This window comes from Podarcis pityusensis, assembly GCF_964106645.2.
Source record: "Podarcis pityusensis genome assembly, chromosome: 6".
Lineage (NCBI taxonomy): Eukaryota > Metazoa > Chordata > Lepidosauria > Squamata > Lacertidae > Podarcis > Podarcis pityusensis.
In genome coordinates, this window is record NC_138030.1 from 40762292 (window position 1) to 40834380 (window position 72089).

The following is a 72089-nucleotide window of genomic DNA, read 5'->3' on the forward strand; positions in this document are numbered from 1 at the left end:
AGCTTCACGACCTGTCCTTCCAGTGAGCACTCAGGGCTGATTTCCTTTAGAATGGAGAGGTTTGATCTTATTGCAGTCCATGGGACTCTCAAGAGTCTCCTCCAGCACCATAATTCAAAAGCATCAATTCTTCGGCGATCAGCCTTCTTTATGGTCCAGCTCTCACTTCCATACATCACTACTGGGAAAACCATGGCTTTAACTATACGGACCTTTGTTGGTAATTGTTGCACTTAAAATATACTTAAAACATTTTATTTTCAGCTGTATAGCTGAGTCCCTAATCATCTCAGTTTGCTTCCAAGTAAGTACACTCAGTATTATGCTAAGTGACAACTGGAATGTGTGAAACAGCCGCCACTGATCTCTACAGGCAGAGTCATCACCTCGGACAACAACATTTACATTTCCCAGATTCGTTAAAAGAAAGAAACACAGATCTTCAGTCAAATATTGTTCAGTGGGATAGAGGCCTCATCTCTTCTGAGACCCAACTCTGCTAAACTGGTTGCTTGGGTGAGATGTCAGACAGAGGCATAATTGACTTTAATTAGTTTTCATACCAGATAGTAACACTCCTTGCCTACAGTTTAAAAAAAAAAAAATCAAACAAGGTGTGAAATTCACCCTTCCTTTGAAGAACAGGACAATAGCAAATAATCTAATCCTGCCAGTTTCAGTGATAAATAAAAAAAGGGGAGGCAAACACATTAGCACCATTAGGGAAAGCATCAGGAGAGTAATTTATGGTCTAGGAGATGTCATGATTGCTAACCCTTGTTACAGAAGAATTTCACCATAGTCATCTGTCGGTGAAGCCATTTCTAATCAGTCTTGCTGAATTCTTTTTATCCGTTTCTTATGGACAAAAGATTCTGTGACTAATGGACAGGTTGAATGTAATGTGATTATTCCATTCCCCAGGTTCAGGTATTTATAAAAGCTCTGTTATTATTGTTGTTATGCCTGAATACTTTGTCGGGGTGGGGGCAGTGAGAGCAAAACCATTCTTGGAGGCCATATTGGTGATGGCAAGCACAGTTCCGCCCTCTGCTCTGTGTTGCCTTCCACTCTGTTACAAAAAATAAAATAATATGTAGACTTGCTCGCTGAGATTTCTTTCCTGATGCATGGCTCCTGTCCACTCTAAGTCCCCTCTCACACAAACAGTCTTCAGGCAAGATCTAACAAAGTTATAAATGTAAAGGCAAGCTACTGCCTGCCACTCTCTCTGTCTGGTTTTTTCCTCTCTCTTTGAGCATGGCTGCTCTGCTCTCTGAATGGGCAAAAGGTAAAGACTGAGGAACCTCTCAGCTAACAACAACCAAGGTAGGCTGGTGTGGTGCAGCAATACTGCAGGGCTGACTTTCTGACACCCATGACACTGCTGCTGTGGGCCAGGACAGTGAGAACTAGCAATGCATAGAGATAGATAGATTGAATGCATTTTTATGCCTCTTCTCATTCAAATGAATCCTGAAGTGGCTTACAAACAATAGCTATTGCTATCACCACTGCTGCACATAGGCAGGCACAGATAAATTTGCAGGGTAGTCCTACACATGCCTTCTCAGAAGTCAATCCCATTGGGTTCAGTTATGCTTCCTATCCCAGTTCAGTGGGATAGAGGCCTGCAATCTCTCAGCCTAACCAGAGCTGTTAAGTGGAAATGTATGTAAATACAATATTTTCTCATTGCTGAGCTACGAAAAAGCTGATCCAGAAGCAGAAAGATTAGTGAGCCAGCAAGGAAAGTGCCCAGATGCTAATCTCCCCACAAAATGAAAAAGATGAGAGAGTCTTGGGGCACTTTAAAGGCTAACGAATGTATTATGGCATCAACTTTTATGGACTGGAGTACAATTTATCAGATGGAACAAGGCCCATGATGCTCTGCAGATGTACAGCCAAACCCTTTGCATCTTTATGCAGAAGCAAGTCCAGCTGTGTTCAGTGGGGCTTATTCCTAGATAGGTGTGGAATGGATCACAGCTTTTAAATGTTGTGGAAGAGAGTGTGTTAGGCACCATTGGCATTATACATTTATTTATTTATGCATAAAAGATAGGTACTGTAAAGGTAAAAGGTAAGGTAAAGGGCCCCAGACAGTTACGTCCAGTCAAAAGCGATGTTGGGGTGTGGCGCTCATCTCACTTCAGGCCGAGAGAGCCAGCGTTTATCTGGAGACAGCTTTCCGGGTCATGTGACCAGCATGACTAAACCGCTTCTGGTGCAACAGAACACCGTGATGGAAGCCAGAGTGCATGTAAATGCTGTTTACCTTCCTGCAAGGTAAAAATTAAAATCAGAGACCACCAGCTAACTATTATGGAAAGATTACCTGCATAAAGCTGGTGCATAAAAGAGTTTTTAGCAAGGGTATAGATGCTGAAATAGAAGGCGTACATCTGTAACATTTTGGTTGGCCTTATAAAAAGATTCCCCTGATAGGGATTTTGGAATTATCACTATTGACTCCTAATGATGCAATTCAATGCTTCTTCAATCTGCCATTCTGCTAGCACAGCATTGCGGGGTGAGGCCCCGCGCCCCACAGATGCCACGGTTTAAACAGCCAGTGGCAATGCCCCCCAGCCAGGGGCACGACATGGCTGGGTGCCCTAGTGATGTGGGCAGCATCCTTCTGCCCACTGCTGGGTCACCACGAGGTCCTAAAGCCCCCCCCCCCACAACACAGTTCCCCAGAAAAGGGGAACTGTCACCCCAAAACAGAGTTTCTGGGGAGGTGCTGAACCCCTCCTCCACCCCCCAGCTAGTGTGAGCAACAAGGCTAAAGATGTGGCTGCAGCTCCATTAAGCCTTGTCACTGCTCAGCTGGAGTTTGGATTGGTCTGCCAATTCATGCAATCAAATATGCTGATAAATTCTAGTTCAGCAATTTTACACAGAGATCTTCCTTGATTGGTGGCATTCAGGTCAGCAGCTATGAGACTGGGGTGTTCTTCCATTGTTTTTTGACCATTGCCATTTTTTAATGTCAGATGAATGTTCACTTACTGTTGACCTCTTTGTCCGATGGTCACTGTATTAATCTAGTGTGCATTTGAGCTTTACACAGAAGTGTCGCAGACTGTTCCTCCTGCTTTGAGTTTACCATTTCCCCTTGCTATATCCCAGTTGCAACACTTCATGTTGCAAAAGAATCCTTGGTTTGTTTGTTTTTCTAAAAGGAAAGAGATAAAATTAACAATGACCTCATCCATTTCCACATTTCTGTATATATTTAGACATCTTATCTTGGGCCAAACTACAGTGGTAGGTGTTTACATCTGAAATGCATTAAAAGCAGGGTGGCAACCCCTGTAGGCCTGGAGGAGGAATGCAACTCTTTTCTCCCCTAAGGTGGTGCTGAGGAAAACCCCTCTTCTGATGCTAGGACTTGCTTCAGCAGAAAACCCATTAGCACCAATGGGGAATCCCCCCTCCCCCTCCAAGCAAATAATAGCTTCAGAAACACAGCAGGGGAGAAAAGGGGGTTAAATTCCTCCCCCATGGCTGCTCTGATTTTATTATCAGTCCTCTCAGCTGATACTAATCACACCACAAAACAAACAAACAAACAACAACCTTTTAGGCTGGATGCAGAGGCTGCATTTAATGTAATGTCAAGCATACTAGTTTCCTCCTTGAAATTCATGGTAAGAGTGGTCATTTCCTCCTTCAGTATTTTTCTCCTACCTCAGGGTGTGCTGGCATCTGTCCTCAGATACCACTATTGCCCTGCAGGGCTGAGATCACCTGGAGGCACAACTATGCATTTGAATATATAGGAATGACACCTACAGAAATGTACTGGAGCTGGCCAACAGTAATTCCCATGGTGAGTCAAGGCCATTTAGCTATGTCTCCCAACAATGGGCAACAATAAATACTTCTAAGGACAGAGAAGACACAATGCAGCTCTGTTTACTTTTAGCTTCCTGCGTTCAGAAACGTTGAGGGACCTTGGAATGTCTTACACAACCGGAAACTGAGACACCACCCCCTGCCTAGCCCTCTATCCTTGCAAAGTATTCCATTCTTCCTCTATTTATCACCCAGATAAAGCCTGGCAAATAGATGCTCTGCTTCGGCTACAACATTCTTGGGATGCTTCCCCCCCCCCCCCAAGGCTAAGCTAGACGATTGCATCATGTTGACAGGGAGCTGCAAATGTTTTGGGGAAGTTTGATGAGTGTGAAATGTTTATAAAATGATCGTAGAATCTGCCCCTGCGTTTGCCTGGCTGCATCTTCTGAGACAGGAAACCCTGTTTGAATAAAGGAAGAAGAATGATGCATACATGACCCCTCCAATGCTTTCTATTCAGTTGGCTTTCAACCAATCTCTTATGGCTACTGGCTAGCAGCTCCTTCTTCTGCACTTGTGGCTGCTTTGCTATGAGGCCAGGTTCAAGGTACTTGTGTCAATTCACAAAGCCCTAATTTTTATTTTTTTAATGGGCACAAAGTCCCTTAAGGGCCATCCGATTCCTTATATTCCACCTCCAACACTGAGGTCCTCTGATGTGGCACTTCTGGTGGTGTCCTACTAGGGACGTACAGTGGCAAGCCTACATTTTGGGGGGCCCTGAAGTTTGAGCTGTTATGGGGGCACCTTTGCAACTAGCAATGTGGCCTGAGTAACCACTGTTATCTTCTTCCATGGAGTTGTTCCCTAACAGATCATACCATTAAAAAATAAAAATTAACCACTACATTCCAGATTTTGCTTAAAAGTGCTGTACTGTGACACTCCATTTTTACATCTTCTGTGCTACTGAGTCTCAAGCTTGTTGTGTGACTCAAATTGGGTCGACTAATTTTTAAGCTTTTATTTTTTTAATTTTAATTGCTTTTAATTTGTAAGCAAAGTAAAGTTGCCTCTGGGGTCTCTCCGGGATTAAGGGTCCTGAATCTTAAGCTTCATTCGTTTCATAGTAGATCTGTCACTGGGAACCTAGTCTCTATTGATGAGTACATGGCCTTGAGGAAATAACAATCCCCCTTCTCACAGTTTACTGCTAATATCTACTTAGCATCTATTGCCTTCTGAATAGTTGAGAAGATTATTTATTCACATATAAAAGCAAGCTAACAAATAAGGAAAGGGAAAGAGGTGGCTTTCAAACACAGGGCATTTTACATACTAAGGCTGCAATACTAACCCCACTTACCTGGGAGTAAGCTCCCACTGAATTTGAAAATGCTTGCTTCTGAGTAGACCTGGTTAGGATTGCCCTGTAATCTGATACTCATTTTTGGTATCAGGAGAGGGTTTTTCCACACACCTTTCACAAGGAAATGTGTTAAGAGCTGATACTCATTAACAAGTTGAGATAAACAAGGTGCCTTTCATGCAGAACTAGTAGCTAGTATGTGTAAAACTCACTGCAGATTATTTGAAGGCAAGAGTAAGTAAAGCAGGTTGGGGGTGGGGAGACCATTAGACAGGGAAGGATAAAGGGGGAATGACACAAAATTAGATGATCAGAGCATATTAAGAGTTAAAACAGAGAGCACTCTTCTTCATTCCTTGCATTCCCTCAGCCAGTGACCCCCCTCACTATTATAAAGCCCCCAAATTGCTCTTGATAAGCATCAAGGGCCATAGCGCAAGATGAAGTGTTAGTTACTGTCTGACATTTCCCATCATTTTGTGAATTTGAAGTAGATCCTGAGGATTCTGTTTCCTTGGTGGTGAAAGCAAATAGTTCTTGATAATGGAGGGGTCTATAGGCACATTAGTCGTCCCCCTCAAAGGCAGGGTGGGTGGGTGGAGGGGAAAGCAGCTGCCCAGAGGGAGGAAAACCTAAACCTTCGGTTTCTTATTCCATCTCATGCCCTTCTGTTTTATATTTCCGTGCTTGATCTTTCTTATCAAACGGCTTCCTGCAAAAGATCAAATGCAAACGGCAACCATAGAATGTGACATGGAATGTCTTGTGACCACATCAAAGGGAATAATTAAAAAGTTGTGTCGGAGGCTTAGGAGCCCATCATGCTACATTGGCCATGAAGCATAAAAACACTCAGCAAAAGGTGAGATGTTAAAATTTCATAACTTGAGCATTACACAGCAATAACTTAACAGTGTGTGCCTGTGTGTATGTGTGTGTGCAGACTGAGCCCAGTGTTTCTGAGGAGCAATATGATGATGATAAGAGGATGCCGGCTGCATCAGACCAAAGATCTGTGGACCCCAAGGTTATGCTTCCATCCACAGCCAACAAGATGCCTCTAGAAGGGAGATGCTCACACACAAGGCATATAATGGCAACAGCTATCCCATGTGGTGTGTCCTCAGCATCTGGTGCTTAGTGCTGGAGACCTGGAATCCACTGTTCAGTAGACAATCCCCATCATCAGCCCTTAGGAGTCATGCTGTTGGGATCTCGGAGGGAGAGGACTCAACTGGCAACACAGGAAATTGCCATTAACTGGAAACATCAAAGTGCATAGATGCATACCTGCAGTAATCCCTACTGATAGTATGTTGTTCCATGAGTTGATTAGTCTTCCTCATTTGACCTCATTTGACAAGGCTAATGCGGGACTGTGGGTTAAACCACAGAGCCTAGGACTTGCCGATCAGAAGGTCGGCGGTTCAAATCCCCACGACGGGGTGAGCTCCCATTGCTTGGTCCCTGCTCCTGCCAACCTAGCAGTTCGAAAGCACGTCAAAGTGCAAGTAAATAAATAGATACCGCTCGGGCAGGAAGGTAAACGGCGTTTCCGTGCGCTGCTCTGGTTCGCCAGAAGCGGCTTAGTCATGCTGGCCACATGACCCAGAAGCTGTACACCGGCTCCCTGGGCCAATAAAGGGAGATGAGCGCTGCAACCCCAGAGTCGGTCACGACTGGACCTAATGATCATGGGTCCCTCTACCTTTACCTTTACAAGGCTAATGAGTTCATCCTGCGATGGGTTCAGCTCTTTGGTAGACAGTACCTGTCGGCCCCTAGGAGCCCTTCCATCTTCTAAGTTGAATTTATTGAAGGCATTTATTTGTTTAGTGTATGAGTTGCCTAAAGCAAAGCAAGTGACGTCCAGAGTAAAACAGACAAAACTGAAACATAACGTACAGTTTGATTGGAAAGCCACAAATCGATAAAACCAACCCAGCAGCAGTACAACAACAAAAGCCAACCATAAAAATTGATAGGCACAAATTAAACCCCAGCAATCAATCCATTTAGCACAAAAAACAAAACTCAGCCCCACTGCAAAAGATAAAACTAGCCAGATTGTCATAATTCGGCAGATATTAAAATAGTACCGGCCATGTTAAATAATATTGAAAGGTGTTAAGAGGTCTGGGGAAGAAAAAAGTGTTTGCCTGGGACCAAGAAGACACAAAAGTAGGTGCCAGGAAAGTCTTTATAGAGGAGCATTCCGCAGATGGGGGGGCACTGCTAAAAAAGCTGAATGTCAAGTTTCAGGGGGTTTGAAGATGGACCTTCATTGGACTTCCGGGGGCGGCGCGAACGGCAATGGCGGTCCTCTTCTGAACGGGAGAGGAGGCTCCGCAGGCACGGGTCGTCCGCTACGGCGAAGCGGAGACCCACATCGGAAAACCCCAGGCGGCAAGAGCCTGGGGTCTTGAGGCTCGGTGGGCGCCTAGAGCGACCCTCCAAGTGCAGAAGGGACCCCGTAAGGGGCTCCGGAGCACGGAGGGGGGTTGCGGCGCTGTGAGCTGTTTCGCAGCCTGAGGAGCGAAGCCGCGCTGCTGCTGTCGGTGAGCGCTGATCCCTTTTCCTGCCAAATTACGGATCCGGACGAAAAAGCAACTAATTTGTGAGTAAAAGACTGAATCACTTGAAATTTGAGACTTTAAAAGGGAACTTAAATTGACTTGAACTTGGCTGTGAGCGGAGAGACGTGGAAGCAGGAAGTCCGTCTTCCGCAGCCATTGAACTTGAAAAAAAGCAATCAGCTGGAGGAGTGGAGGCTGAAAGAAAGAGACTCTAAGTCTTACAGATCTAAGCATCTATTTGAACTTGCATTTTAAAGTAAAGACTTCAAGTTAAAGATTTGGGATTTCTATTTGTACTTGACTTTCCTCCTCCTATTGGATTACAAATTAAAAGGTGAAACCCAGAGTCAGGAGCTGCCTGAGTACTAAGGGAGCTGTCAGTACTGCAGATTTGGATACTGTATATTGGAACTGGAAACAATCTGAGGGTATTGATACCTTTTAAATTTGAAACATTCTTTTTGGAGATAAATAAGCACTGTCTGCAACAAGGTAATCATTTATAAACTCTGCTAAGCATTTGTATCTGAAGGTTCTTGGACATTAATTTAGACTCTGAAAGACAGATTAAGCTCCCTCTAGAGGATTGGATTATAACAGTGATTTTACATACACTTTTTACTTTCGATTCCCTTGCTGTTTGCTTGCTCTGGACCTTTCCATTCCCATGGGAACAACTCAGTGTGACCTTGACTGACAGATAACGTTGGAATGAGTGGCACAAGAAAAAGAGGGAGAGCTAAACAAACAACTCTAACAACTCTAACCTCAGCCTTACAGACACGCAGATCATCTGTGCCTGCTTTGCCCTCAGAAGTGGAGGGTGAGGGCGAAGCAGAGCAGTTACAACTGGAAGATATGGCCTCAGGAGCATCTGCTTCTATACTAGATAAAATCTTTGAAAAATTGGAAGCTTTGGACAAGAAAGCAGATGCCCAATCAGCAAAGATTGATAAAAATACAGAATGTTTAAATAAATTAACCACACAAGTGACACAGAATGCACAAGCAATTGGACAGCTAACGGAGGCCTCAGCAGAAAATCGGAAATTGACTGAGGATACCAGACAAAGATTTGAAAATTTAGAGCAAGAGGTAAGACCACTCACTAAACAAGTTGGGGAACACCAGATTTATCTCTCGATGATAGAACTGCGAAACCGTGAGAACAACTTAAGGATTAGATCACTACAAGAGGCAGAAGAAGGAAATCTAACTGAGTTTTTGACTAAAGAATTCTCCAAGTTCTGGAACTTGGAAGAAAAGGACTTTAAAATTGTGTCAGCTTTCAGACTTGGAAGATTCATAAAGAAGGAGAGGCCCAGAGACTGTTTGATAACATTGAGATCAAAAGAGGAAAGGGACAAGATTTTGGGACTACACTTTGTAAAATCACTGGAGGTGTTGGATAGAAGAATTGAAATTTATAAAGATATCCCAAGACTACTGCTTGACCTTAGAACCGCCTATTCGGAACTTGTTAAACTACTAAGGAGCAACGCAATTCCATTCAGGTGGGAATTTCCTCAAGGACTATCTTTTACCTTTAGAGGGAGAAAGGTTAAAGTGAGAACACTGGAAGAGAGAGACAAATTCCTGTCTACACACGGAGAGGACCTTCAAAAAAGAATTGAACTACCTTCTGGGCCTGAGGCAACGCCAATACCAACATCAGCATCTGTGGAACCTGAAGTCCCTGAGAAGATACCACCCCTTGAAAAATAACCAGATAATTCAGGATGTCTCTGCAACTGTTGAGCTGGAATATTAATGGTTGTAACATTCCGGAAAAAAGGAAGAAAATATTTCATATATTAAAAAAAGAACAATTGGACATTATTTGTTTACAAGAAACACATGTGACGAGGCTCCACAGAAAAGTGTTAATAAATAAAAGATTGGGCCAGGAATTTGTATCTTCGGACAAAGTTAAGAAGAGAGGCGTAGTGATATATGCAAAAGAGAGCCTGTCACCTAAATTCCTATTTAAAGATGAACATGGAAGAATTTTGGCTATTGAGATACAATATCAAGGAGAGAAACTGCTGATATTAGGAATTTATGCACCTAATGAAGGGAAATCGGAATTTTACAAGAAGTTGCAGGAGACAATGCTGGATTATCTAGACTACAACAACATCATAATGATGGGAGATATGAACGGGGTCGTATCAACTAACATGGACAAGTCACAAAGTCAAAATGTTACAAAAGACGGCAGACTACCTAAAACCTTTTTTGAAATGACTGACAATATGGACTTGATTGACATTTGGAGGACAAAGAACCCACTAGGAAGAGAGGGAACATTCTTTTCTGAAGCCCAACTGACCTGGACAAGAATCGACCAAATATGGATTTCTAGAGGCCTGGCACCTAAGGTTAGAAAAGTGGAAATCTGCCCAAAGACCTGCTCTGACCACAATGCAGTAAAGATGGATATGACACTATTACCAACTGGATCCTTTAGATGGAAGATGAATGACAATTTGTTTAGAGATCAGGAAATTACCAAGAAGGCCCAAAAAGTTTTGAAGGACTATTTTGAGATAAACATGAATAATATGGTGGAAAAAAGAATAATCTGGGACGCAAGTAAAGCTGTAATGAGGGGATTCTTGATACAACAGAATGCAGTGAAGAAAAGAACACATAATGAGAAAAAAGATAAGATCTTGGATAAAATAAAAGAATTAGAGAAGAAATTAAGAGTGAATCCGAAGTCACAGCCAACTCTGAGAGAAATTAAACTTTATCAAACACAATATTCTAAGTTGATAAATCAGGAAATTGAATGGAAGGTTAAATTAATGAAACAAAAAACGTTTGAGTCGGCGAATAAATGTGGAAAACTGCTAGCTTGGCAGTTGAAGAGAAGACAAAGATTAAACACTGTTACAAACTTAGAGGTTGATGGAAAAAACATCCAGAATCCGGTGGACATTAGAAAGTGTTTCCAGAGATACTTCAAAAAATTATACACCCAAGGGCCGCAAGATGATGTTGAGATTAAACAATTTTTGGCAAAAAACGGATTATCTAAATTGTCACAAGAAAATAGGACAATCCTGAATTCTAAAATAACACGACAGGAGATCGAACAAGCTATCCAGAACATGCAACTTGGCAAATCTCCAGGACCAGATGGGCTGACCTCCAAGTACTATAAGACATTGAAAGACTATTTGATACAACCTTTGATGGAGGTCAGCAATGAAATTATGGAGGGGAGGAGGGCACCGGAGTCGTGGAAGGAAGCATTTATCACATTAATACCAAAGTCGGAAGCTGAAAAGACACAACTTAAGAACTACCGTCCCATCTCTCTCTTAAATGTGGATTACAAAATATTTGCAGACATTTTGGCAAATAGATTTAAAAAAGTTTTAAATGAAGTAATTCATAAGGACCAGGCTGGCTTTCTCCCAGGAAGACATCTGTTTGCTAATACAAGGAACATTATTGACATTTTGGAACTTCTGCAAACAGATATAAATACAAAAGCAGTTTTAATTTTTATAGATGCGGAGAAGGCCTTTGACAATATCTCCTGGAAATTTATGATGGGAAATTTAAAAGAGATGGGAGTGGGACGGGGTTTTGAAAATGGGATTGAGGCGATATATTCAGAACAGAAAGCTAAACTGATAGTTAATAATGTGGTTACGGAAGAGTTTAAAATTGAAAAAGGGACACGACAAGGTTGCCCTATCTCCCCTTTGTTATTTATTTCGGTTCTGGAAGTGCTATTGAACATGATTAGAAGGGATCAGTTGGTGGAAGGAATTCAGGTCGGTCAGAAACAATATAAATTAAAAGCTTTTGCAGATGACCTGGTTTTGACCTTGCAGAAGCCAGAGCCCAGTACGAAAAGAGTATTACAACTGATTAATGACTTTGGTCGGGTGGCTGGATTTAAATTAAATAAACAGAAAACTAAGGTTTTGGGGAAAAACTTGACTAATACAGAGTCAGAACGGTTTCAGAATGAGATGGAACTTAATGTGGTGAAAAAAGTGAAATACCTAGGGGTAAACATAACAGCAAAAAATCTAGGTCTATTTAAGGACAATTATGAAAAATGTTGGACAGAAATTAAGAGAGACCTAGATAGTTGGACAAAATTGAAACTTTCTTTGTTAGGCCGAATTGCTGCTATTAAGATGAATGTATTGCCAAGGATGTTGTTTTTATTTCAAACACTTCAGGTTTTGGACAAAACGGAGTGCTTTCAGAAGTGGCAGAGAGACATTTCCAAGTTTGTCTGGCAGGGCAAAAAGCCCAGAATTAAGTTTAAGATATTAACCGATGCAAAACAAAGAGGGGGCTTTGCCCTGCCAGACTTAAAGTTGTATTACGAAGCCGCAGCGTTCTGCTGGCTAAAAGACTGGCTACTTCTTGAAGACACTGATGTGCTGGATTTGGAAGGGTTTAACAATACCTTTGGATGGCATGCATATTTATGGTATGACAAGGTTAAAGCAAATAAGGCCTTTAAGAACCATATTGTCAGAAAATCATTGTTTAATGTCTGGTCAAAATATAAAGACTTGCTGGAAAATAAAACACCAAGGTGGCTTTCACCTTTGGAAGCCAAGGCCCGAAAAAGACCCAATATGGAGGCTAAATGGCCAAAATATTGGGAAATACTAGAAAAGGATGGAGACAAATGGAAATTGCAGAGTCTAGAGAAAATGAAAGACAAAGTGCGAGACTGGTTACATTACGCTCAGATCAAAGAAGTTTTTAAAAATGATAAGAAATTAGGGTTCCAGGTGGAGAAATCGAAACTAGAAACAGAATTGTTAGAACCAAAGATTAAGGTACTTTCAAGGATGTATAACTTGCTGTTGAAATGGAATACACAAGACGAAACGGTTAAATCGGCTATGATAAGGTGGGCACAGGACATTGGGCATAATATCATGTTTGAGGACTGGGAGAGGTTGTGGAATAATGGACTGAAATTTACTGCATGTAACGCCCTGAAAGAAAATGTAATGAAAATGATTTATAGATGGTATATGACCCCAGTCAAACTTGCTAAAATTTACCACCTGTCTGATAATAAGTGTTGGAAATGCAAAGAGTGCGAGGGAACGTTCTTCCACCTCTGGTGGACTTGCCCTAAAGTGAAGGCGTACTGGGAAATGATCTATAATGAACTGAAAAAGGTATTTAAATATACCTTCACTAAGAAACCAGAGGCTTTCCTTTTGGGTATTGTCGGCCAAGGGGTGGCAAAGAAGGACCAGACACTCTTTATGTATGCAACAACAGCAGCAAGGATACTTCTCGCAAAACATTGGAAAACCCAAGATCTACCCACACTGGAAGAATGGCAGATACAACTGATAGACTACATGGAACTGGCTGAAATGACCGGCAGAATCCGTGACCTGGGAGAAGAGAGGATTGAGGAGGACTGGAAGAAATTTAAGAACTATTTACAAAAGTATTGTAATTTGAGTGAATGCTAAATAAGATGCTAGACTAAAACAACTGAGCACCACTAAATTTAGAAGCTTTTTTAAGAAAATAAGTGAGACTGTGAAAAATTAGCTCCTTTTGAGAATTATATGATTATGAAATATAGAAGGGATATAAGAATTTAAACAAGATGATAAATTGCTGACAAAATGTTTTAACGATGAAAATGGGAGCGGGAGGTGTGAGGAAGTCCAAAGAAAATGTGAAAATATGTTAAGATTGATGTTACATTGTTTATTATGTCTATTTTTATTGTAAAATTTAATAAATTGCTTTAAAAAAAAAAAAAAAAGAAGATGGACCTTCATTAAAGATGCCAGGGCATGGGGTAAGTGTAAGTGCATACAGGAGCAAGAGGTGTTCCTTTAGATCAGGGACCACCAATGTGACCCTCATAGGTGTACATATTCCTAGAGTGACCTTTATTGGTGCCCAAAGAGCTCCTCTGTCTGGTGAAATTAGGCTAATGGAACTGGTTGCAGTTTGTGCTTGGCCACAGTGTGCTCTGTGGTGCCACAACAACTTATTCAGCTTGCAAATTTGCCCATGGGCCTTAAAAGGTCAGCAAGTGCTTTAGGTGTGTGAGAAACCTACCTGGAAAAGTAAGAAACATTTATCAATCAATCAATCAATCAATCAATTTATTACCTATCCTTCACCATAAGGTTCCATCGACTGCCATCAACTGGACACATCTAAGTGTAATACTGGATTCTCACAGTAATCCCTGATAAGATGGTCTCCTCTGAGTGTATTAGTCTTCAGTCTTCCATGAACTCATTAGTCCTTGAGTGACCCCAGCTACATGGTTGATGGTCACTGGTTCATCCTGTGATGTCTGTATACACAAGCAGCAGCAGCAGCAAAAAATTCTGCCTCCACAAATTTGGCACATTAAGCAGCCATCATTTTGGATATTCCTGCCATGTACTCAGAGGGCAAGCCCGAACACCAGCTTCTTCCAATAAATGTCCCCTGTCCTCAATATTAGTTGTATCTGATTTACAAATAAATTATTTTTGCTTGGCAAACTGAAGTAGAAGCAGCAATGGCCTGGCTTCCTGGCTCTGCATCAGTTTAGTAACTCTAAAGCCTCCTTTGGAAACGTGGCCTCTCCGTGAATGAGGCTCTAGTATTTGTGGGTTCAGATAAGGATAGGGACACGGCATTCAGCTTTCTGAGTCGCTAGGCACAATTAGGTAGCTGGATAACTGCATGCCCTCATTTGGGTAAACAAGTAAGGCATGCACTGAGCTGTGAATGGCAGCATTGCAAGCACAAAAAGGCTAGTTGGGTTCTGCCATGGAATCTCGGATAAGACACGCTATTGACCTCTTCCTGTCTATATACTGTATGCCTATCTCAAAACTGTTCTGTTTGGTAATAACAGCAGAAAGAAAGAAAGAAAGAAAGAAAGAAAGAAAGAAAGAAAGAAAGAAAGAAAGAAAGAAAGAAAAAGAATGCAGTCGGTAGAGCATGAGACTCTTAATATCAGGGTCATGGGTTCAAGCCCTATCTTGGGCAAAAGATTTCTGCATTGCAGGGGGTTGGACTAGATGACCTCCATGGTCCTTTCCAGCTCTACAGTTCTATGATAATATAGCTACTGGATGGTGTGTGTATGTGAATATTTGCAACTTGGATGATTAACAATGTAATCACTCTTCCCAGCCAATCTGCACTGTGGAATCAGCATCTAATCTGCAGCCTTATTCCCTATGCCAGGGGTCTGCAACCTTTAAGACAAAAAGAGCCACTTGGACCCGTTTCCGAAGGAAAAAAAACTGGGAGCCGCAAAACTCGTCATTGTAAAAATAACTTTTTTGTCACTTTTTTATTATTTCTTTGTTTGACCCCTCAGAATTACTCCTCCTCATAGAAATAAATGTTAAATTAACAAGTTACATTTTTGTGTGTGTGTGTTCTTCACTCCCCTTCAAAACAGTGACCAGCGTACATGCCCCCTTTCAATGCAGTGACCAGCGTGCATGCCCCTTACAATGTAGCGGGCAGGCGGGAAGGTGACGTCAGGACGGTGCGTGACTAACGCACGCACCGCCCCCATGCGACGTCACAGCCAGTACAGCGCCCGCCACAGTGGGGAGTGTCGGGGCGCACAATGCGCCTCCTCCCCTCGCTAGTATCTGCCCCGGAGCCGCGGCAAAAGTGTAAAAGAGCCACATGCGGCTCCGGAGCCGCGGGTTGCTGACCCCTGCCCTATGCCTTTTCAAGCAAGTGGCTCCTTGAGTTAGTTCTCTCTCTGTGTGTTTTTAAGCATTCAGTCCAGAGATGCTTCCATCCAGACTGTCACTATTTTCAAGTGGCATATCAATCACATACCAACACCACATTTAGGGCGCAGAGCCAAGGGGGCACATGATGATGGTGATGGTGATATCTCTATTTATATGGGTACCTACAGAGATGATCCACAAAAAAGCAACTGTATCAAAAAGAATTATTGTGAGAATAAGAAATATCGGGGGGGGGGGGACACACACACCAAATTTCATCTTCACTCAGGACGCCATATTATCAAAGTCCACCTCTGCCCATACCAGTGAAATCAGGTTGCCCCATTAAAGTTTATTTGTCAGTCTTGTGCAACAAACTCGCTTCCCGAAAATATCAGACTTTTTGCAATGTGGAAAATGACGAGAAAATTCACTGGAAAGTGTTGAATAACACTTGCTTGACACACTGTTGTCTGACCTACCCACAAATGTATCAACATGAATGCTAAAAAATAGCTGTCGTGGCTTAACCTTTCTGTAAACAAATGAATAAGCATGTCATCTGGAAGCAGCCTTAATAGGAGAGTCATTGACAAGGAATGCACAAAGACTCCAACAATTGTGGTCACTGATCTTTATCTCCAGATTCACTGGATTTGGGCTTTTATGTTGCTTCAAGTATTCTTAAGGTATTCAAGTGGGATTTTTTTTAATGAGCATTGCAAAGCATGCACATCATTAAACTTAAGATATGCTTGATCATCTTGTTACTTCTTAGATGTTCAGGATAGCAAGCTGCTACCTTTCTGCTTCCCTCCCATGAGCAAAGACTAGCTATAGTGGAGAAGATTAGGCATCCAATGTGTGCTGAGACTGGATTTCAGAGGCACAAGTTTTGGTTGCCAGCATGGAACCTCATGGGCTCAAGTACAGTATGCACACAAATTACCGTAGTTTGCTCAAACATAGGTTCTTATAAGCAAAGCTCAATAGCTGGCCTCAGGAGAGAAATAAATTGCCCTGTGATCTTCAGATGAAGGGCTGCATGGAAATTTAATTAATTAATATTTCTCGGTCTAACCTAGTTGACAGGGTTATCATGAGGATAAAATGAGATATGGTTATGGTAAGGTTCTCTTTCCACTTTGGAGGCCCTGAGAGAGGGCAGAAAATAAAACAATATAGAAGATGTAGTTTTTTCTGTTGCAGAAAAGATACATGCACCATGTGTCTTCAAATATCTGTTGATTTCTTGGTGCTGGGTGGATTGCTTCAACTTCATGGAGTTATGTAGGAGTAACCTGCCAACGAGATATTGGAGAGCCTCAACATTTTTAAAAAATAAAAATAAGTGTGGTGTAGCGGTTAAGAGTGGTAGACTGATAATCTGGTGAACTGGGTTTGCTTCCCCGCTCCTCCACATGCAGCTGCTGGGTGACCTTGGGCTAGTCACACTTCTTTGAAGTCTCTCAGCCCCACTCACCTCACAGAGTGTTTGTTGTGGGGGAGGAAGGGAAAGGAGATTGTTAGCCGCTTTGAGACACCTTCAGGTAGTGATAAAGCGGGATATCAAATCCAAACTCTTCTTCCTCTTCTTCCTTTTCTCTCTTTCTCATAAGAATTTCTAGATAACTAAACATTTGCAAGTCTTAGTGGGCTCCAAATATTATATGCAAGTAGTTGTTGTTGATGATGATATTGTTGCCTGCATTTACAAAACATTTGTCATGTAAGAATTGCAATGATGCCAACTCAATACTGAATTTATTATTATTATTATTATTATTATTATTATTATTATTATTATTATCATCATTCCTGTAATGCTACAAGTGACCTTATTCAAACCACACTAGACACCCAATTGATTGAATTAATCTTATATTCAGCTGTGATCTGCCTTGATTGTATTAGTGTGTTTCCCTGGTATGTGTCATTGCTGCCCAAGCGCTTTGAAGTTCTGGGAAAATCCAGGTCTGTATGAGTAACTCTGTAGTTATCTTTTTCTTCAATCAATGTGATGACCTCACATGCCAAAGTCAGGCTGAAGCTTTTGTTTTGACTGCTGTTGGAACTTTCCTCTCTAAGATCTGAAACCACAATGTGGCAGTCATTCCAACTATTATTAAGTTCCATAAAAAGGGGAGGGGGGTATTTCAACCTATATGAGGGTTGTTTTTTCAGATGCAAAAACAACTCTGTAAGAGTTTTTATTATTCAGATTTTCTAAAAATGTACCCAATGCCCAGTAGCTTCTGAGTGTATATTCAGAGGGGGTTTTGTTTTTTAAGGCATAGATGATTGCTAATACAAATAAGAAAATACAGCAAGGGGAGCGCTACAAAGAATTACAACAAGACCTGCAGCAACCTTTCTACATCCCAGCAAATACTATTTTTTTTTAATCAAAACCCCCCACAGTTGAGTCAAAATAGAGGTTGCATATTAATTTTGCATAATGTGTATAGCCCAGCAGGTTTTTTATTGAACCACAGGAAAACAATCCACTGCTAAAGGACATTCAAATATTAAGGCTACATCCTATGCACACTTATCTTCAAGTAAGCCCGGACTTACTTCTGAGTAGGTATGTATAGGACTGGCTGTATATATAGATTGCAGAATAAAACAGGATGTTTCCCATTAATTTTGCTTTAGGGTTTTTGTAGCAACAAATATTTTCACCATTTGCTTTTGCATCATTTCCTTAGCATATGTCTTCTGGTTGTTGTTCTAAATACAATGGAAATCTCAGAGCAGTGGTGGGGAACCTCTGGCCCTCCAAATGTTGTTGGACTCCGGTTCCCATCAGCCCCTGCCATCATGGCTAATGGTGAGGAATGATAGGACATATAGCCCCAAATCATTCTGAGGGCTACAAGTTTTAAACATTGTTTCCTTGGAAATAACTAATTGGGAATAGTGTCCTAGTGAGGAAGGGGGCTTTCAAACAACCTGTTTATTGAGCATTCATTCTGATTTGTTTGCAGGGCGATTCGATTATGTTGCATCAAAGGAAGTGTTATCGCACTTCCCAGTGTATTCTCCCTCACTTTCCTTATCACAGAGAGTTGCTATTGATCTCCTTTGTTTCTCAAGAACTCCCAATCAGCTATAATTACACAACCTGAATTTGCAAGTAGGTGATTGAATCCCACTTGAAAACAGGGACAGTCTGAGAGTGACCTTAACACTTTTTTTGTGTAAGCAAATCGGGATGAAAAGAAGTCTGCAAGGGACCGATGTATGACATTCACTGTTGATGGGGAAATAAGTATATATGTCCTACCTCACAGGGCTGGTGTGAGGATGATGGGAGAGGCAACATCTATGCTTTTTGATAAAAAGGCAATAAATAAAACGCATCTTTTTTTCTGATGTGGTCCCGAGGTGCTAAAACGAGGATGTTTGTGGAGTGCTGAAAGTCTAGTAATGATTTTGTAGGATGCAGTTATTTTCAAGATTCCCGCCTCTTGCTTGCTGCTGGAAACTCGCTTTCAAACAGCCATGCTAAGGCTGGCTTTTCAGAGACCCAACCCCCGCCGTGTGGCTCAGTTTCTGTAATTTTAACTTGTCTCCATAGAACCGATCACGTCTTCTTGGCTTTCTTTGTCTTGGGAGACAAAGCCCGACCACAGGATGCACGTCTTTCCTCGGAAGTCAGCCCCAACTGAGGTCCATAGAGCTCTGCTCCCACGCAGATGCGCCTGGCGAAGCATCCTTGAGATTTCTCTGACAACACAAGGCTTCTTGTCCCGTCCCCCCGCCCTGCTCCCCCTCCCCGCTTTCTCTCCCCCACCGCCAGGGACACCTTGCGAAATAGGTTGGCCACGTGAGCCGCCGCAGCCAACGGCTGCAAAGGGGGCGGTCCGGCAGCGGGCAGGTTTGTAGCATTTATTGGCTCGGCGCTGGCCGGCCGGCTCCAGCGGCGCTTGCAGTCTGCCGATCGCTCTCTCTCCGTCTCCCTCGCTCTCTCCGCCCGCTTTCGCTTGTCACCTGCGCCGGAGGGGGCGATGGATCGCGCCTGGCCCTCCGATCCCCCGGCGGCCTCCGCCGCGCTAAGGGACGGGCTCCTGCCGTCGCCCAAGCCCCCGGCAAAGAAGCAGGCGGTGAAGCGCCACTACCACAAGCACAACCTCCGGCATCGCTACGAGTTCCTGGAGACCCTGGGCAAAGGCACCTACGGCAAGGTGAAGAAGGCGCGGGAGAGATCTGGCAAGCTGGTAAGGAGAGAGAGGGAAGCGTGTGCGTGTGCATGTGTGAGTGTGAGTGTGCGGATCCGCTTTACGCCAGTATGCCGGGACCCTTCAGGCTAAGGTGCCTATTGCGCTGCGTGCACATTTCCGCCAAAGCTTATCGGCCAGTTCTTGGATCTTGGGGTTCCAGGCAGGATTCTGACCCTGTGCCAACTCCTAGGTGGGGAGGTCCCAGCAGCCCCCCCCATAAAATATTAGAAGGGGCCAGGCACCCCCAAAGTTGATTGGCACTGACATTCAAATGGGGTGCGCGCGCCACATCTTGTGATCGATTATGTGGGGTGGGGCTTATCTGCCCCCAGCCAAATATTCTATTCCGGTTGGCACCCCTGGTTGGGGCTGCTGCAAACCCGGACGCGCTTACACGGAAGTCAGGCCCCTTGAACGCCTTGCTTGCTCCTAATCTTGCATAGGATCGCGCTGTTGATCGGTCTCCTCCTTTGCAAGGTGTCAGAACAGGGTTGCCCCGAACAAGTTCCTTTGCTTGCCTGGATAGAATCCTCCCTCACCCTCCGCGGTGCCGCAGTTTGATTTTTCTTCCCAGAAGGATTCCCCGGGAAGATCTCCCTTGAATCTTCCCGCTGTTTGTGCCACCATCAGCACTGCTGTTCCTTTTCAGTTTAGCAGCGAGGTGGCTGGCAGCGGCAGGACGCCCTCGGCCAAATCCCCCTGCCTCAAAGCCCTTTCTCCCTCTGTCTGCCTCTGCGGCAAGCGCGGCGTTCTCGTCCTCCAGGTTTTAAGCCGTGTAAGCCGGCAACTGGGACCTCCTTTGCATTTCTGGATGGCGAGATGCCTGGCAGCGGCTCTATGGTTTTTGCGCATCTGATGCCATAAAGGTTGGCAGATTCTCCCTGGGAGATCACAGAAGTCTTCATCCTCTACAGCGCGGGGTTCCCTGCCGCAGACAGCAAAGGCTGCGGGGCGATTGGTGCTGCAGGAGAGCGCTTTCCAAGAGCGGGGGGGGGGGGGGGGGACGGGGGACGAAGGGGCGCGTGAATCGCGATTGCACAGCCTGCAGGGTTTGCTGGTGCCCGGGGCAGCTTCGAGATCCTTGGGAAAAATGTCTTTCTCTCACCCACCAACCCCCAGCATAGAAATAGATTGCATAATGAATGTCAGTTATCTTCTGCCAGAGTGCGTTTTAAAAAATAAAAATAAAAAAATCTGCAATTCAGATGAGCCTTGTAACTAGTTCTGCAATCTGAGTCTATGCAGATTTACTCAAAAATAAATTTCACTGGTTTTTAATGAGACTTACTTGGAGATAGTGGCTCATGGGTTGGCAGCCTTCACAAATTGTGAAGTTGCAGGGAAGGGAGGTGTGCAAAGAGAAAGAGGTTGGTTGGGTGGCCCTGTGAGACAGGGATCACCCCCCCACACACACTTTTTGGCAAAGGCCTCCTGGTTCCAAATTAGTGATGCAAACAGTGAAGGCAAAGCGAATTAATCCTAATCTGAGTTAATAAACTAAACTGGCAAGCTGTGGGACAGGCCTGTGCAAGTTAATGGTGGCCTTGCAAAACTTCACTTTCCTGGTGTGAATCATTCTGGCTGGTGAGGAACAGAGTGGTAGGATTAAGGGCAATTACATCCTACTGAGCCAGGGTGGTGAAAATTTCACCTCTTCTGCAAGACTGCCTTAAGTAGCTTTCTTTTTTGGTGACAATGGCAAGGCATTTATAGCAGCAGCTTCCTTGCAAGGCTGAGCTTTGGTGGTAGCCAAAATGCCCTTGTAAAATAGGAGGGCAAGTGGTCTGGGGGCCCCTTTTGGCAATGACACTCTTTTCTTTCCCCTTAAAAGTAGAGGACAAAGCTAGCCAATCCTCTGCTGCTATATTTAGTTCTCCTCTCTCCTCTGCTGTTATTGATCTGACATGAATTGCCTGTCACTGCCACTGTTTGCCTTTGTGGCTGGCCTCATTTGAAATGGGGAAAGTCGACTTTCATTGGCTGGAGTTTTCAGGCAGGGAGGGAATCTCTGCAGAATCTAGGAAGGGACCCAAAGCTCTTAGGGTCGGTCTCTCTCTCTCTTCTGATTTGACCTTGCTGTGCTGGTGTAAATTAGTATTTCTGGGGAAGGTACATCAGTGTCTGTGTGAACACAATTAAAATTAGCCCAAAGGTTGTTAGGGACTGTGTTCTAATAGCAGCACTTCCAGGTTCTGAACACGGGCACCTAAGCCTGTTAGAAACCTACTGCACAATGACAGTGGTCTCTCTACAAAACCCCTGTAGGAGAAGGTGTGTCTATACAGGCCTTGGCAAAGCCCTGGATTCTGGGAATAAATTAATCTGGTGGCATGATCATCTTGGCCCATTAGTGAGCAGTGTTGATGTGGGTGGTGGATAAACAGCTCCCAGTCATGCTGACTGAAGTGGCAGTTTTGTTTCCTTGTGAAAGGGGAATTTGCATGTTGACTTTTGGGTATTGTAGAAGGAAAGAACTATTACTGCAGTAGTGGGCTTGGCCTTTTTCTGCAGTGCTGAGTTGCTCAAACATGCAAACAAAAATTGCAGGTAGTCTGGCACAACCCGATGCCTCTTTTGTTTCGCATCATATCCAGCCTAATCTAATGAATTGTGCCTATCCCACCCCCACTCCTTTTGAAGGTTCTTTGCAAACTCAAACTGCAAACTACAGATCAGTCATGGAACTGTAGTGTTGAACCACAAGGGTCATCTAGTCCTAGTTTAGTGCAGGAATCTTTTGCCCAATGTGGTGGGGAGATTGAGTCTCCTGCTGTACCAACTGACCTATCTCTGCTACCCCCTTCTGGGGTTCTTTGCTTAACATCTAGCCTGATAAAAACACTTTTGGGGGGCCCTACCAGGTGTTACCTGGCTCCTATTAATACATTCAAACCTTGTTAAGCTTCACTGGGCTTATGGTTGCTGGGTCTAAAGATCACCCTTCTTCATATTGCCACCTTGGTTTCTTTAACTGACAAGTCTGTTAAGTATTTTTCAAGTCCTTGATCAGTGGCTTTAACAAATTGCCTGATTGTAGCCCTTAGGCAACCAGGAATTCCATGCTGGCCAGTGAGCAGGCTGGTGGCGTATGGATGGATGGAACTCTTGATAAAGCCCTCCTCTTGCCAGACCATTTGGGTGAGGGGTGCTCATTCCTTTGCACATTTGTCTGGAAATGCACACTGATAGCCTCTTAGCAGACTGGTGACTTTTGTGACTTTATTTCCAAGGCTGAGTTAACCATGCAGCAACTGTGCAGGGACATAGCAAAGGAAGATCTGCTATTAAAACCAAGAACTGTTTAGTTGCGACTCTTGCATTGCATTGGACTAGATGATCCTTGCAACTCTACAGTTCTATGATTGTATTTTTCTGTAAGTATGTCTGGCACTGTCTTCTTGGGCAATACCAGCATTGCTCTCCAGATGCTACTAATATCAAACGGTGCAGCTCCTCTCCTAATTTCAATGTAAAACCCCAATTTCATTCTGTTTATTCCATTTCCACATGAATGAAAATTGAGATGTATGTGATAACCGGTGCCTCTGTGTAGAAGACACAAGAGTCACCATATCTCAGTGAATCATCTTGATACCTGCTTTTGCTGACATCTAGGCCTGCTTAGGCTTCAAATGCATCCAAGCAAATCTTGCTCTGTGATGTTGTGGATCAAAGGAAGTAAATCCTGAGTCAGCTGTAGAGGAGTTCACATTTTAAATGAACTGATATTGTGTCAGACGTACTGTGACTGAAGAAACCAATGAACTTTTAATGCAGGCACCTTTCTATGTAAGTACCCCACTGGGTACTTAATATATTTATTTGCAAACAAAGCTCATATCGGGCCTTATGAAATTACTGGTTTATTTGCTTACACAGAGATTATGAGCAGCCTCCTTTTCTATCTGGAGCTTCATGTGAAACTGCAGACCAGATGAAAGTGATGAGCTGAATTGGTTTCTACACCTGTTTGCCATTCTACGTCTGCCTAAATGCTGGAGAGTAGCTTTTAGCTTTTGGCTTTCCGCCAAATCAAACAGGAAGCCTGCTGTTTCTATAGACTTTGCTAGCAAAATGTGATACATGGACTCCTAGTCCTGTGCTGTGCAGACAAAGGGGGAGGGTAGTGTGCCTAAAAATGGAAAGTCTCTCTCTCTCCCCACCCCACACCCCCAGTATCTTGGGAATATTGTGGGGAATAGCTGTTGGTCTACTGGTCTGTGGCGGCAAAAACAGAGAGCTTGTGGCACTGTTGACACTCACTCTCTGCCAGCAGGATATAATTCATTGCTTTCTGGGACTAAAGCAGTGAGCAGAATCTGGAACTGGTTTTGGAACCACCTGACAAACTTTCATTACCTGTCGGGAGATCTCTTCCTCTCCAAAACCATAATTAAAACCGGATTTGAAATGGGCTTTAAAGCCAAATTATAACAATCAAGCAGAACTGACTGGGGATATACGTGGTCTGCCTACAATCATAGTGCACTATATACAGTGGTTAAGCCTCACAAAAGATGTGCCTAGTCTAACTGGTCTCTGAAAGGGTGTGAGGCTAGTAGTCTAATGGAAACTTTCTCAAAGTCTCTTGTGGGCCATAGACACTTACTTTCCGAGTGCATTATGAACAGGGGCAGGGGAATTTCTTATGGGTCTACAATCATGCTCTGATCTTCATTGCTGCCATCTAATAAGAGTCCTGCTCAGCTCCTGCCACCCCCCCCCCCATCAAATGTCATCCTCAGTGAAGAAGAAAAATCAGTGAGATGGATAAAAAGTTGCTAATTTTTGCATCCCTTCAATTTGTACACTTTATTGTCAGTTATGTGTGTGAGTTTCTACAGAAATGATACATTTCTAACACAGGACCAGGCTAAAGGCCATGGGTAGCCACAGAAAGCACAGATCCGGTTACTCTTTTTTAAGCAAAATTAGGAGCTTCCACACAATTTCAGCTTCTAATGCGTCCCTTCAGGGATCTCTAGGATGAAAAGTTTCAGAAAATCAATAATGCAAGCCTGGATTATTGTTGATACTAATTTGGGATCGGATTATCAACATTCATACATCGCACATTGAGTGTGTTAGTTGCAGGTTTAATCACTTCAGAAACTAGCTAAAATTAATTTGCTAATCCAGTCACTGCGGGGTCACTGAGGAAAATGTAGCACCTCCTCACACTTGTGTCTGTGTGCTGGAAGGGCAGCCAGGCAGGTGCACAAAGGCCTGCATGTGCCAATACATGTGAGCACACTTTGATTTGTGTGGCCGTCGCCCTTTATTAATTTATAGTACTTTTATATCACTTTTTACTATACAATGGTCCCAAAGTGGAGCTATTAAAAGGCTGACTCTTCTCTTCCCAAGTGAGCTCAGTCTGGCCTCCAAGCTGTGGTCCTTTAATTGTCAGGCAGCACTCTTAATTTCTGGGAAGGCAAGGCAGGTGGCTCTTGGGTAGCTGTGCCCAAATCCTTAGGGCAGTTCAGACCAGACTAGATGCCAGGCATTCTGGGCACATGCCCCTGGGTCAGTGAATAATGGAGCAATGGGGATTCTCAATAGTGGGGGTTCCTGAGGGGAGGGGTGGAATGGATGAGGACCTTTGTAAAATTAGTAGGCTGCATCTTTGTCTGTTTACCAAAAAAGGGCTTTGCATTGTCCAACAGTTGTGCACATTCCAGAAGGGAGACCAGGTGATAAGGCACTGAGGCAGAAAGGGTTAAAGATTAACCCCCTGAACCAAGGCCACTTAGGGAAAGTGACTTGAGCTCAAACACACCATCTGTATTGCTTCCAACATTATTTACACCTTCTATTTATTTGGTTCCCCCATTCAACCTTGCTAGTTGGTAGGCAATGCATTTAGCAGATAAAGTCTTTACTGGATGTGGGCGTGATGCTCCCTACTTGTAACTGTAATGCCAAGTGTAGGTTGGATGTTGACTTATGTGACAACTCTGGATTAAGTAATTCCTATTGCAAGAAAACTGTAGGCTGCCCCCTGCCCCCAGGCACCTCTCCCTATATTATTCATTTTCTTTTATGTCATTGATTGATCTATACATCTCTCTTGCACAGAAGAACCTGCTTTGAACTTCCCTGATCATTTTTGCAACAAATGATTCATGATGTGCCTGGTTGAGCTCACATAATTGGTTTATCTTTTGGGGATACAATTCCTTGACTTCAAAAAGCTCAACAAACTCATAAGTGGGAAGGTGGTGATGAAATAGGTATTGCTAAACAACACACTGCTGTGGCAATATTGCCCAGTGACCCTAGATATGGAGAGCAGCCAGCATTGGTGGGTAAATATTGGGTTAACAAATTCTGGGACTTGCATGCACCACTTACATTTCTCTGAAAATATTCTTGTTAGGATAGTTTTTGTGATTATTACACTGTGATTGAGGGCAACTTTTATTTTCCTAAAAGTGCAGTGGGAAAGGCCACCATCTTGGATTCTCGTTTGGCTCGCTTGGAAGCTTGAAAGCAAACCATTTAGAATTGTATATGACTGCTAAAATCATGGGATTTTTTTGAATAAGAAGTGCACATGAATCTGATTTCTTGGATCCCAAGCTAACTTTCTAACTAGCAACTGGACCATCTCTTGATTCTGTTGCCCTTAGTCAGGCCTCCAAGGCCAGACCTCTTTGCTGCCGAGGCAAACAGGGTACCCCATCCTTTGGTACCCCTTGGTACCCCATCCTTTGAAATACTTACGGTAAATCAGGGGTAGGCAACCTAAGGCCTGTGGGCCGGATCCTGCCCAAACACCTTCTCAGTCTGGCCCATGGACGGTCCGGGAATCAGAGTGTTTTTACATGAGTAGAATGTGTCTTTTTATTTAAAATGCATCTCTGGGTTATTTGTGGGGCATAGAAATTTGTTCATTTTTTTCTTCAAAATATAGTCCGGCCCCCCACATGGTCTGAGGGATGGCCCATGGCTGAAAAAGGTTGCTGACCCCTGACTTAAATGCACAGTGCCGCCCTCTATCTGTTAGTGGTAATAGTGAATTGTGTGTTGATGGTGGTTGCATGGGGAGAGAGCTCTAACCCTTCACTGCTTTTGGGATGCAAGGCCAGGCCTCCCTTTCCTTGTTGTTGCTGGGAGGCTTAGTATTATGTGTCCTCCAGGATCCTTTTACAGGATTAATGCTGTTCCGCATTCTTGTCTGATAGAAGAAACGAGGTTGTGCTGGATTCCCTTGTAAATTCAACCCAAGGAGTCCATTGTCTTCACAATCCCTTTGAAAGAGGATTAGCTGCATCTATTCTCTGGTCCTCTCACTTTCCCTCTCTCCTCCCCTTCATTTCCTTGTGGAGGAATTTTCATAATAAAGAAATCTGAGCAAACTTTGGAAGGTTTCCTCCTGCCGGTTCAAATTTCCACCATTTTGGATTGCTGGTTGTGTTGCTGGGGTGGGAGGGGGGAGGAGTTCTGTGTTTACTAGTACTTCTTTTCCACAAAAGAGAACATTACCTGGAACTCATGGCTTCTCTTCCATTTCTTTCTTTCTTTATAAATTTGAGCGACTTATTCTCAGTCTAATATAACAGAGAACTGTTCCTAAGGGCATCAAGTAAAGCTATTGATATTACGTCATGTTCACTGGTCACATTCCATACAGTGATGTATCCTAACTGCAGAAGGATCATTTTTAATAGATATCACCCCTGTGACACAGAGCTTGTAGCTGGTCTATTTCCAATCATGAACACACTGGTATGTTGTATTTCCATCAGCAAGGAAGGAGATGACTTATTGGGTAACCATTTTTCAAACTCCCTGTTTTCCAGGTTGCCATCAAATCTATCCGGAAAGACAAAATAAAGGATGAGCAGGATCTTGTCCATATCCGGAGAGAGATTGAAATAATGTCGTCTCTCAATCACCCCCACATCATTGCTGTCCATGAAGGTAAGAACATTTAACACACAGCCCCTCTTCAGGTACAGGTGCCACTGTATATCCATATAATATTGGTGCCAGCCTCCTTGTCATTATTTTTCAGATGTCTGACTTTTCAGAAAGGGGTCAGACTGAACTCAAGAAGTTGTAGCTCCAACCAGATATACATGGAGAGACCCGTATATAATCAATTCTGATATTGTTAAATATGATATGCATAGGGCATGATTTCCATTTACTATAGGTATCAAAAGTGTGGTAAAATGTTTCTGTAATTTTTAGGAGGCTATCTGCAAAACTAATGGGGGGGGCACAAAGCTCTTTTCACTAAGCAGTGCTGGTTGCTGTTTCTTCTGTTTCCCGTTCTAATGTACAAATAAATGCCATTTTTCGTCAACTCCACAATGTTGCAAGGGTTGAAACTCTCTGTGGCTTCTACCGGAGGCACAAATGGATGACTCAGTAGTAGCAGCAGCAGCACACAGATCTAGAGGGTAAAAGTTCCCCTCCTACACCCTTTCGTACTGTCTTCCTTGTTTTTGTGTACAAAACAACTTGTAGTGGCGGCATGGTCTCTCTCTATTTTTTTTTTTTTTAAGCAATAGCAGCCAGCTCCTATTATTTCCAGCTTTGAGAGTAAGGATTCCTACAAAATTGTTCTTAGAACTCTGTGAAATGCCACGTAAGGTGTGTGTTCTAACCTGGTTCCTGGCTCCAGGTATTGCATATTTATTGTTGGCATATGGCAGATACGTGCAGTATTGTAAATACTGGTGACGGTGAGAGTTCTTAAGGCACCGTGCTGCTAAATATAGCAGAAGGGTTGGCATTTCACAAGGCTCTGTGTGTTTGTACAACCTGTGCCATTTGGTCCATAGCTCTTACTTTAACCCCAAAATGACTTGAACGGTGTGTTAAATTGTGATAGGAAAAACCTGACCCTAAGCTACTAACTGGTAAAATGCATTAGACTTGAATGAAATGTGCCTGTTTGTTAAACAGGCAGGTGTTGTGCCATCTTAGAATTTATATGAATGTACTCTTTAAAATAACGCTGCATTTGCAGCTGAACTGAACTGAAATGGTACTCTAGAGCACCAACTTCATGAGCCTGATTTGGAAGGGACACAAGTCAGGATAGGACAGGGACGGGGTTGTTGGACTAGAATGCCCATCATCCCTAACCATTGATCACCTTGGTTGGAGTTGATGAGAACTGGGAATCCAACAATGTCAAGAGGAGCAGAAGTTCCGCACTCTTGGGATAGGAACTAAAGCCACAGACTTGTCATCAAGATTGTTCAGCTTAGACATCTTGGATTCTTTGTGATTCATCTTAATGCCGTCCCTGTTCTTGTTCATGTAGTATTTGAAAACAGCAGCAAGATTGTCATTGTGATGGAGTATGCCAGCAAGGGAGACCTCTACGATTACATCAGTGAGCGCCAGAGATTAACTGAGCAGGAAGCCCGACATTTCTTCAGGCAGGTGGTGTCTGCTATCTACTACTGTCACAAGGTGAGTCAATTGGATGATTTAAAGTCTTGGTGCACCTTCTTATGTCTGTGCTGTTTCTCCAGCAGTTACTTAAGACACTTGGAAAGTCAAGAAGCGTAGGAGTCTTGAGACTCTGTTCAAATATCACCAGGAGTTGCCTCCTTGTCTTCATTGATCTCCCCAATGGTGCTGCTTTCGCTTGGGAAAATCCACAGTTTACCGCTGAAGCTGAGCAAACCGGATTGCTATTTGTTCCAATTTAGCACTAAAGCACAGGCTGTCTGTGGAAAAGCAGCAGGGCAAAGGCAGAACTGCTCTGACCTGTGCCTAGAAACCACGGCTGACCCATTCATAAGCCTGTGTGAAACAAGTATGTGGATCTGCATTGGTCTACAGGGAACATACAGTGCACAATATATTTGCATCACCATGCAGCAACATGCTTCAAGCACGGAGCATACAATATGTTATGAATGAACTGTTATAGAACAGTTACAGATATAAAGGCTAGTAATTATTGGCAGTCATAGGAATTTTGATGTTAACAAGGACATAAACATTGGCGGGCTACCTTCCTCCTTAAAGGAAAGAAGTGATAGGGGAGGGCTATTAGACCCTTGTCCTGCTGTACATAAGTGGGCCAGTTTGAGCAATACTGCCCATTCCAAGGCATGGTGCCCCTGGGACAAGTCACCTGAATTATAGTGTACACATAGGCCCAAACTGCATGCTCAGTTTCCACAAAGGTTTTTATGCGCACAGGCTGTGTTGTTTGGATGTGTTCTATGTGTAGTATTGGATTGGACAGGTACTGCGTTCTGTGCAGAGGTGTTACGGTGCTGGGAGACAAGCAAAGCTGCATATTTCCTCAGGGTGTTTTGTGTACTGCTAAGGCACTGTTTTCCTAACGAGGTTAGTCACAGTAGTATTGTCAATGTCAACCTTGCACTTGGGGGAACACCCATAGCTGTCACACTGGATTTAATACTAAAAATGTAAAGCATTCTGGCTTGCATTTTCACTTTTACTTGAAGCGAAAGGGTCCCTGTGAAGCGACAAATTCAGTTGTGCTGATCTGTACGGGGAATGCGAACAAACCTCTTTCTACCTGCTGTGTCATCAGTTTTTTTTTATAGTTTTAAATCTTGACTGTTAAGGAAACAGATGCTGGTAGTATTGCATCACTGAATGTTTAGAGACAGAGCCCATGAAATTTCGTTGACTCTTGAAAGTCTGGATTTGGTTAATTTTATTTTTGCCACTTGCAAAGTGTATACTAAAAATGGTAAGCTCATTTGCTAAACTGGAAAGCAGCTAATCTCATTTATTCTACCTTCAAAATGTATTCCTGTGATTTGAGGCAGACAAAAAAACTTAAGGTGATAGATTGAGCTTGGATAAAGCACTCATAATATATACCCTGGCAATAAATGTCTAGAATTCCTGGCCTCCTCCTACTTTGCACGTTTTGTTTTTGTTGCAGAATGTGGGGAGGAATGTAGAGATGCAGGTTTTGGAACTCTTTCTTTTGGGAAGGAATTTTGGGATTCTAGGAATGTTAAAGGCCAGAGGACAAAATGGGCTAGCGTGGTACATAGGAAGGTGTGAGCAGGGAACATAATTGCAATTTGTCATGGCATTACCTAAACTCCACATTGCAATAATATGGACTAGGAGCCTGACTTCTTTCTACTTTGCTCATGAAATTGTTAAATATCAGGCAATGATAGCAACTGAATGTGCTGGCTCCATCACATGATTTCAGGTCCATGGCAGATAGTGGTACCAAACATTGGTCAGATAATAGGCAATATGTGGATGGCCATGACATGATGCATCTTGAATGCAAAGGAGAGAGTTTTGTCCTTGTATCTGAGAAATGACACTAGCAAACCTGACATCTTTCACCCACCATCTTGTTTTGGAGATGGGGAAACAAGAATAGCAACATGCAACACTTGGTTAAAGAGGTCCTTTGTAGACATTCAGAGCTTTTGTCATTGTTTAGTGCAATTGGAGCTTTCATTTGTGGTGATCCTACTTATTTTCATGGACTTGCGATTATGAAAACATGGCTCTCAGGTTTGTATGCAAGCACGTGCTCTTATGGAAAGTTCTCTAGTTGTGTAGAAGAGCACTACGACAGCAGAATAAAGTGGAAGGTTCTCAATTTGAACCTAATTGTTGGGCTGAACATTTGCTGGAATCCCTTGTTAGAACTTTCTCTCCTGTATTCCTAGTGGGTGTGTATATTGTGTCTCTCACTTTAGTTTCCTGTCTGGCTGCTTTGGGCTTTTTGCCCTTAAGAAAAAAACCAACAGTCTGTTAAACACACTGCTAGCATCTCTATAGATGGACAGAATTAGTAGAGGCAGACTTCTAGCATGCTTTGGCTTCCACCAGAAAAAACAAACCTAAACTCTCCTTTTCCCTCTCTCAACAGAATGGAATTGTTCATAGAGATCTGAAGCTAGAAAACATCCTTCTGGACGCTAACGGCAACATCAAGGTAAGTGGAGCTATTCAAGTTGTCAGTAGCTTGCAACATGTGATGCTCAAATGTCTGTGAGGACATTATTTGCACCTTTAAAGTCAAGGTTGCTTTCAGATATTAGCAAAATATACAGAAAAAGAGGACTTTAAAAGCGCAATAGAAAGCTAATGACAAAATTAAAATCAATGCAAGAGAGAAAGGGGATGGGAATCTAATAAACATTGTAGCCAGTGAATATGCTTTACATTTGCATTGTGGAGTTGGAACCTGGAGTCTTAATGTTTGGGCAGCCACAACACCCTTCATCCTTGACCATTGACCAGGCTGGCAGGATGTGATGTGATTTGGAGTCCAACAACATCTGGAGGGCAGATGTTTGGGCAAGGATGGTTCAGACCATGTTCTCTGTGGGTTGTTCTCATTTCTAAACTGGCACCCGCTACAGTTGGATGCCAGGGTTGCAAAGGGGAAAGGTGAGCCTTGCTATTTCTTGTAAGTGTGGAAAACAAGAAATGCTGTCCTCCAGATCCTTGATATTTGTCGGGGACCAGGATCCTTTAACCAGAGAGACGAAGGAGCTATAAATAGCCAGAGGTTACCAGAATACCAGGGCATATCTCCCATGATAAACATGCAGCTATTCCGTGTAATCCAAATAATGACTCATGGCAAGTTAGGGATAAGGGGAAAGTTTTTTGTGGCTTACAAGCAAGGAGGAAATGCCTGTGTCCAAGATGATTAGACCACATATTTCAGTTGTCAGGCTTAAGAATAATCCAACAGAGTTTATCCTGGTCCTGTGCAAAAGGATAATACCTAGAGTTGTCCTACTATGGAATAATAAGAAAGTGAAATTCCCAGGCACCTTTTGAGCAACAGATGACCAAGTAGGAAACTTCTCTGATAATTGAAAGAAGCAATGTTGACTATTCACACTCAGTGGAAGGATAAATCTTACGCCAAGGGTAGCCAGTATGTGGCCCTCCAGATATCATAAAATCATAGATTTGTAGAGTTGGAAGGGTCTACGAGGCTCATCTTGTCCCAACCTTCTGCAATGCAGGACTCTTTTGCCCAGTGTGGGGCTTGAACCCATAAGAGTCTGAGCCTCCGCCAGCACAGCCATTGGTTAGGGATGACTGAGTTTGCAGTCCACCAGCAGACAGTACATAAGGGCAGCACCTTGGGCTACCCTTTTCTTTATGCAGAGAAAAGAAATCCATTGTAATAGCTTTAAAACTGTGATGGTCTTACTGGACCGCCAGGCATCTGGTACATCAACTAATTCCCATAGGCGCTTATGTAGCCAAACCCTTCTGTAGGGGACCTATGAGGTCTGGGTTCACAGAGGTGATGAGGGATGCATGAAGATGGCACTGCCTCAAGGCCCAGATTTGTGGTGTCAGCCCACTGAGTTTCCTACCTTTCATAATGCAGCAAGAGGGACTGGTAGGAAAATGTGGTATCCCAGAACTGTTAAAATCCAGGGGGCTTTAACTCCTCATATATTGCAAGGATAAGGAAACAACGCTTCCAAAGTTCTGCTTAATGGCATAAACCACGTACTCTTTCACCCAGAGAGTTTTTCCTCCTTAAAAAAAAAGAGAGCCAGTCAACTGTTAACATAATGGAGATTTTTGTGCAGTTAATAATAAACAAAGACCTCCCATGGCCTATGTTGCCTGAACAATAGGCCGTTCCGCAACTGTGAACCTGGAAACATGTTCTGTACCTTCTGGCTGATATGATTGGCTGTGAGGCTGGATAAACAAAGGTATTAAAAATGTGGTATCAGCAGATGCTTGCAGCTGTGGCACAAGCGCAAGGCTGGTAGAGCTCAGCTGCTCAGTTCTTCAAGCCCTGGTACATTCCTGATGAAGCAGTTCTGCTTTTAGTCTAGGAACTGAATGTGCTTTTAGGGCTTCCGCCTTTTTCCTGGAAGGCTCCTGAACAAGTGCATGGCAGGCAGAAATTCAACTGGTGCAGCTGTGATCCAGTGCCCAGCCCTAGAAGCTGTGGGTTCAGATTTCAAATCTTAATTCAGGCCAGCAATATTTTTAATAGACACAATGCAGGTTATGGTAGTGGTCTTCCACCAACAACAGTGCTAACCTGTGACCTTATTTCCCTCCCACCCCTAGATTGCAGACTTTGGCCTCTCCAATGTCTTCCAACAAGACAGGTTCCTCCAGACCTTCTGTGGGAGCCCCCTCTATGCATCCCCTGAGATCGTCAATGGAAGGCCTTACAAAGGACCTGAGGTAAGAGGGCTACTTATAAAACAAAACTCCAGACCCAACCATTCTCTCAGGCCAGTCCCTCATGGGCTGGCAGTTTTGTACCCTCTAGTCTGGGCTTCTCTCTCATCTTCTGCCTTCCTTCAGGGCACAGAGGCCTTAGGCAACCCCAGGGAAGGTGAGGGTTCCCCTTCTTAGACCACTGATGGTTCTGTCCATGTGCTCCCAGGCCTGAGGTTCCTTGTCTCATTTCCTTGGCAAATAAGATGATATTGTCTACATGGCACATAGTTCAAATTATGTGTCTTGATATGTCTTTGCCTAGCAATTAAAGCAGCTTGCTCCATCCAACATCTGCTCCATCCAACATATGAGCCCTCCGTGTGTTTGGAGCTATAACCTCTGTCAGCCCCAGCCAGCATGGTTGGGGATGAAGGGAGCTGTAGTCCAGTGACATCCAGAAGGCTGAATTAAAGCAATAGCAATGAGCAACACAGTCCTTGTTCTTTTCACCTGCTGATGCTTCTGTCTCTTCTGTTTCTTCAGGTTGACAGCTGGTCCCTTGGAGTGCTCCTCTATATTTTGATTCATGGCGCAATGCCTTTTGATGGTCAAGACTACAAGACTCTGGTCAAGCAAATCTCAAGTGGTGACTATAGAGAGCCCACCAAGCTATCGGGTGAGTGGAAATGGCAGTAGAAGTTCTGCATTCTGCTGTTTTGATATTGTTTTATGAAAGTGTGGATTACACATCCTGTGCCTCTCTGTGTGCAGTTAACACAAACAACATGTAGCACATAGCAGCCAGTGCATGCAACTGTCCCTGTTTATTAAATAAAATACGTAGTCATGAACATAAGGAGAGCCTGCTGGATCAGGTTGATGACCCATCTTAGTCCAGCATCCTGCTCTCACGGTGCAGCCAGACGTCATGGCTTTTGAATATCTGTTAAACAGGCCAAGCCATTGGCTGACATGCAGGTGGAGAGGTCAGAGTCTTCACTTACTTGAAGCACACACAGAGATTCTGGGGAAAGGAGATTTAAAATGGAACATGGCCCTTACTGGTGTATCTGATGTGGTTTCTTTGTCCTTCAGAGGCCTGCGGCTTGATCCGGTGGATGCTGATGGTGAACCCAGAGCGCCGAGCCACTATCGAAGACATTGCCAGCCACTGGTGGGTGAACTGGGGCTACAAGGTGCCCATTGGGGAGCAGGAGTCCTTGCGTGAGAACGAATCTCCATTGGCCACAGTGGCAGAGTGGCTGCGCCGCTCCTCCAGGCCCCTCTTTGAGAATGGCTCCAAGGTCCGCTGCTTCTTCAAGCAGCACATCCCTGGCGTCACGCTGGAGAGGCAGCGCTCGCTGAAGAAGTCTAAGAAGGAGAATGACGTCTCCCACGCTCTGCAGGAGACAGGACCTGTTCCCGAGAACCCATCCAAATCTATCCTCAAGAGACCCAAAGGCATCTTGAAGAAGAGGAATTCCTGCGAGAAGACCCAGGCCCCCCCTCCTGCTCCTCCTCTAGTGATGGCACCTCCCATGGACACGAGGAAGGAGAGCAATACTGGAACTGCCCTTGATTTGACTTGCGTCTTGTCATCCAAGGCTTTGAACTGCAAGAACGAAGATGTTGCAGCCACCCCTACCGCACCCAAGAAGGGAATCCTGAAGAAGCCCCCAAAGAGAGAGTCTGGCTACTACTCCTCCCCAGAGCGCAGTGAATCAGTGGATGTCTTGGACTCTAGCATGGACCTTGATGCCAACGTCTTTTCTGGTGATGCCTCCTCTGCATCCTCACCTCAAAGCTCCAGTTATGACCATCACACCAGGAGGAAAGGCATCTTGAAGCACAATGGCAAGTACTCTTCCAGCAGCACCGAGTCAGACAGCGTGCCTGCCAAAGTCTTCTCCCCTTTTACAGAAGTCGCCTTGCCCAAGCTGCCCCTGACCTGCCGTAGTCGCCCATCCAGTGCGGTGAGCGAGGACAGTATCCTTTCCACAGAGTCCTTTGACCAGCTTGACTTGCCTGATCGGGTGCTTGGGAGCAGAGGCATCCCGATGCGAGCATCCGTCTCTGCGGATGACCTCCTGCAGCTGGAGGAGGAGGGAGAGGCGGGAGGTCGGCGGCTCCGCCGCTGGACAGTGACTCGTTGCCAAAACCCTCTGGCAGATAGCTGCTTCTCCCTGGTGGACTGCGATAACGTCACCGAGGTCTACAAGCGGGCTGTGGCCATCAGCATGAAACTCAGCTGAGGGGGCCACGGGAAGACTTTGCGCTAATCAATGCACACATCCGCAGCGATGTCTCGCAGTGGCTCTGGCTCGGAAGGAACGGAGTTGTCCAAACAATTTGCACTTCCTTTTGAGGTGGGACGAGAGAACTTTCCTCAGACTTTGTCTTCTCCTCCCCCAACAGGGTTAGAAGTGCAACCGGCTAGAAGTATTTATTTGTTGCATATGCTTTGGAATGTAAAGAGAACACTCAAGGTTTTAACAATGGCTTGTACTGGGTCAACAGGGTATGGGAGTGTGTTTGGAGGGAGAAGAAGGTATGTTGGTAGGAAGTTTGTGGATATGGGATGGATCTGTAAGGGCAGTGTAGTGGGGCTGGAGTATTAGGGGAGAAACACGGAGGCATCTGTTAAGTGCAGGGCAGTGGGTTAAAAAAATAAATCAATCTCTGCCTTCTCACAGTGAGTTGAAATCCTAAATGGTGGAGACCTGTAACACTCCCGTGAATACTTTCATCTTCTCCAAACAGATCCTGATGATCATCCTTTTGATCTTAGTGACTGGGATGGTTATTTTATTTGCACTGTGCTTCTTTAATTGCACAAAGATCATAACTGAGGTAGAAACTCCTGAAGGGGAACAATGATGTGGCAAGGCAATAGGAAAGGAATAGCTCTTAAGCTGCAAAAAACTAGGTTTCTGGCCCCTTGGAGAGTATCTGCACTACAAACACAGAAAAGGGTGTCTTGCTATATCCTGGTATTCTCAGCCCTAAAAAAGTGGGGAGGGGGCAAGGGCTTGCTAATGTGATTCTGAGCATCCTCCATAAAATCAAGACTGTCTTTAGAAAAGCCTTGGTGGTTGAACTAAAAGCATGCAACCGTGGTGTAAGTAGGATGTCAGCTGTTGAGAACTCTCCACAGTAACAGCACACAGGACCTCAGAAAGATCCCTCACCATCCTTCCTGCTTTGGTTTATTTATTCATTTGAGCAGACTAGAATATTTTGATTCTTAATTATAGATTCTAAAAATAAAATAATGCAAGATGGCTAAAGGTGTATCTCTATCCTTGGTGTACCTTTCCTCTCTGCACCTCCTGAGAGAGAGATTGCAATTTTGAGAAAGTCAGTTTGACAACACCTGTGACCATTACAGCAGTCATTGTGTATCTCAGGAGATTGGCCTGCCCTTATTTTTGGGAAAAGATATTGACAGAAATGCGAATCAAATCAGAACTGGGGCACATGACATCTGAATGCTAAATGGAAGCCTTTACTGGAATGGGAGCAAATAAGGAATAGGCACATCAGGCATTAGAGAAAGTGGGCATCTTGTCCATGATAAACACATGTGCCTTTAAATACAAAAGTATGAACTGTGGCTCTGAGCATTAGATAAGTAAACTTACGCAGTTTAATGGAAGAAAGCCTTCTGGTGTCCTTCATTTCTCAATAGCCTCTTATACCCCCTAAAATTCCTCTCTAGAGGTCTGGGGGGGGGGCGCCTGAATAATGTGGGGTGAGGCTGTGGGCAGAGGACTGGAAACTTTCTTTTTATGAACTCCTTGGAAGTTAACTTATCTTAGCCTATGTGTGTTTGCCCGGATAGCTGTTACCTAATGGGGATTTTGCTGTTGCCAAGTATTTCAAAACACTGCTTTTCTGAGCAATGCAAGCTACTTGATGAAATGTTTTTGTTTCTTTTAATGGTTAAAGATGGTATTTTGTGTGTGTCTGTGTTTTTTTGTTGTTTTTTTAAAAAAGTAACTGGTGACTTTATAATATCTAGCAGGAAAGTGATCTGCAGAACATTTCTATCTTGTAACCCTTTTGGATTCCAAATAACCTGTTGCACTATCTTGCCATGTCTTCTCTGGTTGGCCTTCCAACTCTGTTTGCTTTGATTATTATTTTTGCCATCCAGAGAAGTTAATTAATACAAAAAAGCAAAATGAGACTTGAACTCTCTGGTCTATGCAGCTCTCCTTTTCGCAAGCTGATGGCAAACAATGGTTATGCAAAAAGAATAAAGGAAAAGGAACCAATTGTTGGATGCGTCAGTTGTCGTCATTGCCACTTCACTGGTTGGCCTGCCAAATGGTTAAAAGGCTGCTCCCCACCCACTCTTCTCTACTGGTCTTTTTCACATTCTCTGAAGACTGATCTTCTGAGATCTTCTGAAGCTAGTCACATCAAAATACTCTCTAGGCAAGACCACAAACTCCTTTGGCCATCGATCAGGAAATACTGTGAGCCCCTGGTTTCCATATGGGCAATTATGACCATTAGAAGGTAAAAGTGGGTTTTTCATACCTCATTGCAACCCCAACTGATTATAAAACATAGATTACTCATTACAGTTTTATCCCACTTCTTCTTATGAGGGGCATGCTAGCACCCAATAATTCCTGTTGAGGCAGAGGAGAGCACTGTATTGCAAATGGTTGGATATTAGAGCCCAGGATTCTTGCATTAAGCACTCCAGCCCCTGCACCTCACTGCCTCTCAGCAGTGAGAAACAACTCATTCATGTTAAGTAATTACACAGGCAATAAAGGTCTAGTCTTTTTATTACTTTCAATTATATCTTGCCTTTCGTCCCCGGTAAAGGTAAAAGGTAAAGGACCCTTGGATGGTTAAGTCCAGTCAAAAGGTGGTGGCGCTCATCTCACTTTTCAGGCCAAGGGAGCCGACGTTTGTCCACAGACAGCTTTCTGGGTCATGTGGCCAGCATGACTTCTGGCGCAACAGAACACTGTGACGGAAACCAGAGCGCACAGAAATGCTGTTTACCTTCCTACAACAGCAGTACCTATTTATCTACTTGCACTGACATGCTTCTGAACTGCTAGGTTGGCAGGAGCTGGGACAGAGCAACCGTTGCAGGGATTTGAACCACTGATGTTCTGATCAGCAAGCCCAAGAGGCTCTGTGGTTTAGACCACAGCTCATGGTTCTGAGAGGTGGGGCAGCCTCGAGTCTTATGGCTGTCTCAAAGTTACCCAACGAGCTTCACGGCTGAGCACAAATTGAAGCCTAGTTCTCCCAGGTTCTAGTCCAACACTAACCACTACACCATAAAATGCAGGAAAGATGTTTGTACAATTTCAAACACAGCCTCCCAGTTTCTTTTGCCAAAAGGCATGCACAGAAGCTGGAAGTCTTCAACAGTCTTACTGGATGCTATTGGTGTAACACATGAAGCTTTCAAAGAGTCTTCGTTCATCTAGTCCAGTATTGCCACTCAGCCCCTGGAGAACCACTGCCAGTCAAAGGCAGTGATCTCCACCCTGCCCCACACCTGCTGCCTGATCCTGCTAGCTAGAGATGCCAGGGACTGAACATTGGGATGGGGCTTTTTGTGTGCAAGTGTTCCCTGCTGCTAGGCTATGTACAGTTCCTCTGGAGTGGGGAAGTGGGATAAAACCGACATGGAACTGCACAATTTTGGGGAATCCCTTCCAAAAAAATAGGTAAAGGTACCCCTGACCATTAGGTCCAGTCATGGCCGACTCTGGGGTTGTGGCGCTCATCTTGCTTTATTGGCCGAGAGAGCCGGTGTACAGCTTCCGGGTCATGTGGCCAGCATGACTAAGCCACTTCTGGCGAACCAGAGCAGCGCACGGAAACGCGTTTACCTTCCTGCCGGAGCGGTACCTATTTATCTACTTGCACTTTGACGTGCTTTCGAACTGCTAGCTTGGCAGGAGCAGGGACCGAGTAACAGGAGCTCACCCCATTGCAGGGATTCGAACCGCCGACCTTCTGATTGGCAAGTCCTAGGCTCTGTGGTTTAACCCACAGCGCCACCCATGTCCCTTCCCAAAAAATAATATTCAGTAAATGGAAGTCTGAATTGCCCTATGCACTCAAGAGGTTATTGTTGCAGAGCTGAAACAAGGATTCAGGATAATCTTGGGCTCATCCTCACTGCCCTGCTGCATTTTCCCCAGGGAGACCTGCAGTTTAGTACTGAATTGGAAAAAAATTGCAATTGGGTGCTCCATGGATTGCCACTTGTTCCGAATCAGAGCTAGACCACTGGTTTTTCCAGGGGAAAGTGATAGGGCAAAGGCCAAACTGCTTGAACATGTCCCTTCGTCTTGGCTGTAAATGAGGGTAGGTGGTCATCAGCCCAACTAGTGCCTTCTAGGCAGGAAGGAAACAAAGGTTAATGAGGAAATTATGGGTATTGCCTTCTATCCGTTGAGTAGCTCATGATACAGGGGCATATACTGTGACCAGGTCATTGCCTCGAGGGACACTAAATTGTTGTAGGGAGAATCTTGTCTGGGAAAAATAATTGCAGGGGTGGAGCAGGAGAAAAACAGGAAGCTACTGAGCTTGCTGATGAAGCAATTCCTGTGCTGCAGAAGCAGGTGGGGGAGACTATGCCTGATAACCATCGAACCCCACATTGACCTCCCCGTTGGCAAAGGTTTGGCCATCCCACTGATACTTGCCAAAGTGCACTTTATCATGAAAGAAAGTATTAAAATATATCCATAGTTTGTTATTTCTTGCAGTGCTTGTTTAACCATATTTTTTTAGACTAAATATTTATAGCTTAATCCTGCAGTGAGATAATTGGTGATCTTACATTCTCCCTCTCTCATGAAAAAACCTGATTACCTTTATAAGTACAATAAATCTTTCAACAAAATTAAGTGTTCATAGGGGTGTTCGTACATTCTTGCAGGGATACAGTGGTACCTTGGGTTAAGAACTTAATTCATTCTGGAGGTCCATTCTTAACCTGAAACTGTTCTTAACCTGAAGCACCACTTTAGCTAATGGGGCCTCCCGCACTGCTGCTGCACGATTTCTGTTCTCATTTTGAAGCAAAGTTCTTAACCCGAGGTACTATTTCTGGGTTAGTGGAGTCTGTAACCAGAAACGTCTGTAACCTGAAGCATCTGTAACCTGAGGTACCATTGTACCTGAAATAATGATTCTGCAACAGGCAGAACTGCAACTTGCAGTTCAGATGTATGAAATTTTGACACTGCTGAAGACTTAAGGTCCAAAATTCATGCAGCAGTAAATTGATGGACTTGTGTGTTGCCATATTAAAAGCTGTTCTAGAGAGCCAACTCCTAGGGGTTTAGGTCACTTTGCCCCCTAGTAAAATATTTGAGGTGGCTGGGGCCCCTAAAGTAAATGGCATTGCCATTCAAATAGTGTGTGTGCGCGTGTGTTTGCCACATTATGTGGGGTGGGGCTTACCTGGGCCCCCCAATATTTTATTCAAGTTGGCACCCCTGTTCTAGAGCATCTCCTTTCAAGAGAATTTGACTACCCCTTTCCAATTATATGCAATTTCTAACCATGAGGCAATTAACACCTTAGTAATTAAGGTCACATCCATACCATACATTTAAAGCACACTGAATCATGGGAACTGTAGTTTGCCCTTACAGAGCCGCAGTTCCTAGCACAGCAGCAATTCCTCATATTTTGGGGAAGGGAAGCCATGTATTTAGAATGGTGTGAATGTGATCTATGTCTTTGTACAACGATTTAGAGTTTACATCCTTAAAAAGAAAGAGCAGCATGAGTGAGGCATCTTAAATTTACACTAACAGCATTTAATACCAGGGAATCACAATTAGAGAAAGCATTTCTAACTTGCTATTCCTCACAACGGGCGGGGTTCAATAACAAAACAGCCATCACCATTTCAGAAATGCAGTGATACAAATAAATATATCTAGAGCAGAAAATATACAAACCAGCACAGGATATGACTCATGATGGGCACTCGGAAACTACCATACTTACCAAATGCCTGGTTAATTATCCTTTACTTTCTACCAAGCACAATTTCCTAAAACAAATTCAAACTAGTACTTAAGGTTACTGTCTGGGAACCTACTTAAAGCACAGTATTTTCTCTCTGTAGCACTGCCACTTGCATGAAGCAAACCCTTTTGTGGCATAACAAAAATGGTATCTTTTTTTTCAGCGTTCAGATTGGTCAGCTAAAAATGGAATTGAATGCTGCATCTTGCAAAAAGCTGGTTTGAGAATGGTTTACAAAACTTGAATAGCAGCATGCCACAAGACCTGGAAATTATGTTAAAAGCCCAAACTCCAAAGTCTAAATGTGTAAACAAAACACACACACACCATAGGTCATTGCTGTTGCTATGTTAGATTTAAGTTAGGTTTTAACATTGATTTCCATTTTAATGCTAGTCTAATTTCAAAAAATAATAATAGACAAGCACAGTACTGAACGGACAGGTCCAAAATATCTGTTCTTGGGGAACTTGCCTTCAGAAATGGTGCTCGAAGGCCTTTTCAAGTTGATTAATGGAGCATAGTGTTTAGAATTGCTCATTATGTATACAAGCACCTCCAGCAGTAATTGCATTGTATTTGCACTAGGAATACCTCCAGGTGTTCTTGGACTCGGACTCCCATCAGCACCAGGCAGCACAGCCAATTATCAGGGATGATGGAAGCTGTAGTCTTAATAACTGGTAGACAGGGACGTTCCCTGTCCCTGATGTATTATTTATTTATTTATTTGATTGATTGATTGATTGATTGATTGATTGATATACTGTCCTCCATCATAGATCCCAAGGAGGTTCACAGAATAACAGACAGGATAAAAAAACAAGTAAATAAGTAAGGCAAAACAGCAAAACAATAACAGGCACATTTAAAAGCCTGTAGAATATTAATCAGCCCAAGACCTGGTTGTTGTACACCTTTGGTACAGCTTGATTTCCCCATAGCCATCAGTGTCTATGCATTTACATCAGTTGCTCTCTTACTTTCTGCTGGAAATAATTGTATTTCAGTATTTCCCACAAGCAACGACTGAGGCCCTGAACAAAAGGGTGTTGGTGAACTGTTCATATAGAAAGAACTCATATAACACACCACAGAAATTGCAGCATTTCTGAGCTCATTTACCCTGTACAAAGTATCTCCATAACATTCCTTTAGCTTCTGTGGGAGAAAGACAGCCAGATTGTAACTAAGCTGCTGATTTTCTAAATATCTGACCATTAGACCCGGTGATGACAAGAGCCAAACTTTGGTACAATTAGAGGACAGTTGCTGGAAATAGGGATGGCTTTTATGGTAGCCTGTGAAAGCTGACACCTCTGTCCTTTTAGGGGTGGTAGTGATTTGTGGGTATTGTATCTCTGAGGTACTGCTGTGAAGAAATGAACGTTTCCACACATCCCCTCCTGCCCTCTTCCTCTGCTCCTTTATTCTGTGGCTTCCAGTATTGTCCCCAAGTGTGTTTTATTACACAGTAAAACCACTGTAACATGCGCTCCCATTTCCACTTGGGTTAAAACTTACAGATTCCATCTCCTTACCCCCACCTTGGGCTGCTAAACAGAGAAGGAAATGAAAGTAATGAATGCCAGGAATTCTCTCTTTCCCCTTCCCTATTCAGATGACATTAACGAGGGCAATGTGCAGCTTGCTCCCCTGCAGAGAATTCCACGCATGCTTCCAGGTCCATTAAGAAAACTCAGGAACACTCTTAAAGCCTCTTTTTTTTTTTTTTTTTTTGGGAGGACATGCTGATTAACAAGGGCAAAGTCCCAACAAACCTTGAGATTTCAATGCGGAATTTGGAAGAGGAGACGACAACTTGCCAACCTTTTGCAAACTGGCAGCTGTCAACGGCTGATGGAAGGAGCATAAATCGCAGGAGTTCTGTTCCCTCGCTCCACAGACTTTCCTCTAGCCTGTGCGTGTTGGCACACTTGCACCTCAATGACCTTGGCGGGCCTGGCAGGCATTTGACAATAGACCTTCAAGGTGACAGATGATAAGCAGCAGTAGCAGGATAAGGCAGGGGAGCAGGTGGCTCAACCCTAGCATCTCTTCTGCACTTCTTTGTGCAAACAGTCCATTTTAAATGGCCCAGAGGGTCCCAGGTTCAATCTCTGGCACCTCCAGGTAGGGCTGGGAGAGACTTTCTGTCTGAAACCCTGGAGACGCACTGCCAGACACTGCCAGCACTGAACTAGATGGGCCAATGGCCTGACTAACGATAAGGCAGGGTTAAACCACAGAGCCTAGGACCTGCTGATCAGAAGGTTGGTGGTTCAAATCCCTGTGACAGGGTGAGCTCCCATTGCTCGGTCCTTGCTCCTGCCAACCTAGCAGTTCGAAAGCACGTCCAAGTGCAAGTAGATAAATAGGTATCGCTCCGGCGGGAAGGTAAATGGCGTTTCCATGTGCTGCTCTGGTTCGCCAGAAGCGGCTTAGTCATGCTGGCCACATGACCTGGAAGCTGTACGCCGGCTCCCTCAGCCAATAAAGTGAGATGAGCGTCACAACCCCAGGGTCGGCCACGACTGGACCTAATGGTCAGGGGTCCCTTTACCCTTTACCTTTAAAGGAAGTTGAGGACATGACACATGTTTCTAAGCACACCGCATCATCTTTGACTGGGGCTGTATGCACAGCTGGCATGTGGGGTTCTGTAACACACGCAGGCACAAGAGGCCACATGCAGATCACAAAGCCAACAGAGCTTTAAGAGTGCAAACTGTGCCTTCTATTGGTAACCGTGAGAAACAAACCACTGGAAATTGAGGTTTGCGTAGTTAAAGTGCTCTGTTCGCTCTAGCTTTTGCAGTTAGGAAAGCGATGGGGAAATGCATTTGAAAAGAGTGGAGTGAATGATTAATATCCTGCAGGATGAACGCAGTATGAAAATCAGGTTCAATGCAAGATGAATGGTCGTTGTTGTATATAACCTCCTCACAAATAAACCACAATGAATGCTCCCTGATATAATGTAACCACTCTGGAAACTTTGGGCAAGCAAATCAGGATGAATCCACAACATGTAGGTCGTAAGAACATAAGAAGGCCCTGTTGGATCAGGCCAATGGTCCATCAAATCCAGCATCCTGTTCCATCAAATCCAGTGGCCTAGACGCCCGTGGGAAACTGGCAAGCAGGACCTGAGCACAAGAGTCCTCTCACATCCTGTGGTTTCCAGCAACTGCTATTCAGAAGCCTTGCAGCCTTATACCATGGAGGCAGAGTATAGCTATCATGGCTAGTAGCCTCCATCTCCATAAATGTGCCCATTTCTCTTTTAAAGCCATCCAATATGATGGCCATCAAGGAATGAGTTCCATAGACTAACTATGCACTGCATGCAGAAGTACTTTATTAGACTTTATTCAGCCAGATTGGATGCCCACTTCATTGGGGGCCATCTGGATGAGCCCTACAACTTCCATCACTCCAATTATCCTGGCTGGTGCTAATGAAGTCCAGCAACATCTGGAGGCAAGTCACAGTTTCTCCACCAGGCCCTGAGTTAAGGCCCTTGTTACTGTCCTATACCCCTCATTATCAAAATGAACATCTTCCCCACTGATGAAGAATTAAAAAGTTAAGACTCTTGGAATCTTGGCTCTAGTTTCTTCCTCACTGGTAAAAGGGGGAAAATAAACAAAATTGCAGAGAGAGGCCTGCAAAGTAGAACCAGGTGCAACTTTTTCAATAGGAAGGGGAGAGAAAGGAGCTCTTTTGGAGTCTGTATCTATTCCAGACCCCATCCTGCCTCCCAAATCCCGAGCTTCTGTTTTGAAAAGGGAACTGATTGAGCACACGGCTTTAGCAGGTGTTGTTTCTGCTGGGAGAGCTTGTCTGGCTGCTGGCCTGCCACTTTCATCTCACAGAGGAATGTTAATAGGATGGAGCCCTGGCCTCAGCAAAGTGTCAACCTTCAATACAGGGAATGTGCTTGCTGGCCCCATTGCATGCTGCAGGATTAGGGGGCATCCTCTCAGATAATAAATATTTTCTGCCTGATCTTCTCCATGTGGCTTTGAACTCTCAACATCATCCAGACGCCCGCCCCTACCCTCCACCCCTTGCTTTATTCCCAAGACAACCGTTTCACTTATGCTGCAGAGGAATCTCTGGATGCACAAATTGGTCAAAGCTTCAAGCAGGTCATGAGTTCCTTAACTTCTCAAGATACATGCTCCAATTGCACCAATGGGAAAAGCACTGCACTGTACAAAATATTTTACTCTGGAAATATTGCACAGTTCCTGGATGGTGCCAGCAATTCAATACTGTATATGGTTTTGTTTTGTTTTTAAAGTCTTTATTTGTAACATTTTTACTCTCCTCATCAAAGATAGAGAATACTGTATGAAATGGAACAAAATTTGGGACTCTGTACCATTCTGTACCATTCTTGGTTAGTGTCATCACAAATAAGGGAAATAACTCATTCAAAGTAATCCATAGATGGTATTTGCCTCCCCATGCTCCGTAGGGGACTATCGAGGACTAATACTCCACTACGCTGGAGTGGGTGCAGGGATTTGAGCACACAGTTATTTTAAAAGAAAGAAAGAAAGAAAGAAAGAAAGAAAGAAAGAAAGAAAGAAAGAAAGATGGAGAAATGGTGAGTTCATACCATCCAATTTCTCTTGTAGATGCAAAACTATTCATGAATATATTATCGAAGGAATTGAACCGTATGATTCCCCAGTATACACATATAGATCAGATAGAGTATATTTGGAAAAGATCAGTTACCAGCTCCATCAGATGGATATTAAATGCCATATACCATGATGGGGGTGGAGACCACCCAAAGCAATCATCATGTTTGATGCTTAAAAGGCATTTGGCAATGTAGGAATCTCAGGACGTAATCAACAGATGATGTATATAGTTTTAATTCTATCAATGTTTCATTTTTTAATTATTGTTCTCTCTCTGTTTTTAATAGTTCTTATTTTTATCTGTGAGCTGCCTTGAGTCCCACCAGGGAGAAAGGCAGGGTATTGTTGCTGTTGTTATTGTTATCAGGCTTCAGTCCGTGTAGGTGACCAGTTCAGATCTGCAAATAGATGCGGTCACAATGCCACATGGTTTTGTGTCTGCATTGCTTGTTTGGAAAAGGGATAGTAAGGAGGCAGGCTAATTCACCATCAACATAGATGGTGACTGATTAGTGCCAGCTAATATCATTTAAATTGTTCCCCCTACCCCACCCCTGTGCTGTTTCGTTCTCTTTAGGTGAACAGGATTGGTGTTTAGGCCCAGTATCTGTTGTCATGGAAACAGATCCTCCTTCCCTCCTGCCAGAGCTCATTTGCAACCCTCTGCATGCCCCCAAGCACAATGGAAGAGAGCTGGTGTGGCAAAGAAAGTGCAGCTTTGTTTCTCTTTGGGGAGGGAAAGGAACATTTTTTGTAATAATTCTGCAGACTAGTTAACTGAAGGAGAAATGTATTTGTGTGGATTTCAGGAAGGAGTTCATTTGCAGGGAGTGATCGGGTGGGGATTTTCTTGGAGGAGGATCAATGTGGAAAATGAGCACGTAAAGAAGGAAAACTAAACAGGGGAAATGTTTTTAGTACAGGTGAGGCACCAGAGTGGTAATTCAGTGTTTGGTTGTTGCAGTAGAACATAAGGAGACCTTGGCTGGGGTCAGACCAAAGTCAGAAAAACTTAGAGTTGGAAGGGGAGATGTTGAGCTGAGCTTAAACGGCTGCCGCGTATTGAAAAAGAGAGGAGAGAGGGAGACAGTGTTAAGGTTGAGAGTGAAGAGGACAAGACCTGAACAGTGGGCTTCTAATTCTTCAACCCTATAATATTTATTAACTGTATTTTTTCAGTCTAGCTGGGATCTAGTTTGGCCCCAGCACTGCAAACTTTAAATAAGCATTAAATAGTGGGGAGGGTGTTTAAACATCTCCTAAATAAGACCTTCCTTCTTATGGAGTTGTTTTTAAGATGGATAGCTTTTCTGCATCTGCCAAATTTTATACTGTTGTTTTATTTGTTTTGATTGTCCAAAGCTTTTAAACAATGAATAGTACCGTTATTGCAAGATTTTCTTGTATTGTATAAAATTCCTTTCAAATTTAATACCGAACTACCCAAAAAATGCTTCCAGCGTCCTTCCATATGATTGGCACCCCGCTGGGATAAAGGGTTCCACCTCTTCCTTTTCCTGTTTAAAAGATCTGCTACCCTCCAATGTTTCATAGATGAAAATAGAGAAATTCCTGATGCTATTTGCTTATCAGATGCCTCAGACAAGTGTTGCCAACCTTTTCAGGCCCATGGGCACGTTTAGATTTTTTTAGTGACTTCTGTAGGAAAACATCTCTAGTCACGACCAGTAGAATTAATCTGAGCCTTGAAAAGCACATAGATTATCACTCTTCCAACTTCCTCAACTCTTTGTACTTTTCAAGGTAGAAAAAGGACTCCTGACCTCAGGAATTATGACCTTCACCAGTGCATGACCAAAGAGACTGTGAGGTGAGGGGGTGCTCAGTTGTTTCCTGGGTGCTAGGAGAAGACCTCAAGGGTAAAATTGCACACAAGGATGTCAAGTTGATGATCCCTGACCTAGGATATGTGAAACCAACTCCATGACAACTCAGAGCAGGGCCTTTTTCATAATGGCACCTGACTTGTGAAATTCTGTCTTGGTATGCATTAGACAGGAAATACATTTTTTTGTATTTCCAGTACTTGCTGAATACTTTTTTACTTTGGCAAGCCATTCCTAAAGGGTGATCTGCTACTTATCAACTTTTGGGTTTTAAAAATGTATTCCATATCATTTATACTGTAAAGACATTTTTGTTCATCATTTTAAAATTTATGAATGTAAAACAATTTGAGTAAATCTTGTAAGTAAATAAATGAATAAAATTTAAATGCCAAGAAAGTAATTGTTCTTTTGCCTTTAATTATCAAAAATCCATTGGTAATGTTCCCCCAATAATGTAAATGTAAAAATTATTTTGACAGACGACAGCATTTGGCGTCAACAAAGTATCTCCTAACCTTCTTGCATCCAGTGAATATAAAGCTATCGTATAGGTGACACTGGCCAGGAACCAACTAATTTTGAAATAACCTGACTGACTTCCTAGGAAAATCTGAAATGTAAGTGCAATCTTGCTGCAGCGTCTGTCACCCCACCAGTCGTTCAAATGCCCAATCTGCCTCGAAATGCATTAACTGACCCTGAGCAAATCACCAGTATGAGAACCAAAACCATTATTTGAAATTTGCACTTCTCTGAATTTTGCAGTGCATCCAAGTAACGTGTACAAAAATGATTATATTACATTAAAATGTGCCTAATGCATATATTAGTAAAAATGTGTTAAAATGCATATATTAGCAAAAAAAAAGTGTTAAAATGCATGTATTGGTAAAAATGGCATACACAGCTGCATTGCGTGATGGAAAAACCGATTTGCAAAAGTATATACTTTGGGGGGAAAGGCATTCAAAAACGTGTGTATGAGGCAAAACCCACACTAAAATGCTGGTGGATTTTCAATGAGGTTTTTTTTTTTTTAAAGAAAAGAAATAAATCCTAGATTGCCAAATGGCCTAAATATTGCGAAATTCTGGAACAAGAGGGAGATAAATTGAAATTGCAGAGCTTTGAAAAATTAAAAAATAAAGTGCGAGATTGGCTTCACTATTATCAAATAATGGAGGCATACAATTTGGACAAGAAAATTGGCTTCCAGGTGGAAAAATCAAAACTGGAAACAGAACTGTTAGATCCTAAAGTTAAGAATTTGTCAAGAATGTATAACTTGCTGTTGAAATGGAATACTCAAGATGAAACAGTGAAATCTGTTATGATTAAATGGGCACAAGATGTTGGACATAACATTATGATGGCTGACTGGGAACAGTTATGGACCACAGGTATGAAGTTCACGGCATTAATGCCTTAAGAGAGAATATTATGAAAATGATATATAGGTGGTACATGACCCCAGTCAAGCTTGCAAAAATTTATCATTTGCCCGATAATAAATGTTGGAAATGCAAAGAAACTGAAGGTACATTCTTTCACCTTTGGTGGACGTGCCCAAGGATTAAGGCTTCCTGGGAGATGATCTATAACGAAATGAAAATGGTATTTAAGTATACCTTCCTGAAGAAACCAGAGTCCTTTCTCCTTGGCATTGTCGGCCAATTGGTGCCAAAGAAGGATAGAACTTTTTTTATGTATGCCACAACAGCAGCAAGAATTCTTATTGCAAAGTACTGGAAGACACAAGATCTACCCACCCTGGAAGAATGGCAGATGAAGGTGATGGACTGTATGGAACTGGCGGAAATAACTGGCAGAATCCGAGACCAGGGAGAAGAGTCGGTGGAAGAAGACTGGAAGAAATTTAAAGACTATCTACAGAAATACTGTAAAATTAATGAATGTTAGAATGATGTTGGAATGAAGTTAAGGGGTTTCTAGCATCAATGTTAAAGGAGTATGTAAAAATGGGCTGTTAACAGATGAGAATATACAGTTAACGCATATTAAGACAAAAGTCTAAGACAAAAAAAAAAGAGGGAAAGGATTTGCTGAATTAACTTACTGAACTGGAATACAAAAAAGGGGAGGTGTGAGGAGGTCAGGGAAACAAGTAAATGAAAGACAAGATATGGAAAGATTGATCTGTTTTTAACTGTTTTTACTTTTTTGTATTTTGTATTCTCTTTCTTTTTTTATTCCTTTTTTCTTTTTTTCTTTTGCTTATTATTATTATTGTAACATCTTTTTTTGTTCTTGAAATCTTAATAAATATCTTTAAAAAAATAAATAAATCTCAGATTGATGTGGAAAGGTTGAGAACGAAATGTAAGTTTGGAAAAATAGGAAACTGGGAGAAACCATAATTGAGAGATTTCCCCACCACCACCCCTAACTGACTCTCCCATTTCCACACCTCTGTCTTTTAGGCCAGCCATCAAACATACTGGGCAGAAGTTCAAGAATCCTGCAACCTGCCCAATGTCCCAGCTCTCCCTTGGGTTTCCAAGCCAGCTTTGTGCCACAGAAAAGGTGTTTCCTGGCCAACCTTGGGTGGTTTCCAGTGACCTGGTGCTGACCTCAGGAACGGGCCTTTAGCCTGAGTCTAGAGAGTGTGGCTGAGTGCGCAGCTGGGAACAAAGAGTGTCTGCGGTTTCTCTTTACTCTCTCTCCGAAGGAGGAAGGAGAGGAGGGCAGGGCGGGAATGTTATGGCTGGGGTCTGGCTGCCTTGCTCTGCCTCTGCTCTTGGCAAACATTTCATTGTATTGTTGAGGGGCCGCTAAACCACCATGACATGCCTGTGAAACCAAATGGGCCAGCAGAGAGAAAAGAGGGACATTTTTCTTCCCTGAATACAAATTGTTAGCAGCTGGCTCAGAAATGGGTAATAAATACCAGGCAGGCCACAACTCTCAGGGAGTCTCTGAGCAGGGAGGGTTTTGTACTGAAAAGAGCTGGCTTAGCCTAACAAGAAATACTTCTCCTTGGTTTTCAGCTGTAAGCAACAATGCGGCCAACTTCTATTTCTAATTATATACCTTGGCCTAGTTCTGGAGTCGCTCCTCTGAGATTTCTTCAGGGCAACACATCTGTATGAACATGCCTTCTTCTCCTCCTAGTTTGGCAATTTAGTGCAAATTGTATGTTTGGAGAAGTACCCCCAAAATGAAATTCAATATGGTACATGAGACCCCTGTGTTATCCTACAATGGGTTACGCAGACAATTGTGTGGCCACTTTCGTGTTGCTGAAAAAGAAGAAATGCCCCACCATTTTGTACAGCTGACAGAGGCACATTTAGATGCACACTGTGAGATGCTGTGATTTAAACAGAACTACAGTGCGGCTCATTATAACAGGGAACAAGACTGTGACCACAGGCCACCTGTGTAGCTGCTCAAACTGCTGTCCAGGTACTCACCATTGAGAGGATACTCTAAGCCCCCTGCTGCTCTCCCTTCTGATGGTTTAGAATAGAAGGTGAAAGGCGGTGGGGGGGGGGGAACGGAACGACGACACCAAAGGCTACCCCTGCCTGATACCCTTATTTCTTTGTGTAGCCACACCTCAGCTCTACTAAGATCATTCTACACTCGCCTACTTGTTCCCAACTTGTCTTGCATCTTAAGGCTTTTCTCTACATAGCTTGTGCTCCCTCTCCAATCTCCTCAGAAAAACTAAACCCAAGAGAAGGAGGGGGGAACCTGCCTGTTCAGCAAAATTAGGGTTCTTTTTAATAGCACAATAGCACCAGCTTTTCAAGAAAGGTCTGCTACTTTTTAATCCTGTTATGTTCATGCATCAGTGAAGGTAAAGTGTGCCTGCTACTATGGGAACATGCACGTATAATTTGTGCACGCAACATGCACATATAAAGAGATACCGGCAATCAAACAACAACAAAAATCGTATGTCTGTAGCCAGGACTGCTATGAATGATTCTACATGTTTTTACTATATAGCCAATAGATGCTGATGGTAGAACGTTGTTTAGAATGCAATTGTTACCTGAAGCAGATGTTGGATTCCAGGTGTATATTAATGGATTCTTATGTTCCCCTCTTTTTGCTTACTTGGCTGACACACCTGACCAGTTTTGGCAGAAATCTGTTATCAGAAGAAAAATATCTGTTTGCAGAACAAGTTTTAGAGAAGGGGAAGCTCAGTCCCTTGCTTGGGACACTTCCAAGTGCTTACACTAGGGATGCACAGCATATTAGATTGTACAGGTACTCTGTGGCTGAGATCTAAAGAACTGTGCAAAATTCTTTGCATGCCCAAGAAAGGATCAGGCTTGTATTTTTGAAACAGCACTCCTCAAATGTGATATTGCAGATAATTTTTGAAACTGATAGGACTTTCAAAAGCATTTTGTGATAAGGCAAGGATGCTCCGCTGTTCAAAGTAAAAGTAAAAAAAAAAATTCTGTAGGCCTACCCACACTCTTAAGCTCTTTGGATCTTGAATAACAGAATCATAGATTTGTAGAGCTGGAAGGGACCCTGAGGAACATCTAGTCCAACCCCCGGCATTGCAGGAATATGCAGCTGTCCCATATGAGGACTGAACTTGCAACCTTAGCGTTATCAGCACCATGCTCTGACCAACTGAGCTATGCCCTATGGCTTGCACATACTAGGAGACTGTGTACAGAAGCAAATTTATCTGAAAACATCTCAGGTTGGCTACTAGACCTATGGTTATCATTCACCCCTCCTGAGTCCTATTGCTGTTGTGGGTAGTGAGCCTGCATCCTCCTCCTGGTCTTGCTCCTGGGACCAGCACTGCCATGTTCCACACTGCCGCTACCATCACACAGCATTGTGGCCTTCCTTTCATTTGCTGTCACCAATCCACCCTGCCTCTTCATCTCCTTCCAGGCCAATTGGAAAGAGAACAGGAAGATAAAGCAGTGCAGTGGCAGTAAAGGAGACAGGATGACACAAAGCAACATGACTTCCCTTCTCTCCTTCCTCATGACTGGAGGCCAAGGGTTTGGACAACTTTATGGGAGAAGATGAAGAGTCCAAGTCCTGAAATCATCAAGACAACACCTGAGAACTGGCAAGGCTAAGGAGGCCAATGCAGACACAGTAGAAGGGAATCAAATGCACCGAGGTTAGTTCCAGAAGACCTGTATATATTGAGCATTCATCCTAATTTTTCTGCACAAAGTTTGCAGGGAGGTTCAGTGATGCCAACTACTTATTGAGCATTCATTTGGATTTGTTTCTGGGATTAGATTATTTTGTGCCAAGCAAATATTATCCCATACTTTTCAGTGCACTTTCTTATCACAAAAGACAGGGGGTTTTTTGGCACGCGGTGTGGGCTTGTTGTACAAGAGCTCCAAACAGACTTTAATTGCACAATCTCCATTTGCCAACATGTGATTGAATCCCACCCGAAAATATCGACAGTCTTGAAGTTCCCTGAATGAATGCATTTTGAGCGGGCAGAGAAGTTGCATGGGCAAGTCTAGAGCTGACTTTGGTTTAAGTAACTGGGAGCAGAACTTGGCTTCCTATCATGTTGTTTACTAGACTATGGCACCTTTGATGACTGGCAGGAGACAAATGACAGGATATCTCACTGTTGGCAAAATCCAGCCTTACACTGTTTGGAGAAACAGACAAGAATCAACAAAGCTAATTACACTTGACTCAACTGAATTCTGGAATCACTCCCTGGAGATCTTAACAGGGTAAATGGAAGTCTGACTTCCTCTCCCTCTCTCCCCCACCCTCCTCTCTAAACACACACATCTGTGTAACATAATAATAATAATAATAATAATAATAATAATAATAATTGTTGTTGTTATTATAATTTATTAAATTTCAATACCTCCCGTCACCTGAGGATCACAGGGTGGTTTACAATGTAAAAACATACATATAAACCATAGTAGCAAACAAAAACAATGACTCCCCCTACACAGTTTAAAAGACCATAGCTAGTTTAATTAGCCAAAGGCTTGGGAGAAGAGGGATGCTTTTGCCTGGTGCCTAAAGGTGTGTAGTGAAGGTGCTAGGTGAGCCTCCCTGGGGAAAGCATTCCACAAATGCAGTGCCACCACAAAAAATACCCTTTCTCATGTTAGCGCCCTCCTGACCTGTTGTGAAAGAGGCACATGAAGGAAGTCCTTAGGTGATGACTGCAGGGTCCAGATCTCTTCCTATGGTGAGAGGCAGTCCTTGAGGTATTGCAGTCCTGAGCTGAATCTTATAACTGTATGACCAGGGCAGTTAAACCCAATTGTTCTGAAATCCATTCTGAGGCAATCCTTGAGCTTGCTTTGCTTGATTCATGAGGGCAAGACTGCAATCCAATGCCCACTTATTTCCGAGTAAGCTCTGCTGAAATCCATGGCACAATGTTCAAAATAACTGGGCTGCATTCAACGCAGAAGTATTAACGCAGAATAAAGACAGGAATCAGCCTGATAGGTATGAATTGTGTGGTGAATAGATGGACCTATGCTCCTTTCTCTGTCAGTTGAGAGTGCTGGGTTAGTATGAATCCATCATGATTTGCAAGACCAATGCTTTATTATGGTCCTGATTGCTACTTTCATGATAGTACATTCCCCAGTCTGGACGCAGTGGGTACTTAAACCCATGACCCCCAACTCAGAAAGTGATGTAGTGAATCCTGGTTCTGTTTATTGCTGCTGAGCTTAAAGCCACACAGAACTTTCCAAAAGCCTTTCACTCTACATTTCCCCGCTTAAGACACATCTGCTGAAGATAAAAGAGGGGGAAACTGAGCAAATACAATTAAATGTGTGAGATCGCAACATTCTCCATCTGATCCTTGGAGACGGCTCTTTCACTCGGTGGCAACAGTTTCCGGTACTTCCCCTCCTCCCTCTCTACCCCCATTGCTTTCTGATCCCTGGCTGAAGCACACTCTGCAAGAAGGGCTGCATTCACTCGGTGACTATTATTAATGAGTCCCTTTTATCTCTTCCCAAAGATACCCCAGTCCAATCCAGTGCTTTAATAGAAGGTTAGGGGCAGATCCCCAAGCCCCAAGAAAAGCCTTTGGCTCGATTTCCTTTCAGTAGACATGAAAGTCTTGCTTCATTCATGGTCGGCTTACTTCACTTCAGCAAAGCTTATACCAAGAACAAACTTAGTTGGTCTCTAATTGTGCTGCTGGACAATTTTATATATATATTTCACTTCAGCAGTTTCGCAGAAGGTGCTCAGTGTCGTTGGGAATCAAACTCTGCATCTTGGCAAAAAGTACTAAGCACTCTTTTAAAATGTGTTGTGATGTTTGAATGGGTGAAGCACACCTTCACGGGAGAAGACTGTCCACACACAAAAACCTCGCAAAATCTGGATGTTAGTTAATCCCTGGAAAATGATGGCAATGGTTTTCCCTTTGGAAATAATCTTCCCCTCCTTCCTATCCTCCTCTTCCTCTATATTTCTGCATTTCTCTGTCTTTCTGTTTTTGCAACAAGACTGTGCTGAATAATAAACTTGTTGTGATTTAACACAAAGTGTCTTTTATGGCCTAGGAAAGAATAAGAAGAAAAACAGCATTCCTGGTGCAAACTTGGGTGATGCAATGGAGGAAACAAAAGAGAGGCAAGGCAGAGAAAAACAGCTGAAACACCAAACAATCTCAGTAAAATAGTGCGCTTCCTAGAGCTCATTTGCTAAGGAGGCAGGATACTCTCCTGTGCTGCTTGTTCCCTTGAGTGACTATGGAAGTACTATAATCTTCAGGTAGGACCAGGTAGGTTGTGGGTGTTTTCTGCAACATGTCATTGATGCAATTGTAGTGTGTTGGTGATGGGTTTATACTGGACCACCATACACCAGTCTGCTTCATTGCCTGTTCTGTGATGCTTCCACAATGTGAACACATCATTACCGTCTCCTTTGCACTATAGGGCAACAAAATCAGGACGAAAAAGAAAGAAAGCCCTGAAACATTTGTGGTATTTATTCATTGACTATTTTCAGTCCCAGAGTGGTGAGCCATATAAAAAGGTTAAAACAGAGAAACAGCAATATACAAAAATATATAGATAGGACCAATAAGCAACCAGTTAACATAAGACAAACAAGCAAAATTACAATGAGGACGAAATTTCCAGTTTAATCAATACCTAGATGAAAACAAATACAGCACAATCAGACAGATTAAGCAATCAACAGTCTTAGGAACAGTATGAAAAGTTTCAGAATTTCAGCAGGCAGTTATGGGGCAAGCACTGATTGGAAGCAAAGCAATACGTCTAACCTCATGACTTTTGCAGATGCAGACAATATTGAAAGTGGGGCTGTGTATCTAGATCCCATCATGAGCACAAATAATCATGGATGCTCTACAAAAAGGATGACTGGAGGGGCCCTTAGGGCGCGGACCTTACCATTAACACAAAGTGAATCTTGTGACACCTCAAAAGCTTTACGTATTGTGGAACACTGGGAACTCCAGACCACTTGTTCCTTTCGCAAGAGTCCTTGAAATGTGTAAACAGCCCACAGGATGCTTGCTGCTAGAAATAGCAAATTAGGATGATTACTCACAAATTTCTCTGCTCAAGGATAGGCACTCCAGCCAACTTTAAGCAGCATGCTGGGTAGAGAGGATCTGCCTAAGGACTTCCTTCAAGATTGGAGCCCTACCTTTCAAACAGATCCTGGCACGCAGCTTCCAGTCTAGACAAATTTCCCCTAAGGATGGGTACTTGGGTGTGTGTGTGAATCAGTGCCTTCTGAGAAGTGAATAATTGGGATCCACAACAAAACATTTGTTTTATTTTACCAAATCTTTATAAAGAACTAACATAAAAAATTCAATGTGGTGTGCAACGGGTTTAAAAATGAAGTCTAAAATACAGTCATACCTTGGAAGTCGAACGGAATCTGTTCCAGAAGTACGTTCAACTTCCAAAACGTTCGAAAACCAAATCGCGGCTTCTGATTGGCTGCAGGAAGCTCGGGCAGCCAATTGGAAGCCACGGAAGCCACGTCACACGTTCAAGTTCCAAAAGAACGTTCGCAAATTGAAACAGTCACTTCCGGGTTTGTGGCATTTGGGAGCCAAAATGTTTTTTTAAAAAAATGATATTAATTGAAAATTTTTAGAATTACAAAAGAGAACAAAGCAGAAAAAGAGAAAGAAAAAACAAAGAAAAAACAAACCACATCAAACAATACAAATTCAAAAAACAAAAATACAAACACTCAAAAACAAATCCATCATTCTCAAATCCTCAACTGTCATTACCTTCTTTCTTTGACCTCCTCCTCCTCCCTTTTTTTGTATCCTAGTTGTTAGTTGTCGCAGCAAATCCTTTCCATATTTCATAATATTCTGTCATTACATTACCTTAATCTATTTTAATCTTATCTTACTATAAAGAACCTTAAAGCTTAAAACTTAAATCTTATTTTTACCAACTTCCCATAACCATAATATTCTTACATAATTTTTTAAACATTTTTGCTAAAGCCAAATAATTTCGTTCCAACATTTTTCTAACATTCATCAATTTTATAAAACAATCCTAGTAGTAAAAAAAAGAAATAAAAACAATCCAATCCTCATCCAGCGTCCCTTCCTCCTGGTCCCGGGTTTTGTCAGTCCTTATTATCCCATCGATCTAGCGCATTAACCTGGTAACCTTATATCCGAGGCCCTTAAGTCTCTTCCATGTCCCTTCCGCAGCTCTTCTTCAAATTTATAACTGTATTTTCCTTTGTCTCCTGCTCCTTTTACTCATGGGAACTCCAGCTTAACAATGTTTTTGACCCTTCTCGACAAATCAGCCCCTTTTCCATAGTCCGCACTAAACTCCATGTGGTATTTAAGAACATGTTTCAAAATCCCTCCAAAATTAAGATCCCCCACAACCCCAAACATCTCACGGCCCATTGCCAGACTTGAAAGGTCCAAACATCCCTGCATAGGGGGGTCTATCCAACCCCCCATTTCCAAACCAAACCAAACTTTATCTTTCCAAATCTGGCTTTTTCCAAGTTCATTTGTCAAGTCCAAAAGCTCATGTTCCTGCTGGGCCACAGCTCCCTTCATCTCTGGAGCCCAAGATTCAGTAACATCCTCTTCCCTCATCTGTTCTGTCAGGGCACACTCCTGATTTAATTCCTGGGTGGGCTCCATATAATTTCCCACTGTCTGTTCAAAATTTCTGATCACATCAGTCATCAAATCCGTCTTCTCATGTAGCTGTTCCAGTAGGGCATTTGTTTTACAGAAAGCACGCAACAGAGCTTCTGAATACATTGTCCTGCAAGGTCAGAAGTCTATTCCCACGATTATAATCTGTAACAGCTGCAAGCTCCCCGGAGTTGGTTACAGTTTCACAGTCTCCCTCTAGGGGGAAAACTTCTATTTGTTCTTTCTTTTAAAGACAAGTCTAACAACAAAGTTTCCTTTTTCAGATATTTTGCCAATATTTGTTCCTTTAAAATGCGAAGGGGAACAATGGAATCAATGTTTCTCTTCTTATAGCTATCTGTCAAAAACGTTTGTCTCTGGTCAACGAGCTTCAAAAAATGTCAGTCCTGACACCCCGCTCCAGGATCAGGACGGTGGAAAGTTACTTTACTTTACACTCACTTCTGCAGGTTTAAACAGTCCAGAAAAATCCCCCCTCTTCTCCTGCTTCCGAAGGTGGGTTCAACAATTTTAAATGATGAAAGTTAATCTTTTACAAGCGATTTTCTGAGCTCTAGTTTGCCATGTCTTTGCTTTAATCTATCTACAAAGAAACGGAAGGCTGACTTCCTGTTTAGACCTTCCCGTTTCAGTGCCAAATTGAGGTAAACTTTTAAGTCCAATTTTCCTTTCTGCTCGCAAGTCCTTATTTAAAGTCCAGTTGTCCGAAATTTAAGTACTCACGGGTGATTATTTTAGAAGCCAAATTGTCCCAGGAAAAAGGCAGCGCTCTCCGGCAACAGCTGTGCGGCTTCGCTCCACGGAAGAAGCAGTTGACTCTCAGCACCGCGCCACTTCCCCCTCTTCGCTCCGGAGCCTGTTAGTGGGTTCTTTTGCGGGTTGGGGGGGGCGCTAAAGGTGCCCGCCGAGTCCCATGGTCACAGGCTTCATCCGCCTGTGATTTTTGAAAGGGTCCCCGCTTCGTCGTAGCAGAAAAGACCTGTTTCGTGTGGAGCTAGTCCCTCCAGATCAGAGGGAATCCGCCATTGCCAATGGCGCCACCCCGGAAGTCAAAATGTTTGAGTTCAGGGGCGTTCAGGATCCAAGGTATGACTGTACTATCACTAGAAAAATAAGGATAAAATGCAAACATATGTAGATCAGCAGAATCAGACAAACACTAGGCTGCATTAGTGCTCCCCATTGCAGTGTAGAGTGCTCCTGTTCCAGATTCCAGCAAGCCTGCCATGCCCTTTTCCAAAGGATTCTGTTACATTTCTCAGGCTCCTCCTCCTCCTGGTTCTCAGTTTCTTCCCAACTAGCAGCCAGTCAGCATTCTATCACTGAGCATGCTCAGTCCTCACTGGGGCTGCTTTGTGGCTCGTTTCCCTGTTAGTTCCACCCTTAGAGAATTTTTGGTACTTCTGCAAACTTTGAGGTTTCTCCAAGCTTACTAATACCTTCTCTCGTGTGTGTGGATGGTTCTGTTTGGGCTACATAAGGATCCACAGCCAGACAATGAGTTCACTATTAGCATTATAGGAATGAACTAAAATGCCAGACCCTCCAAGTGTCCCTATTTTAAAGAATGTCCCTGATTTAGAGAAACTGTCCCGGTTTCTAATTTGATCCCAGAATGTCCCAGTTTTCCTTAAAGGTAAAGGGACCCCTGACCATTAGGTCCAGTCGTGACCGACTCTGGGGTTGTGGCGCTCATCTCGCTTTATTGGCCGAGGGAGCCGGCATTCAGCTTCCGGGTCATGTGGCCAGCATGACTAAGCCGCTTCTGGCAAACCAGAGCAGTGCACGGAAACGCTGTTTACCTTCCCGCCAGAGCAGTACCTACCGGTATTTATCTACTTGCACTTTGACGTGCTTTCGAACTGCATCGGAGTAATGTTGGAGGGTATGGAGTTATCCACCCCCGAGCCATCTGAAGGCAATCCTGTATAGGGAAGGTTTTTTTAAATGTTTACTGTTTTATAATGTTTTATATACAGTGGTACCTCAGGTTACAAACACCTCAGGTTACAAACACCTTGGGTTACAGACTCCACTAACCCGGAAGTAGTACCTTGGGTTAAGAACTTTACCTCAGGATGAGAACAGAAATCGCACACCTGCAGCACGGCGGCAGTGGGAGGCCCCATTAGCTAAAGTGGTACCTCAGGTTAAGAGCGGTTTCAGATTAAGAACGGACCTCTGGAACAAATTAAGTTCATAACCAGAGGTACCACTGTATGTTGGAAGCTGCCTGGAGTGGCTGGGGCAACCCAGTAAGATGTGTGGGGCATAAATAGTAAAATTTTCATTATGGAATGGGTTGTCCCTATTTTCACTGGAGAAATGTTGGCAGGAATGGAATGTAAATGTTTGTATAGTAAGGATCTGCTGGAAAGGAAGTGTTTTACCTTAAGGTACCAAGAAGGTACCAAGAGCTGGACCATAAAGAAGGCTGATCGCCGAAGAATTGATGCTTTTGAATTATGGTGCTGGAGGAGACTCTTGAGAGTCCCATGGACTGCAAGAAGATCAAACGCATCCATTCTTAAGGAAATTAGCCCTGAGTGCTCACTGGAAGGACAGATCGTGACGCTGAGGCTCCAATACTTTGGCCACCTCATGAGAAGAGAAGACTCCCTGGAAAAGACCCTGATGTTGGGAAAGATGGAGGGCACAAGGAGAAGGGGACGACAGAGGACGAGATGGTTGGACAGCGTTCTCGAAGCTACAAACATGAGTCTGACCAAACTGCAGGAGACAGTGGAAGACAGAAGTGCCTGGCGTGCTCTGGTCCATGGGGTCACGAAGAGTCGGACACGACTAAACGACTAAACAACAACAACAACAACAACCAAGAAGTAGCCCAAGTAATATGTTTGCCATGTAGAGTGCGAACCATGAAAAGATCCTCCCCAAAAGAAAACAGAAAGGGAGGGGAATTAAAACACTGGCACAGATAGAGCCCCATTCAGGATGTGAGTAAATGAAATCAACTGGAGTTAAACTGTTTACCCTCTAGTAGTGGGCTTAATTTCTAAAAAAGAAAGAAATGCCAGGTCTAAAGACAGATCCCTCTGATCTGGATGCCCAGATTAAGGCTCTATACATGTTAACTCATTCATAGCACAAAAATGTAGTTTTTCCTCAGTCAGGAATCATTCATGCTCATCCTCAACATGCTGTTTTCAATCTAGATTGATTCTAGATCCTGCCATCCACAAGAGTGGGTGTGGTTACTTGGTACACATTTGAAAATCCTCCTCTTGATTAGGTTATCAACACCTTTCCCACCCTGCACATGTCCCAGGCGACTGGAGGAAGAAGTGGTGACTGCAATCTTGGGAGACACCCACCCACAACATCTTCAGGTAGGTGTGTCGATACACCCTCCCTCCATTGCTGGGACAGTCTACATCTGTTTCCAAATGGATGCACTGTGGGGTAATGCAGAGTCAATCTATAATAAGCTTTTGTTTTTGGAACTCACCAGTTTCTCAAGAGGTGCTGGGAGGAGAGGTATATGCAGCAAATCTGCATTATGTGTGGACTATGCAGAAAACCATGTACTGAGTCTTCATTGATTCTAAAGTAAAATGGCATATGTAGGCATCTTATATCTAATCCCTGATGTATGAGGACTCTCTGAAGTAACTCAGTGGCGAGAAAAAGAACTGTACACCTGCCCAGGGCCACTTACTTCACATATTAAAGAGCAGCCCAAACATTAAAAACAGATGCTGGGGCTGAGCTCTGGAACATAAATTAAGCCTTACCTAGTTATGGTATTGTCAGGGGGTGCTATGAAGCCAGAGATATGTGTTTTATGGAGCTATATTTTTTTACAGTTACATTCCCTAATAATGACAGACATCTGGCAGCAACCCTAGAAAGGACAAGAGAGCTGAAAATAAGTCTGATTAGGTTCCTAGTGTGAGTTGGACAGAGGAAGAAAGGTGGCTGATTGCTCCCTGAAGGAAATGAAGAAGTCTCAAGACAGTATGGGGCAGCACAGGAGAATGATGCTGGACTTTGGATTCCGGAAACATGACAGTTTCTCCTCAGCCACAGACTCACTGAGAGAGCTAAATTGCATCTCAGCCTTTTGGGCCTTTGGTCTTCCATTTTAGATCAGTCATTGAGGTACTTCCATTTCAGTTCTCCAAACTGTGAATTATAAAGACTATACATTGATGATGATGATGATAAGAAAAGCCAGCATTCAGGGCCTGCAGTTGTCAACCAGATGTCCATGGGAAGCCCAGAATCTGAATGTAAAAGCATTCCCCAAATCTGTAATTTCCAGCAAATGGCATTCAGAGGCTGAGAGGATGGGTGTGATTATAATAATGGAAAGTGGTGAAGTGTGTGTTTATAATTCCTATTTTGAAGAACTGAAGTGAAACTGCCCAAATGCCTGATTTCAAAGGTAAGACCTAACATATGATATCGCCGGCGTTGCCACCGCCATCTCAATAGCACCCCTCAGAAAGGTTTTGTGTAGAGATGGACAAATCTGTCAAATTCAGTTTCTCTTAGTTCATCATTTTCCCCATATTGAGTTCAAGTCTCCACATTTCTGCATCAATTTGTGATTTTAAGTCCTCATGAAAACTCTTCATCACTTTAGTGTACATTTCTCCTAAAATACATCTTTGCATGCAGTTCTGCGCAACACAGAGATTCTTGTGAGCAATTTTCCCTAATGCATTTTTGCATTCCCCCAATAATATGCATTTCATGCACACTTTCCCCTAACATTTGTGTCATTTTTGGTTGGTCAACTGCATTGCAAAATTCAGAGAAGGAAGACTTTGGAAGGAAGCTGTGTTGTGGGTTCTTGTATTGTTTCAGGAAGTGTGTAGATCTGCATTAAAATGGAGATTCCACTGAATTTCTCCCCTACCCCTTAATTTAAAGGCTGTAAGCCAGAGTTGAGTACCAATGTGGCTTTGCACAATGTCTAAATCAAAAACTTGTTGAGCAAGCAGGGTGGAAATGGGGAACAGTGGTCCACCAGCCACTCTTGTCATCATTTTGCAGTGCATGAGAACAGAGGGCACATCTAACAGAGAGGGGGAGAGGGAGAGCGAGAGCAGTTTTGAGCCATGGACTCCTGATGACATTCTGACCTCACGTGCAGCAGCTATAAACAGGGCCATGTGTGAGCAAGTTAAAAAACATATACAGCTATGTGACTTGCCCATCATCTCTGCTGTTTGCATAACAGCAAAGATTTTCCACTGAGTTCATAGTTTTCTTTTTTCCTCTTTTGTGGCAGAACTTTTGTAGGGAACTCCACCCCTCGGTTGATGGCAGCTGCCACAAAAATGGCACAGCATAGAAAGGCACCACTAGAAAGCATACTTGGTTCCTGTGGCTGGGAAAATTTCACCCAGGCTGCTCCATTCCATTAAAGTAGTCATCTCGGTCTATGAGAAAGACAGGCTGATTAAGATCTCTTTTCCAAGGTCACTGAGAGCAAGACAATGGGAGCTCCCAGCACATTGCACCCAGGGTTCACGGAGGAGAAGTAGCCATATCTATTTGTTTTAATTTCTAGCCTGTCTCATCTTGAAGGCTGAGCCCAGGTAGAAGTTCAGTCCTAAAAACCCAATGCAAGTTTACCCAGAAATATGTTCCACTAGGGTCAATGGGGTTTACTCCTAGGCAAGTCAGTATGGGATTGCAGCCTGAATGGGGTTCACCATCAGCTTTAAACTGCATTTTCAAGCAATCTAACTCAGGGACACCTGAACAGAGATGAATGTGTGTCTGTGTGTTTCTATGTATATTGTAATATGTGGGTTAATGGGGTCTCCACCACGGTATAAACTTATGGGCCCAAGCTTTGCCTTGATTTCCGGTGCAGAGCTCCTGCTTGAAACACATAGGATACATACAGTGCAATCCCATACGTATCCGCTCGGAAGTGATTCCCACTGAGTTTGGTGAGACTTACTTCCACCCAAATAAGTGGCTATAGGGTTGCTGCCTTAATTCCCTAATAAATAATTAACATTTCCTTTATCCTCCTCAGTAGCCGCTGGTGAGTTGATGCAGGTAGGGTACCACTGCTCTCCTGGCTTCCCAACACTGCGGGTCGCTAGTGTTTCCTGAGAGGGAGAGGCACAGAGAGCTTGGGGTGATGCTGAGTTGTGTGGTAGTGGAAGTGGCGGGTTGGCTCGCCTGCCATGCACTGCACCAAGCTCCCCATGTCTCCCCTCTTCCTCTTTGGAAATGGCAGCAACCCACTGTGTTGGAAAAGCTGGGAGAATAGCAGTGTCCCACCTGCACTGCCTTACCAACTGATCCTGATTGCCCTGTATATGCCTTGCTTCTCCTTGCCCACTCTCCCATCCTGTTACCAGCAGTGAAGGCTAGTCTATTGTGACAAATGGGGCACTGCACCCACCTCAGTCTGCTCCCAGCCAGCTCCCAAATGCTTGCCTTCTTACCCACACATTCAGTCTAGGGAGAAGCCATGGCTATGAGCTTCCTGATGCTTAATCTATGTGTTGCCCTTGTACAGCACAGCAGGGAGGAGGATGGGAACAAAATGAGTATTAGTAGGCTCAGTCTGTCATTGCCTCTGTCTCTATCTCCCATTGGCTTCTCTGCTTTCCACCCTACCTGTCTGGATGTGTACCAGCCCCACTGGTTAACAGTCATGACTAAAGAGTGAGTAATCTCTGAGACTGCAGGATGTAGGCTGGATGAGCAGTTGAGGGGAGTGTGTGTTGAGAGAAAGAGAAAGATGCCACCAGCCTACTGGCCATATATCTGTATATTCTGGCTTAGTATTTTCGTGTAGGAATGTCATAATAATGGACAAAGGGGCCTGTCATGGACTGGTTGGGCACAGAGAAATGATGAGAGGAACCAACTGGGGAACCACCAAGGGAAGAAGGCTCGGAGCCTGGGGATTGATGGTGGGATGATGATGGGTGGTCAGAAGGAGAAGAGGAAGGAAACTGGGAGGAGGAGGTATCAGAAACTGAAGAGGTAACAGGGCTTAGTGAGCTGGGAGAGTCTGTGGTAGACAGAAGCCCAGAATCAGAGGCAGAAGTTGAAGCAGGGGAGGAGGGTGGTCAAGAGGCAGAGATGAGTCAGGCTGGTGTCTCCCCCTCCTGCTGCTATAAACTTATCTCCCCACTGGTCTCCCAGAACCAAAAGAGGCATGAAAAGGGCGAAGGAGAGGTTGGCTGCACACAAGTATAGTCTTTGCTTGCTTGGGACAGCTGTGGGGAGGCAGGAACTTTCAGTCTCAGCAACTGATCCATGGGGCAAGACCTACAAGGGATGAGCTGCTGAGCTCATTAGGCCTGACACTTCACCAATCCTGTGCAGATTGTGTTCTTGCTAATAAAAAGGTAACTCCCACCTCACCTGTTTAACTCTTACCTGCCAGAAAGGGCAAGAACCCATCTTTCAACTGGTTGCTTTATATACTCCTAAATACCTTTTCCAGAGTCTAGATTATGTTGAAAGATCTTTCTGAGCGCTTCACACTTCAGGCTTGAATTTGGGGGTCTAACTAGCACAGACTCCCCCAAACCTGGTGCCTTCCAGATGTTTTGGACTCCAACTCCCATCAGCCCCAATGATAGGTCTTGTAGTCTAAAACTTCTGGAGGGCACCAGATTTGCGGAAGGCTAAACTACCAGGTCACTCTAGATGAGGCATTTCCATGCAAAAATAAAATATGCCAAGTGGTAAGCTCAACATGATGGACTGGCGATGATTCAATGCCTGGGTGGAGTCAGCCTGAATTTACCAGGACTCTGCAATCACAGGAAGGACAGGAAAGAACAGATTTCTCCAACAATAACAATACCATCACTGCTAACACACCACAATATTTTAAAAATAATCCATGCTGCAATGGGGAGGACATTGTATTAGTCACATGTTTTAATTATATGCTTTCCAACTCCATCCACCTCTGGTCTTCTCTAAACTGTGTGATAAGAATATTATGGGACACCTTGCAGCAAAAGGTTGGAAGGCTGAGGCTTCCGTTTTACTCCACAGTTGAGCTGAAATATCAACATAACAGTGCGTAAGGTTAGTGGGAACAGAATATACACCTTGTGCCCTTGTTTTCAGCAGCCTTTATCTCCCATTGTATTTTGGAGATGCACTGCTGAACATGTTGAGCTCAGTGGGAAATACTTATGAGGATGCAGGCTCATAAGGATACTGTTTTGATGCTTGAGGTGAAATGGGATGTGCTGCCTTTTCTTGACCTGCTGCTGCTGCTGCTGCCACTTCTCCACACACCCTACAATTTTGGGTGAGATCTCACCCAATTTGGGTGATTTCAGACATGATATTAACCCAAGTCAGCACTGATATCGGAGGCACTTCTGCGCTGGTGATGAAGTTAGTAGGACATTCACAGGGCTGCTACCTTGGGGTCTTCTGACACAGTGAGATACACAGAATGACCATCTCTGGAAGAGGTAAGTGAACTTACCTGTTCTATGCCGTTTATGTCATAGTTCATTGGGAGCCTGGTTTAGCACTGGAGACCCAGGTGGAATATGGCAGAGATATTTGGCTCTCCCACAGATTCCGCAATGCAAACATAGTCATGCCACTTTTACCCCCCTTTTTTCTCATCATTTCTTTCAACTTTAAAATGGGCACTGCAACCCTTTCTGCTACTGCCTGCCGGCTTTCACACCACAATCTCAGACTTTGAGATATGCAACTGCACCAGCCAGAACCTCAGCCAGTATGTCTAGACACTAGAGTGTCATCAGTAATAGTTTAAAATATAGACTTAAGCAAGCACTTTCTCTTACCAGCCTTGCTGAAGGAAACATGTCTGGTCCTTGTAATTTTCAAAACCTCACAATTTGATGTGAGGCTCAAAGAGAGAGGGAAAAGGCTGCAATCCAATACCCACCTGCTTGGGAATAACCCCTGCTGCTGCTGAACTTAATGAGACTTACTTCTGAGTAGGCATGTATAGGATTGTGCCATAATGTGAAACAGAGTGGCATCTGTATCCCTTTTGATAATCCCACTCATTATTGTGCTTGACTCAGGAGGAGAATTTCCAGACAGAGAAACAAGTTTGTGTGTGAGAGAGTAGCCTTCAGTTGCCCTGGGCAAATGGCAGGAAGGTGAATCATCTACTTTTGATGAGATATATGCCTTTTGAATACTAGATCCTGCATTAATCTTAGGTATTTGTGCCTTTTCTTTTCTGCTTGGTGTTGCTACACGTGTCTGGATGACAGAGAAATGGAGAGATCAGGGAGGGGTCAGCCAGAGTGCTCTTTCTCCTTCCTTGCATGTGTTTATGGATGACAGAGAAATGTAGAGGTCAGTGTGTATGTTTGTTTTGGATGTGTGGTCTATCGAAAACAGTCAGCTGACCATATTGGGGGGGGGGGGGCTTGTCTGGAAACCGGTGGGGCAGGAGTGATCTCTTACACGTTGCCAAAAAAGACAGAAAATGCACAACCAAAACAGTGGACAAAAGAAAGCAATATTTGCATACAACTTGCAGATGCTAATTGATATAACACAATCTGGGATAGCTCAGTTGGTAGAGCATGAGACTCTTAATCTTAGGGTTGTTGGTTTGAGTCCCACATTGGGCAAAAAGATTCCTTCATTGCGGGCAGTTAGACTAAATGACCCTTGTGGTCCCTTCCAACTCTACAATTTTATGATTCTATGATTAATTAGCTAATTGTGTAGATGCAAGTTTAGATATGATTTCTACAACTTAATTAGATAAGCATACCAGCATAACAGGGAAGACTGTTACCAGATGATCTATGGGCCTGCTCAGTTAGCTGCTTAGGTGCAAAGTGTTAATAGGCCATTTCAAATTCCTGCCACTGCCCCAACAGAGACTTGGACTGCACAGTCCTTCAAAGAGAGGACTACCCTCAGACAGCTCTTCAGGTAAAGGAGTGTAAAAGTAGGCCACTCAGGGATGGGGGCAGAGAGGTAATGGGCGACTGCCCAGAGTCAAATTCCAAGCTCGTGCATGAAAAGCACACAGCTGCCTCAAATAACTGCTAAGTGAAAGTTAGTGCCAGCTGCTCAGATGGCAAGGGAGCTAAATGCCAGCTGCCCAGTCAGGTGATGCTGACCTCCCTTTGTGTCACTCAGTAAGCTCACGAAATGTTACGTGCGTTCATTTAATCACAAATACGCTTATCTGAACTTTACTTCGTGCTGGCATGCCAGGAATGGCTGAGTCAAGGTGAGCCGCATTCTGCAAGCCTGCTTTGTTTTTGCTGTGAACCATGATTTCTATATAGCTTTGGTAGGCTCAATATATTTCTTCAGGTTTCACTTTATGTAACCCCAACTGGAGGCAGTGGGGGGGGGGGACCTTTGATCCTTGTAACGAAGTACAAACTTCACCGCGTCACAATAAAATAAAAAACCATGCTGTGAGCTTCTAGGCCAGAGGTAGACAACATGGTTCCCTCTGGGTGCTTTTGGTATTCCAGCTCCCCTCAGCTCCAGCCAGCAGGGCCAAGAGCCAGGGCTGATGGGAGCTGGAGTTCAGCAACGTCTGGAGAGCATCATGTTAGTTAGCTCAAGGCTGTGGGTGGATGCTGAGACAGCTTCTGGTTGGGTAGGTTCTCCTTCCCTGGAGATATCTAAGCGAAAGCTCGATGGCTATCTGTCTAGGATGACTGAGCTACTGGACCTCTGTGGTGCCCTCCAGCTGTAAAAATCTATGGTTCTGCTATTCTTCAGACAGGCCATCACTCCTGTCTGCCTGCTTCAGGCTGTGCTGCTTCAGAACACTAAAGAATCATAGGATAATAGAATTGTAGGGTTGGAAGGGACCCTGAAGATCACCTTGTCCAACCCCCTGCAATGCATGAATATGCAGCTGCCCCATTGTCAGGGAATGGACTGATGAGGAACAGTGGAGACCACCCCCCTCCTCCTGAACCTTCCCAAGAAGAGGAGGACAGTATAGATTTACAACAGAAAGTCATAGTTCAAAGGTTGCAGAGGGGAGAAGCTGGGAAATATTAGGAGAGGAGCAGGAGGAAGAAAAAGCACCAGGGGGGAGACAGCGGTCAGATTCAGTGTCTTTAGAAAGCATTCCTGACCCCCCGCCCCCTCTTGCCAGGGCCCGGCGGGCATTGAGAGTAGGAGAGCAGAAAGCTCAGAGGCAGAAAGCACAGATCAGCTGATGCAGGGATGACATATAATAGGAGAGACAGAGGGGGTGGGACTTTACTCGGAGCAATGCCATTATCCAAGAGAGATGGCATTTCTACGTCTCTCTCTCTGTGAATATTGAATAAAAGACTTGGTTGATCTAAGCCTTGGCTGCCCACCATGGGAGGGATCAGATTCCCTGAAGCCTGACACCCATACACGGATTGAACCTGCAACCTTGGCGTTATCAGCACCACACACTAGCCAACCGAGCTATCAGAAGCTGCTACTGAACCTGCGGAGTGAGTTTTATCCCACCAGAAGGGAAACTTGAGGGACGTGGTTGGTCATGGTGAGAACAGGGTGCTGGGCTAGAATGGGCTTTTTATCTGATCCAGAAGGGCTTTTCTTAAGTTCTCAATCACATCTAGTTCTCCATTTCCTTCTAGGATTAGAGAGAATGACTTTCAGCTGTATAAGAGCTGAATAGAAGCCCTTGCATCTTTCTTTTATACGGCACTGAATTTTGAATGGCTGTATTGCGTCAGTGTGTACCTGTCATAGATACCTGTTGCTTCACTACATTGACCCCTATTCACTTCTGAGCCATTTTGAAGGCTTGGGACCCAAATATCTGCAGAAGTGTCTCTAATTAATTAATTTGTTTATTCATTCCAAAACGCGACCTTTTACACTTGCATCACGGTGGTGTATAAGGCAAGATCAGCCTGGAAGGGATAGCTCAGGTGGTACAGCATGAGACTCTTTCTCTCTGGGTTGTGGGTTCGAGCCCCACATTGGGTGAAAGATTCCTGGAATCCATCAGCTTGGACTAGATGATCTTTGTGGTCCCTCCCAACTCTACAAATCTGTGACTCTGTGACTGGAAGACTGCACAAACACAGAGTTGTGCTCCATGTACCTGTATATCTCATGTGTGAGAACAGCCTTTGCCTCCAGTTCTTTCCTGGGAAGTAAGGTAAGAAGAGATTTCATATGCTTTCAAATAAATCACCTCTTTCCTTTTGGATGGCGTGTATGGGAGAATCTCCATCTTTTACCAGTGCATTATGCTTATTCAGTTCTATTTGTTGGCTCAGTATCTTGTTATGGTGCCAAAATATTCCTCTCCAAACTTGGATCATGTAACTTACTCTGCACCCTGTGTCTCCTTATCTGGGACTGGGAGCAAGCCCCATTGAACTGGTGAGGATTGGGGCTGTGAAAATGTGAATTGGCATAAATAAACAATCCCTTTCTAGAGGTTCCCGGGGGGGGGGGGAGTGATACTGAGCAAATTGCTCCATGGCACATGAATTCTGCATTTAGCACTGGGTTGATCTTTGGCTAGATCTAGAGACAAACTGTATATCAAAGATACCGGTGTGTTAATTTGACAGAGTGAAACAATAAGGATGGGGGTGAGGATGGGACAGAGATGTCAGATGTTGCTTCCAACATGGTGGGGTTTTTTTTATTTGTTTAAAGTAGTTTTCAATATTCCTTCTTTGATTATTGACTTCCTTTGTAGATCTCAGGACAGAAAATTTCCCGCTTTGAATATTCTTTGACTACTGACAGCATGTCACTTAAGTTCCACAGCTGCTGGGAAAGGATGTAACAGAGCAAGAAAAGGCTTTGATCATCTTCCCAGGGCAGGGCAGAATGTTGAAAGCAATCTATCAAGAGCCTTTTGCTTCCAGGATCCAGGACGGCATATAAATGCTTCAACAAACAATTTGTGTGAGCAAGGCTCAGACACTGATATCTGACCTCAAGGCTTCATCGCATATTGCATTGATCATAGCTATTTAGATAGGTGTTTCAGAGATAACATACCTGGCAGATCAACCTATAAATGTCAATAGAACCATAAGCTGCTTGTTGTTGATTATTAGGCAACATGTGGTTGCAAGTCCCTGCAAGCAAGTCTTGTGAGTTCAGAAACTGCAGAGTATGGAAATAACCATCCAAATTTGCCTCCCCTAGAAGAGGATGGCATTCCATTTTTAGTAACAGGATAAGCCAGACTCGTAATTAAAAATAGAATGAACTGAATGGTTACATTTAGGTGATCAGCCACTGTCCTCCATTTCCTCCTTGCTGCCACAGTGATCAATGGCAGAAGTCTTTTTCTTAAAAAAAAAAAATACTCATAGAACTTTAGGTAGTTTCACCCTAAAAATGCAAATCATTGAGTTACAGTACAATCCATCTTATTTGGGGCTGTTTGTAAGGCCTCCATCCTAGAGCTTTGGATATATTAAAAAAAAAAAAAAAAAAAAAAAACAGATTTGATACATAGCCAGACCTGGGAAATGAATCATAAAATTGAAGAGTTGGAAAGGACACTGAGGATCATCTAGTCCAACCCTCTG

At 43.6% G+C, this 72089-nt stretch overlaps 1 protein-coding gene across 1 annotated transcript; it reads left to right on the plus strand.

The window, feature by feature from the left end:
* Nucleotides 1–19393: 19393 nt before the first annotated feature.
* On the plus strand, nucleotides 19394–38130 carry NUAK2 (NUAK family kinase 2). The gene is made up of 7 exons (XM_081010216.1): nucleotides 19394–19702; nucleotides 27511–27631; nucleotides 28989–29140; nucleotides 31563–31628; nucleotides 33755–33874; nucleotides 34397–34529; nucleotides 34949–38130. The coding sequence occupies exons 1-7, from the start codon at nucleotides 19493–19495 to the stop codon at nucleotides 36103–36105; spliced, it is 1959 nt and encodes a 652-aa protein (XP_080866342.1). The 5' UTR covers nucleotides 19394–19492; the 3' UTR covers nucleotides 36106–38130.
* Nucleotides 38131–72089: the final 33959 nt, after the last annotated feature.

Excerpts from the sequence above, each read along its gene's own strand:
- NUAK2 (XM_081010216.1), top strand. The coding sequence starts at position 19,493 with ATGGATCGCGCCTGGCCCTCCGATCCCCCGGCGGCCTCCGCCGCGCTA. Across the intron at positions 31,629-33,754 it reads ACGCTAACGGCAACATCAAG|ATTGCAGACTTTGGCCTCTC; the intron begins GTAAGTGGAGCT and ends TCCCACCCCTAG. Across the intron at positions 34,530-34,948 it reads AGAGCCCACCAAGCTATCGG|AGGCCTGCGGCTTGATCCGG; the intron begins GTGAGTGGAAAT and ends TTTGTCCTTCAG.